We start from the raw sequence: 71,522 nt of genomic DNA on the forward strand, positions 1-71,522 counted from the left end.
CTCTGTGTGCCTAATGACGGGAGTGAGGTGGAGATTCTGCATGTTCTGGGGCCATGTGCCGGGCATGTCCGCTGGTTTCTCTGAGCTGCTGGACAGTGGGCGGGCACATGAATGTTTTAAGGTGAATCACAGTGACCTGCCTAACTATGATACCTCAGCTCGAGCTCTTCTCACATCCACTTTCCTCAGCCCTTTGCTCTGTGCACACTGCCCCCTCCATCACCTTTGATGTGTACCTTCCTTCTTCACCTGTATGATTTTAGGATTTGAGGAATCCAGCTTAGATGTCTTCTCTTTCCCACATGACCCAGCCCAGGCCACAGTTATGTCTGGAGAAAAGAGAGGATGGAATTAAATTCCAACCTGAAATTCCCCCTAATTGTGAGGAAGCAATTTCCTTGGTTGTGAGGATGGAAATAAAACCAAATATCAGGGAATTGGGTTGAGTTGAAATCATGCAAGATGTAGAGCATTTTATCTTCCAGAAAGAATATTCTATTCTGTCATGGTGCCAAGGATAATGGCAATAAAAGAAAATGTAAGTGATGGTGGTAAGGATTATCTGGCCATTTAGGAAGCAGCCAGTTATATATTTATGGACCGAAATGGCTGGAAAACCCTTCACACCCGAGGAGTTAATGCAGAATTTGGAAAGCCGTCTAAGGCTGAGTGGCTGTATTCAGGAAGCTGTTATTTATGGAGCTTTATACTGTGTATTAAGCGATTTGGTGGTCTAGACTCCAGTTAACAATAAAGAAAGAACAAAAGGGTTTGATGGACAAATTTTGCTTTTCTTGGGGGGAGGGGTGGGAGTCTTGTAACACTGTAAGTGTTGAAGGATTTGAGAAAAGGCAATGTTTGTATAGTGACAGATATTAAATATGATAGAGTGCGAAACTGCTGGAAGAGTACAGAAGTGTCCAGATACACAGTTGCTTATGTTACAGCACGTGGGGAAGAAAGTAGGGTTTGTTGGCTCCTGCCTGCAGCAGTCAGCCTCAGCGGGGCCAAGGGCTTCTTTGCTGCCTACCCTGTGACTTTGTAACATTCCCACAGCACTGCTTCCTTAAGAAAAGGGTTGCCTGTCCACCCTTTCTGCCTGAGAACTTGATTTCATTGCTAAAAGATTGTCTGAATGCCTGGACATGGGAAAGCTGATGAGCCTCTCTGAATCAGTCTCCTTTTCTGAAAAGGGGGAGGGGTTCATAAGACCCCTCCAGTGGGGTGCTAAGTCAGGGGCTACAGAGAAATGCAGGTGCATGCGTGTGAGCAGTCCACTGATACTTAGAAATAGGGTGTTTCACAACTATAGGAAAAAGAGGTCTGTCAGGAAAAAGTCCAGCCGTTGTTAATATAACGAGAATGGTTAGCACATCAAATGTAACCTGGCAGGCAGCCAAGGAGAGTGGACTGGAATGCACCTGTGTGAACAATGATGACTTCACTGTACTAGTCAAGGGGTTGGTAGACGCCATTGCATGAGCATGTGTACTGTGTAGCCATCGCATTCAAAATGATTGAGTGAGTAAAGCAATGAATCTGCAACAAATTTTACATTAAGCTTGAACGTTCCTCCATGGAAACTAACTGAATGATTCAGAAGGCCGAAGCTATGGGTAACTGGTGACTGGCAGCTTCCTCATGACAATGCGCCCACTCATGCATCATGTCTTGTGCAGAGTTTTTGGGTGAAACATGAAATCACCCCGATGACTCAGCCCCCCTAACAGCCCAGATTTGATGTCTTGTGATTTCTGGCTTTTCTCAAAACTAAAATCACCTATGAAAGGGAAAAGATTTCACACTGTCAATGAGATTCAGGAAAATACGATGGGGCAGCTGATGGCGACTGGGAGAACTGTGTGAGGGTCCCAAGGTGCCTACTTTGAAGGGGACTGAGGCATCATTGTCCTACATACAATGTTTCTTGTATCTTCTTCGATAATGCCTCTGTTTTTCATACTGCCTGGCTGGATACTTTCTGGACAGACCTCATAGAAGCGGAAAAAAGATATACAAACTTCTGCGCACATGGGAGAGTCTCTTAGGATCTTGCTTCTTGGTCTTCAATACACATAGGATTCACCTAAGAATCTTGTTAAAATGGAAGTTTTGATTGAAGAGATCTGGGGTGTGACCTGAGAGTCTGCATTTCTGACAAGTTCCCAGGAGATACTGATGCTGCTGGTTTGGGGATTGCATGTTAGACAGTCCTAGGAGACAGTAAAAATTAGAACTTCCTACCTTTGAGTTTCTCATCTGCTAGGAGAGTCCCTAAATTATAGACCCATGTCAGTTAGGTTTGTTTCTAGCTGTATGAAAGAGAAAACCCAAAGCCATTTAGGAGATTGTAGGTCTCACTTAATAAGAATTCCAGGGTAGGCTGCTTAGGTCATTCCTTATCAACCCGTTTCTTTCCATCTCTATTCTTCCACCCTAGTGTGTGGGAGTTTATCCTCATCTTGTGGTCTCATAGGCATTAGACAGCTGCTGTAACTCTTGGTTTCACATTTGAATTCCAGGCAGGAAGAAGAGGAAAGGGTCAAGGTGCATGCCTTAGTGACTGTCTGTATCCCACTTACCAACCTGTACTTATTTCTCAGTGCTCAGAGCTGGGCGATAGGACCAATCTCATTCAGTGATCCCATGTTTGTGCACTTACTATGTGGCAGGCACTGGTCTAAGTTCTAGAGATACATGGACAAAAAGAAGATATTGTTTCTGTCCTCAAGAAGCTTCTAGAGGAGTGGCAGACATGTAAACAAGCAAACAGTGAGGAGAGGTGCTCACATAGGTGTGGTGCACGAGGCAGAAGGAAGACTGTGCTGGCCACTGCTAGCTGGGAGACCAGGGGACGGGCCCGCCAAGGGAGGGTGGAGAGCTGAGTCTTGGAAAAAGACTGAGAGGACAGCAGGGCCTGCAGAGGCAGCATGAGCTCAGTACAGAGGCCAGAGGCAGCCTGGTGCATCCTGGGAAATGCATCGCCCCTCACACCTCCTTTGGAACTGCCCCAGGGCTGGGATCCAGCCCTCAAACGCCTGTAGGGCAGCACTGGTGGATTTTGTCTGGCAACAGTCTGGTTGATTGCGCCATATCAGGCTTTCAATATTCTAAATATCACCCCTAGAAAGACCATGGGACATTCATAATGTCCAGGTTCTAGAGAGGACTATAAATAGACCTCCTGCCTTATACCCTGAAACAGCACTTGTGCAGGCCTCTGGTTCTTTCTCTCATGGGTGAATTGCATGGCTCGCAATCTTTCCTCCCCTAGAGCATTTCTTCTGGGCACCCACATAACAGCAGGTCAGAGACACATGGTTTAATGGCAGCTGCCTGCATAGAGCACCATGATCACCTCTGCAGCCCAGGACTGGCCCGGCACTCCTCAGGCCCTTACTACTTCATGCTATTTTTTTTCTGTCCCAGGACCTGCATGCTCTGCCCAGCCCTTCAGACCTATCTCCATCCTCTTGCTTTTTCAGAAACCTCTTTTTCTTGGAGCTGACCTCTTGGAAGAATCTGATGAATGAATTCAGTATAGTGGTTAATGGCAGCCAAAGGCTCTCTGGGTTTCTCTCCCCAGGGACTGGCATTTAACAAAGGCAGTTAGGCCCAGTGCAGAGTTGATAGGATTGGAATCCAAAGATGGGCATTCCCGACAGTCTGTCCTGCACCAGGGCCCTGTGATGGCTAGACCAGGTGACACCACTCTGAGCCTCTTTGTCTTCTGTGAAATGGGAACAACAAACTTTGCTGCCAGCTCTGAGGCTTTTTGCAAGCCCCCAATGTGATAATGCGCATAGAGTGCAAACTGAAAAAAACTGCAGGAAGGTAGCTTACTCTCCATGGAACACTGCACCTTATCCCAGCTAGGCAGTGCCTTTTGGATGAGGACTGGGTGATTGAGGCAGAGGGAGACAGGGAGGAGGAGGCCTCTCGCTGGCCCAGATGGAGCCCTGGAGGTGAGCACCTTGCCAGCCAAGGGTGAGGTCACCAGACCCGGAGGAGAAGGAAGGGCCCTCCTGAAGGGTGGAGGGGTGTGCTGATGGGCCCTCTCCCACTCCTCCCCCCAACACCTCATTTATATCTGAGTTGTTTCCAGCTCCAACCCTTGAGAAAGGCAGTGGCGCTGTCTGGCACGCCTGCCACGAAGGGTTAGGTAAATAAGCACACGGCTCCTAGGGGAATGTGTCTGCTGCCACGCTGCCCTCCCTGCAGCAATCTCAGCAGATTTATGGGCCTCCCATCACCAAAGCATGTGCCACTTCACTTTCACTCCTGGGGATCACCAGAGGGGAGGGGGTTCTTCTGCTCTGTGGTGTCCCAGCGAAGCCTCAATCTCTGAAACCAGGATCTGGCACCTGGTGTTACAGGCAGAGCCCCATTCTAGCTTCTCTGGCCTCTACTTCAATCCCAGGTGCTATTAGAGGCTCCCAGAATCCCCAGCCTTCTAGGCACCAGCCCCTGTTTTTGCACATGATTGCATTAAGGTCTGGGGGTCAGTGTCAGGTCAGATTCACAGGAAGTTCTGTTCTTTTGGAATTGGCCACTACATTCACCAACCAGCCCTTTTTGGAGCAGCCTCCTGGGGCAGGTCCTGGGGAGATAGGGGACTTAGATGTGGCATCTGTCCACAATCAGCTCTGGGATGGGAGGAGAGCCAATACAAAAGTCCCACACTCTGCTTACAGTCTTTGTGAACGGCTCTGATGATCAGTTCTCTTAGGAGTCAGATCTCGGAAAGATTTTCCGTTCCTGCAGACAAAGAGAACTATGTGATTCATGCTCGCATATTGCCTTGGTTTTCAGAAACAGTGCAAAGTCAAAGCTCAAATATAGTACCTCTGTTAGCCTGGATATTTCACATATCTCCCTCTGCTACATGTTTATGCATTTATTGGGGTGGAGAGCCTTATTGAGCACTCACTGTGTGCCTGGCACCATGCTAGATGTCAAGGGTGAGGTCACCAGACCCAGAGGAGATGCAGCACTAAGTAAGACAAATTAGACAAAATGATACCCCAAAGCAAGAAGTTATACAACTTCAAGGTGAGTGCTGTAATGAACTGTGCACAGGTGCTTCTGGGTGCAGGTAGGAGACAGAGCCTAATCCACATAGGGGAGGAGCAGCCTTCAGCTCCAAGTTTTTATGAGCCTTACTAGACATTCCCAAAGCCCAGATAGCAGGTCAGCCCAGTTCTTGAGTCAGAGGGGCTTAAGATCAATAAGGTGGGCATGATAGTTGCACCTCCACAGAGCAGAATGGAAAAGAAGCTCATCCAAGTAAGAACACTACTGTGCTTCATGATGTATTATACAGAATTTCATTTTAAACATTTTACATTTTACCAAAAGCCTGTGTGTCTCACTGACACTAGCTATTGATAATTGACATATTCTATTTCATGAGGTAGCAGGGCAGGCATTGTAGCTCTGATTTACAGACAAGAACACTAAGGCCAGAGGGATGAAGTACGAGTCACCCAGCCTTTAAGCAGAATCGAGGCCATCCTTCCTATTTTCTGACTATGGGCCAGAATGATTTTCTCTGCATGGCACCAAAACCACCACCACACAGCCATATGCAGAAGACAGACCCTCCTGCTTCACTGTACTGCTCCTGGCTGATGGAGAAGATTTCAAGTGTATCTTTGGAGAATCATAAAAATCAGTGATGATATGATAATGGAACAGAATAGAAAGAACAGGGTGGAAAGGCTCCTCTCTCCCCACCCCCCAGTTTTCCTAGGAGAGGGCAGGGAAAAGCTCGATGTGTGGGAAGAGGCCACCAGGTAGGCACCTGGGAGGCCTTTCGGTGACCTTGCTTGGCCTGACAGTCAGCTTTGGGCAACAAGGAGACTGAAGAATGCCTCCTTGAGCTGGTTTATGAAGCAACAGGCAACACACTTCCAATTTTCAAGTAGAGGCATCTGGCAGTGTGGGAAAACCAGAACTTTTTTGAAATGAAATCACACGTTGAAAATTGTATTTTGCCCCTGTTCTCATATGCAAGAACCCTGGTTTCTAGGCGCTCTGTCATGTCAGTAGCATTTTTAAAGAACCACTGTTCTAGAACTTTCTCCTCTACACACACACATTCTTGCCATTAGGAAAAGGGAGACTGGGCTTTGAAGTGCAAAGTTTTGATAGTATGAAAAAGGACAAACAAACAAACAAAAACTATGCAGCACTGAGGATCCTCTGCCTGGCACCATTGCACAGGGCATGAAGTGACTGGCAGTCCTTCTCCAAAATTCCATGTGTAGATTAAAGTCTGTCAGCGGGACTGAGACCTTAGTCCTTCCTTTCTATCTGGTCCTTGGAAGGAGCTAGAAATGTACTGGGCTTAGGCTTTTTGGGGTCTTATTTACACTCACACTCCCTGTTTGTCCCTGAGACAGTTGTGTGCCCTGCATGGCCTAAGAGGCCTCTCTCTAAAGCATTAAGACCATCTGTGGGTGGGGAGAGGAGTTGGGGATTGTGGGTGATCAAAGTCAGCGGGGATCAACCAGACATAGGCTAGGTCCTCCCATGAATGGATTTGCGAGATTGACTCCTGACTTGAGACCCCAGGACTGGCAGAGGCACAGTCACCTGGATGGATTTCCAGAATTGTAATGGTGGGCAGACTCAAGTTCTCCCATTGAGGGAAACTGCAAACAGGAGTGAGAGGTCAGCCAAGCCCGAATTCAGAGGTGAGAGGATGTTATTTACTAACACAACTCATTCCAAGGACTGAGTAAACAGACACATTTGGCTTGGGACTGAGGGCCTGGCTGGAGGAGAGAAAAGGACCCCCTACCAAACAGCATTTTTCTCTAAATGCCCCTTGAATTGAGACACAGTTGCCAGATCTCCTGCGGTCTATTCTCCATGAGGAATGTCTTCCCCAGCTTCTTAGCTGAGCGCTACCGATTGTTTAGGGATTAACCCTTTGCCATCCAAGCCCTTGCTTTCTCTCTCTCTCCATCTCTTTCCCTCCATCTGCTCCTCTCACTTCCGTGCACCTTTCATTAGCCTAAGAATGACAGAGAAGTTTGACCATCTGCAGATGCGTTTGTGTGCACAATGGAATCACAATCTCCTTCCGGGCACGGGTGCTTTAAGAAAACAGTCTTGCTTCTTCACAAACTCAAGTAGCTTTACTTGGAATCTTTCCATCAAGAAACTTGGTCTGCAGAGTCCAAAGCCAGCTTCCCTGGAGCCTTACAAACAAGCCTCTGGCAAGGCAGCGCCTCCTACAGTGTCTGCCTTGAGCAATAAGATCTGTGGCCTATTTGCCACGTGGGGCAGCACCACAACTGCTCAGATGCGGATTTTTCGCATCCTTTGCCTCCTTCCACCCACACTTAAGAGCACACGCAGTGCAGACCCAGAGAACTTCACGAATTGTGTGCTGTTGTCTCCTGTCCCTGGGGTCAGTCATAGTCACACTCCCTGCTCTCTGAATGTTTGAAACATATAAAGAATTCCCAGGAATTCTGAGGTGGAGGTTTCTGTTCCTGGTAGGCTAGGTGAGAAGGCCCAGCTGTGTTTCTGCTAATGCTCTCCCCTTGCTTTCTGCCTTAAGGGGAGCCGTTAGTTTTGACTTGAGATTTCTAGGCCAGCTCTGAATGTAGCATGTGTGCTTGAGTGATGGATTTGATATTTACACACACCACGCTGATAAGTGCACATGTGTTTTTAATGTTTTGGCTTTCTACACCACAAACATGTCAATGTGCATATGCGTGCACACACAGACATGCTGTGGAGTTGAGACTTGAGGAGCCCCCCCTCCCTTTTAACTGCCTTCCCAAAGTTCACACCATTGCCAGTAATATTTCCCCACCACACTGAGCGACATTTACCTACTGCCTCCGGTGTTGGACGGCCACCATCTGGTTGTCCCACCTGGAAGAATTCTGTATTTTAAAACTTGCCAACAGCCCCAGCTACACACTTTCTTCTGGTCTTTGCAGGAGCCAAGCCTGGCCCACTGGGGATTTAAAAGCAGACCTCTGTCGCTTCTGCCTTACTGAGCCTCCGTTTGTTGGGAAACTACTTATCTTTGTATTGCAGTTACAGAGAGCAAAATCGAGGTCAGCTGCTGTTTGAAATGAGAAAAAAGTGTAAAAAAGTCTGCCATTATCTCATTGATTTTCAAGTACTGTTAAATTTCTTGCTTCTCTGCGGTCCGACGCAAGTCAGTTACAGCGTTAAACATTCTCTTTATCGACCCCACACTTCTATTTTCTCGTCCTTTCATTTTTCTATTTTCTTTTTTTATTCTCTCCCTCTTTTATTCATTCTTTGATTTTGTTTTTTAAGGGGTGTTGACCTGTGTTGCGTTCTAGTAAACCGAACCCTGTTGCAAGTAAAGCGATTGGCTAATTGCGCCGGTGACTGACGTGCTAAATGAGTGCGGCTCGCCGCAGCCCGGAGCTGATTGGCTGCGCGGGAAGACTCAGAGGGCTTTGCAACAGGAGCACCGGGCACTCAAGTCCTGCAGCCTCGGGAGTAGGTGCCGCGCGCTCGGGAGCCCCGGCAGCACTCAGGCCGCGCACGGTCCCCTCCCCGCTGCAGGCCGAGGGCCGACACTCGCCGAGGACTGGGCAGGAGCGCGCGGCCGCAGAGACGGGTCGGGGTGGGGACGGCGCCTTTTGTCCCCGAAGACTCCTGGAAGTTTGAGGCGGGACACGCGCCGGGAGGCGGCCGAGGCACCCCCGACGTCGCGGGAGCGAGTGCGTGTAGCCAGCATGGGCAGCGGGCGCGGCGCGGGGGGCCGGCGCGGGGCCTCCGGGGGCGTGCTGCTGGCGCTGGTCGCCGGGCTGCTGGCCGCAGGTTCGGCCAGCGAGTACGACTACGTGAGTTTCCAGTCGGACATCGGCTCGTACCAGAGCGGGCGCTTCTACACCAAGCCGCCGCAGTGCGTGGACATCCCGGCGGACCTGCGGCTGTGCCACAACGTGGGCTACAAGAAGATGGTGCTGCCCAATCTGTTGGAGCACGAGACCATGGCCGAGGTGAAGCAGCAAGCCAGCAGCTGGGTGCCCCTGCTCAACAAGAACTGCCACATCGGCACCCAGGTCTTCCTCTGCTCACTCTTCGCACCCGTCTGCCTGGACCGGCCCATCTACCCATGCCGCTGGCTCTGCGAGGCTGTGCGCGACTCGTGCGAGCCGGTCATGCAGTTCTTCGGCTTCTACTGGCCCGAGATGCTCAAGTGTGACAAGTTCCCCGAGGGGGACGTCTGCATCGCCATGACCCCGCCCAATGCCACCGAAGCCTCCAAACCCCAAGGTAAGGCCATCACCTCCGCCCCCCGGTCGGCTGGGGACCCCGGGACCCGCCGGGCTGCAGCGGGGGCTGCGGGAACGCCCCTGCGCCCCGATCCCCGACTGCCGCACCAGCCCGGAGTTCGGACGTGCTCCCTAGAGATTGCTGTCAAGCTGAGCAGAATGAATTTTCAAAGCTTCCAGTCTGTCCGAGGTGTTGCTTTGCGCCTCTCGCGACCCAGGTGCACGGACCGCAAGGGCTTGCCCGGCAGCTGCGGCTGTGCCTCGGCCCCACACAAACTCGGTCCGGCTCCTGGAGCGGCTCTTTCTGGGGTCCAGTTTCTGTTTTTCATACCTGAAACAATGCCTTAAGCTCCAAATAAAAAGGGAGCCCGTCTCTCTTCTGGAAGGGAACCGAATCCCCATTCGAGTGTTTTAACAACCCAGACGGATGTACCAAAAGGAAAACAACGGAAGCCCAGAAAGGCAGAGAACATGCTAAGGCGCGGCTTTATTTTCATAGGTTCCATGAGGATATAAAACAAACAAACAAACAACTCATTGCTTAACTAGGTCATTCAGCCAACTAGCCCAGGCTGCAGAACTGGCAGAGAAAGAAAGTTTAGAAACTGGGGATTTCTGTTTTTCCACCCGTTTCAGGTAACAGCTTGGAGAGGGTTGGGGGATGGAGTCTCTTCTTTCGCATTCTGTCCTACCCCCTGCTTTTCTCATTTACACAAATCCTCAGGTAATTAGAAAGATAAAAGTGTAATTAGGTCATTGTCTGTCTCTCCTTGGGTAGTGGGGTTCTGTAAATTGGAGACCTTCCTAGTAGTATCAGGGATGACCTGAGGTTCCTTGACAAACACCCTCCCGTTTACAGGGTAATTCTTGAGCAAGTTTTTTTTTTTTTTTTTTTTTTTGTGGGGAGTTGGGGAGGCGAGAAATCCCAGAGAGGCAACAAAACAAACAAGCAAAAACCCTTAGCATGTGGCCTGGCTTTTATAGGAGTGGACTGAGCGCTGAATTCTTTGGAGGCAGAGTTGAGTCTCAAAGATGTGCTGATTGTCTGAGATGGGGAGCCATGCCCAGGTGCGCCTAGCACAGGGGCAGGCATATGGAGAGGTTTTATAAGGAGGGGGCTTCGGGGGGGGGGCGGCGGCTTGCTGACTTTACTCATCTTCATGCGATTCTAAAAGAGATATCCACTGAAGGGCGTGTTCCCCCAGAGTGAGGGGGTGTGTAGGTATGAGGAAAGGGGCACCCTGAACTTTGAATGCACTTGCTTATTCTAGGGATGGAGAAGATCGGTTCAAAGTGATTGAGGTTGGGTGGCAAGGGTTCCCGGCCGGAAGGGAAAGACAGCAGCTTCCCTGCAGTGGCCAAGTCTGGGCACCCCCTGCTCTCTGCTTCCTGGGTGTCTGCACAGGGTTAACCTTTGAGAAGTGCAGCCCTTTGAGACGGAGAGCTGAGCAATTACCTAGAGCAAACAAAGCACTTTGTGTCCTTCGGTGTGGAGTGGTCCCCTGCAGCGCACAGGATTTCCCTTCTCCCTTTCCTCTGCTGGCCGCTGCAGGATTAGCCCAGCCCAGACCTGCCCGGAGAGGCCGAGGCCAGCTCTGCTTGGGCTGAGTCCACAAGTCTTTCTGCAACAGTTAGCTGGTGGACATGAAATCTTTGGGGGAACATCTCCTGAGGGGAAGATTGGGGGACTGGCTGGGGGTACCTACTTATGAAGGAGAAAGAATCCTCCCAGCTGAACCCCCAAAAGGCTGGGGTGTCTTCTTGAAGCCTTTCTCTCCATGGCTCCTTTCTCTCCTTGGCTCCTGTTCCGCTTGTCTGCTACCTCGTGTCTGGGCCTTTGTACTGTCCTCCTCTCTCTTTCCTCCATCCCAGGAGTGCACAGGTAGTCAACCTTCCAAGACCAGCTACTGAACAGAGAGAAAGGCTGTGAGGGCCAGTCAGGGACTAGGTCCCTGCGACTAGAGAACTGGTTCACCCTCAGCATTTTTGGTGAGAGGCTCTGCCTTGAAAGGGCATCTGTTCCTCCCCAGCACGGCAGCCACTCCATGGGAGGGAGCTCCGTACGATGTCCCCTGAGACTAATGGCCAGTGACTGGCAGCTGAGCTCGAAGGGCTGTGCGTGTGTGTGTTTTGGGGCAGGTTAAAGTGGACTGCACTATTGGTCTTTATAACTTTATCGTTTGTGGCTTCCAGATAAGAACTGGTACTTTCAGATGACAATAAGTGCATGCACTATTTTTATTTGTTTATTCTTTATTCATCTTATTCTTTAAAATTAAGACCGAGCTCTCAAAGCAGCATCAGATCTCTGCACGATTTGACTGGCTTCTTTTTACATACTTGGGCATGTACAGTTTGGAGGTATTGGGCAGCCCTTTGTGGCCACATGTTATTAAAGATAAACTCCATAATGAGAAATGAGGCAAAAGACACCCCCCCCCCGCCGCCCCCTCTTCCCCCGCCCTTGCCAAAGGGTCCTTGCCCAAGCCACATCAAACATCTGTTATGGGAGAAGCAATGGTTCTTTTTCTGGGAGAGTTATGTCTGAGTCTTGCACTTACATTAGACCTGTACACTCTGATAAGTTGTAGTTCCTCCTCCCTGCCGGGTTTTACTGGTTAAAGTTATATGAACAAGCACATACTTCTAGTTTAGTTTTGTTGTTGTTTATATTAGGCATGTTGTGCATTAAATCAGCCTGTGGCTTTAGTCACAAATTGCAGAGGCCACAGTGCCCTCATTATGCCTGAGAGCCTTCCATAGAGTCTCTTCCCCATGAGTCCAGGGGCTGTCCAGGGAAGACCTGCTCTGTGTGTGTGAGACAGAGAGGGAGTGAGGGGAGAATGTGCTCTGTGTGTGTGTGCAGGGGTTGGGTAGAGAACGTGCAGTATATGTGTATATGCATTGATTTTTAAAAATTCACTTAATCCTGATTCCAGTGTTTTACTTGGTCTTCTACTGCCCGTTAAATATTAATAAAACACAAAACGTTTTAGTTTTTGGTTCCTTTGTTTTACACATTATTTTAAATATGCTTTAAAACCGATTTAGTTCCCCCTCTCAGACAGATGACTGGGTGGATTTCCCCTGCTGAGGCAGCCCGTGGGGCCCAAGGACAATCGGAGGGGCACAGATTAATATTGCATTACACATTCCTCCCTGCTCTGGATGGAGCTGCTGCTGCTCCAGAATTGGCTAGAAGGAAAGCAAGACGGTGCTGCGCGGGGGGGCGGGGGGAGGGGAGCCTTGTGGAGGACACATAGAGCTCACCTCAGGAAGCTCCCACCGCCCTGAGAGGCACTGGCAGCACTGAGGGAAATGCCCCTGGGGGTACGGGGAGCCCCAGGGAGCCCATGTCGAGGAGAGATGCTAAGTGTGCGGAGCAGGTGGAGAGACCTGGCGTTTATAGTGTGGTGGTCATGGCCTTGCCACTTCTTTGGTCAAGATTATAGTCATAGAACTTTGTTGCGCGATAACTTCCATGTTTTAAAAAGTAACCCTGAAGCACAGTTGACACTCCCACTCTTAAGGTACATGGTCCTTCCCATATCGTGGGTCTCCCTTTCCCTGTTTTTCTCCTCATGGAAGCAAGAGCCATATGTAAAACTCTGGGTAACTTTTTCCTTTTGTTGGAAAAACTACCAGTCTCAAATTTGCTTTTGGGTGAAAAACAAATTTCCAACATCTGGGCCAAAACACAGTCCCACACCAGAGTCTTCTGCTTGGAGAGTGGCTGTGGTTCTTGCACTGGGAATGTGGATGGTGTTCGGCCCTGAGTATAGAGTAAAGGTGGGAGAGGAATCTGTCAACAAAGACTAAGGCATGTGGTCTCTGCTGGGCCATGTAGGGACCCTGCTTCAGGTGGTGGGTGGGTGCCAGCTCTGGACCAGCTGTATTTCGGGAGTAACATTGGCTCGGGTGGGCTGTGCAGCTCCCTGCTTATCCTCCATCTCGGGAGGCTTTGCCCATTTCACTGAGCCGCAGGGGAACTCCCCGAGGAGGAGATGCTACCCTGAAAGCCATGGACAGGGGAGGGAAGGAGGAAAATGAAGAGCCTTATATTTGAGCAGGGGTCGCTCAGTACACTGTCATTCCTTGAGGTGACTTTCCGGTGCTCCTTAGCTCCAGCCCGGTTTGGCCTCTAGTGCTGTTCCGAGGATGGAGTGCCCTTACAACATGCTAATGCTTTCCTGGATCGTGGATAAAGCTCCAAGTCGTTTGAAAGATGGTGATGGTGATGATGATGGTGGTGCTGCTGGTGGTGGTGGGATGATGATAATGATGGTGGTGGTGATAATAAGCCACCTGCACTCTTCTTGGGATTCACTGTACCACTTTCTTCCTGCCCTGCCACAGAGACACTTTATCTCCCCGGAATCCCTCCAGCATCAGTAGCATTTTGGCTTGGAGGAGGCCTCCTGTCCTGGCCTCAGGTGCCTCTTCCCCCTGCAGCTTAGCCACCTACCAGTGACCCTCATGCCAGCCACAGACACATCTCCTCTTCAAAGCACTTCACAGGACTGTGAAAATGCCTGCGGAGGGTCTCTCCCATCCAGCTCTGTCCTCCCATTTGGCAGCTCTTGCTAGCAATAGCCCTTTTGGAGAGGAATTTTCAGGGCCTGGGGTTAGAGTTCCTGAGTCTGGCTGAGTTTTTTTTTCTTGGCTCCTTGAAAGCCTGACAGATTGATCTGCTGTCTTGTGGGAGTTTGGGAATGGGAAGGGGGCAGGATATTTAAAGGAGAAGAGAGAAAGAACAGGAAACAAACAACTGGAATAGATGTGTTTGTTTTATAAATCATCTTTTCCCAGGGACCAACCGTACCCCATTAAGCCACAGTTGTAGGATTGACTCCCACCCAGACCCAGATATTGCTGCTTTAAGCAGTTTTACCATATTCAGCAGCTCTAGCCCTCAAATTTTCAAGAAACTGTATGCCCGTTTATAGCTTTAGGTCCTGGGCTTTAGAACTCTTCATTTTGATTCTCTGGTTGCCCTTCAGAAATTCCAGAAGACCTTTACTTTCATTCTGGTTGTGGGCTGATTTCCTTCCCAGGGACGGTTCCTCTCTGCACTCCCTAATCCCATAACTCACAGCTCCTTTTTCTCCCCCTTTCCCTTTCTAGGCACAGCTGTGTGTCCTCCATGTGACAACGAATTGAAATCTGAAGCCATAATCGAACATCTCTGTGCGAGCGAGTTTGGTAAGAGAGTGTCCCCGGTCTCCTTGGGGAGGTTTGGCATTCCCTGGTTCTTCCCGGCCCGTGTGCCTGCCAAACAGAGCCTGCTGATGCATCTTGTTGAGGCTTTATATTCTCCAGCCTCCAGTCTCCCCAATGGCTGCTTTTTTCAGGCAGATGGAACTGGCTAGTTTTTATTAAAGTCAAACTTTGTTTTTGTCCTTTTGAGTGGGAGATCACTGGACAGGTTTCTGGGGACTTTCTTTAGGAGTGAGGGATGTAGACTTGGGGACAGGTGGAAGTAGGGGAAAACACCACTCCTTGGACACCACCAGGAGGTACAGCCGCAGCTGGGGCTGGCCTTCTCTCTGCACTGGCTCTTTCTCCGTCCACCCCTAGGTGTCAGCACCACCCTACCCAGGATCTGAAAGGCTGATGGCGGGCTGGGTGCTTTCCCAGGGAAACAAGAGTCCAACTTCAGGACATTCAGAGGAGGGGCCCCTAGCAGGTCCTTCCAGGTAAAGAGAATTGACATCCTCACAGTATTGGAATTTCTCTCCCTTTTCCCCAAATCACTTGGGGTTAAAATGGAATTTCCAATCAGCACTTAGAGCCCCAGGAGAAGGGCTGGATGTGGCCTGGGGAGCTGATCTCAGGTGGCCTTTTAGGGATGGTCCCTTGTACTCAGCCGCGCAGAAGACCTGTGCTCCAGATGCCCTGAGAGTCTCTCCTGTGGGAAAAATAAATGTTAACTGCATCCATTGGAACTGCTGACTCCCTCGTGCCTGCCTCTGTTTTATATGGATGCTGAGAAGTGGTTTGCCCCAGACCTGCTTGGCTGAAGGGCAGGTTCAGCCTCACGCTGAATGGGGCGTTTCTCATGGTGCTTGCATTGTGTCCCTGAGGCTGGATTTTGTACTGAATTCTTACCAGGCAAAGCAGAATGGTAGGTAATGCGAATCTTTATGTCCATTCAGAGCTGTCTACTCTGTGTTTTCATTAACCTCACATCATAAAGTACACGAAAGGGCTTTGTACTGGCAGAGTGCCACATCTGAACGAGCTGCACACATATGTACGTGCATATGCGAGTTAAAGGAAATTGTACATATGACAGATATGCTCTCAGGGTATTTGCCATTGTGATTAAAGGCAAGTAGGAGAATTCAGACCCTTTGCCACAGAGAGCTTCTTGAAGATGGATGCGTTCCGCGTGCTTTATTTCTGCCTTCCTCCTCCGTTTCTGGTGGAGGACAGCAGGACCTCAGTGAAGAGTCAGTCTATTCCTCATTTTTCTGCTTGCGTTCGTCACATACTTATTCTTGTCATTTTAAATGAACTCAAATAAAATAATTGTAGCGGGCTCTGATTACCCTTCCATCTGACTGAGGTGACATTGGCTTTTTAGTGTTCACACTCTTGCTTCGTCAGGAGGTGTCGAACGCCAGGCTGAGCCTGGTGGGTCTTCTGCCATAAAGCCTGGGGGTGCACAGCCCCCACTGCTTTAGCCGCAAGCTCTTCTTCCACAAGTGGGGTTGACGTTCCTTCCCAGAGATGCCTTTGGATATGGTGAAAAGGGGACATCAATAAAATCTCTCAGAAATCCTGATGAAAAGAAGCCTTTTGCTGTGTGTTTGGGGCAGGAACAATCTGCTTGGGTATGGCTGTGTTTCCGAGGAATCCTTAGGAGGGATAACTAAGGGGCCACTCTTGTAGATTTCATTGATCTTCTTCAGATATTGTAAATCACCACACTTACTTTTAGAAATTGGACCCTTGACATTTCGTCAACTCCAGGGAGTCATATTAAACTCTGAAGGATAATATATTAGCTGATGTATATGCTCATATGACTTCTGTCAGACTCGGCTCCTGAGGGAAGTGTGATGGAAAACCCTGGAACTGAGTGTCCAGTGTGTGGAGGTGACTGGCAGGTGATGTCTTCTTATTATGGAGCTCAAATTCAATGCATCTGATTATTCATTGATTTATGTATATATTCATTCAATGTTTCTTGAGTGCAAAGCACTATGCTAGATGCCATATCCAAAAATGCTTACCTAGAATAAATTAAAATTTAATTGAAAAATATTTAAATCCTGAACAAACACTAATCCTTCATTTCCTAGAAACTGTGGAATAATTTTATAACTCCTTAGCTGAAGAGAGGGCTATGGGAACAGAAGGCCAAAGTTAATGCCAAGGAGCCGTGAGAAGATAATCCATGCTTATGCTCAGATTGTTGTCTGGAACATACCAACCTGAACCTGTCATCAGGTCTCTTCTAATCTCCCACAGTTACCCACCAAAATTCTGGTAGCTGGGGGCTTTGTGGCAACTAGGTAAACTGGAGACATTTCCTAGATATGAGCTGAAGAGGCCAGCCTTGGGGAAGAATTTGAATGTGGAAGGTTGACCTTACAGTGTAGGGTAAGGGACTAGAGGGTGCTCAGCTAACTCTCCTGGGATGGACTTCTTTTCCCTGCTACAGCACCCTGAAGACTACAGCCTTGTTGAGAAATTTGTTTCCTATCTTAGTTCATTTCAAGTAAGTGAGGCAGTCAGCTACACTGATGGGATTTAGGTAGGAGATAAAGAAATTCAGCAATGTAAGCTCACACACACAGAAAAAAAAAAGAATGTTTTACTCCCTACTTCAGGGATCAAACTTCACATTAAGTGGCCCTGACATCCCGATGGGAAGACATCAGGTTGTTGGAAGGCTCTCTGTGAGCTCCAGGAACAAGCGGCGCATTCCTTCTGGGTCAGCACGCACTCTTGCCCTCCTGCCAACTCATCTTCAGACTCCGGTATGCCCAACCTATTACTTCCTTGGGCAGTGCATCTTGAACTCTGCCTGGTTTGCTTGGCTGCTAGTCTCTCCATCCCTGCTCTGTACCCCTCAGTTGAGAACACATTTTTTTCCCCCAATAGGGAAAAGCATCAGTAGAAACACCTGTGTACTGATGCTCAGGAATGCAGCTGGATCAGCCTGGATCAAGCACCAGATGTGGGAAAGCCAAAAGTTAGATGGGCGCAAATGCTGTGAATTCAACATGGCGGCCAGCCTTCCCGCTGTGCTTAAATAGGCCAATATAGTATTTGCTAGCTGCCACACTAATAATCTTGCTGTTAACAACTCAGTGCCCATAGCTGTCTCTGATTTAGAATTGCTCTGAGGTTAGGACCCTGCCTCCGGCCACTCTACAGAACTTCAGTATCAGCAAACACACTTCAGCTTTTCTGGCAGAAATGTGCATGACGATATATTTTTGCTAAGATAGTTTAGAGCTTTCTCTTGTACTGGCTCCTCCAGTTTTTTGAGCTTGAGCGTTCAGTTGGCAACTTCGTTAGCCCGGTATTTTCTCACTGTGGAAAAAGACTTTTTGCCCCCAGAAATTTTCCTTGCTTTCCTCATTTATATGTTTCCTCATAAAGAGCAAAACCATACTCTGCAACACTTAAAGTAGTCAAAATAGGAAAGGAAAAAAAATCAGCTTTCACAGGTAGTGTTTGGGAGTATTTCCTAGAAGAAATGTTTTTGGATGTTTTTGCACCTTTGCTAATTCCCATTCTTTTTTCAAGGTGTCTTGGCTCTGCTGCTGTTCAGAGGCACAGTGTTTTACTCTGAAGGGCAGCTGGATCTCTTGCAAAGAGCAGGTTCAGCCTTTTCAAACCAGGCCTCGAGTTTCCTCCCAGAGAAGAGGAAAACTGGCCACCGGCACAGTGCAACATCTGTAAGCTGCTTGAGAGCAGGGTCTGTATCTTGTACCGTATTTTACCTAATGTAAGATGCACACTCACTGTGAGATGCACTGTTCATTTGTTTTGTACCCTTGACAAAGAAAACATACTTCATGTTCAAGTGTAAAGATAATCTGTATCTTAGAAGGAACAAAACTAGATTTGCTTGTACTTAAATAGCCTCTGGCACAGTGTCTTGGAGATGGAGGCATAATATAAATGTTTGTCAGATGTGGATATGAATGACGGGATGGCAGGGATTTGGAAACTGGACTTCCTTTTTCATAAAAGGAGAAGGCTCCTTTCCAAGTGAATATGTGCCACTTGTTGATTAAGTTCAAGGAAAGTTGCATGTCCTGTTTTGGGTGACTGAGCGTATATGTAAAAGGAAGAATAAAACTCTAACACTCAGAAATCTAGTTCAGTCAAAGCAAAATTAAATAGACATGGGAGAAGGAACTGTTGCCCCAGGGTAACAGTTGTTACTGCTCAGCTCTAAAATACAGATTTCATTCACAGCTCAGTAAGTACTTGGAAGGCGTTGTTGCGGCCTCTCGCATGAGGGAAAACATCGGCTCGGGCACTTTTAGTGCAGCTCACGGCCTGAGAGCCAGGAGCGGCCTCCCGTGCGCGGGGCTGGGCCGGACAGGGCTCCAACCACAGCTGAACTAGGAGCCTTCTCTCCTCCAAGCTGGCCGGGTGAGGTGTGATGTCATTTCTGGCTCACTCACAGTCTCAGATAGGAGAGTTCCTGAGTAGATCCCAAACCTGGGGTCCTGGCCAGAGGAATCCTGTCTTGGCAGTTTGGATTGAGGTCATATCAGGAACACTTTGCATTCCAAAGTCACGTTGAGGAAGTGAGGAAAAGCTGGGGAAAGAACCATTTCCCCCCTCTGACGAGTGTGGTACACCCTATCTCCATCTCTAATTCTGTTTTGGCTGTACTTGTGGCAGGAAAACAGATGAAGCAAATTTCAATGGGAAGCACTTCTCTTTAGCATCTTCGAACCAATGAAAGCATACTAAAGTATGAGAAAGTACACAGAAACCAAGGATCCATGGGGGCGGCATGGCGTTCTCTGGACCTGAGCTCAGTCTCCCCCATCATTCTGAATACTTGGCAACACTGGGCAAATCGCCAAACCTTTCCAGCCCTCAGTTTCCCTCAGTCATTCTCTCCTAAAATGACAGCTGCTAGCCAGGTACAGGTTTTGGTGAGGAACAGATGAGCCCATGTAAGGAACCTAGCCCCGGGCCTGGCACATAGGCTGGACTCGCTAAACATTCGTTTTGGTGTTCTTCACAGGAACAGCCGTAGCCCGGCGACCTGTCCCGGGCAGATGAGGCCTCCCTTCATGACTGACCAAGGAAGTGAGAGGTGCATCTCAGAAACTGCTCTCAGCTTAATTTATTGAAATCTTTTCTGAGCTGAATTCTGTTTTCAGCCCTTTCTTCTCCTTGCATCATGCTGGAATGGTTGATTTTCTTTGTCCTAAGACATATATAGGTGTGGGCATAGTTGGTTCAGGACTGGCTGACACATGAATTTCCCCTCTTTGTGGTTATTCCTTGGGATGGTCAGTTGCCAAATCGTGTGGTTTGGGTGTCCTTTGATATACTCTCCCATATGCAGTTCTGTAATTGTGAGTAGCCCTCCCTCTCATCTTTTAAAAATTTTTATTGCGGCAATATGTACATAATATAAAACGTACCATTTTAACCATTTTTAAGTATATAGTTTAGTGGCATTAAGAACATTCACATTGTTGTCAACCATCACCACTCTCCATTTTTGGGTATTTTTTTTTCATCCCAAATTGAAACTCTGTACCCAAACACTAAGTCCCCGTTTCCCCCCCAGAAACTATTATTCTACTTGTGTCTCTATGACTGTTCTAGGTACTGCATGAAAGCGGCATCCTCCAATATTTGTCCTTTTGTGTCTGGCTTATTTCACTTGACAAAATGTCCTCTTTATCATTTGATGTATATATAAACTATCATGGAGAAGGTGAGCAGGAAGCACTTGCCCTCAAGTTCACCCCTGTTCTCTGAAGCTTTTCTGGGTAGTTGGAGAAAGAGAGGGGGTGAAGGATGAGCTTGGATAATGGGCCTCTTTGTAGCCCTCAGAGAGAGAGAGGCCCATTTCTTTGAGGGTTGTCTTGCTCATCTGTACCCCTTTGTCATTCTAAAGATATGCAGAGCATGATGGGACCTCCAGGTGAGCCAGTCCGCAACTCTTCTAAAGACTGAGGGAAATAAGGCTCAGAGACAGGAGTTAGTCACTTGATTGCCCAAGGCCACTTTGCCTGGCATCCCTCACAGATTTTCTTCTCATCAGCACTTACCTGGGTAGCCAGTTCAGATTCCATTCCCTTCCTCCTTCATGTTCTCTCATGCCCATCACACTTCCATCCTGCCAGGAATGGCAGGGGAAGCTCCTTGGGAAGGGGGCTTAGGGTGCTCTCTCACTACTTTCAGAGTTTGTGGGATGTAAATGGACTAATGTCTGTGCCTGACACATGGAAGAAGCTCAGCAATTATTGATTTCTTTCTTTGTGGAGAGAAGCAGGCAGAGCAACAGCGGAGAAAGAACATCGGCTTCGGGCCAGATAGGCTTGCAGTAAATCCCAGCCTGACAAGCTGAGCAATCGTGAGGAAGTCTCTAAACCTTCTGAGCCTGTCTCCTCACTGGCAAAATGTGGACGGAGACTAGTGTGTTACTGTGGGGAGAGCTGAATTAATCAAGTATATACAGTTCCTGGAATATGGTGGCCGCTTCATCCATAATAGATATCTCTTCTTATTCAAAAGAATCATTTCAGGATGGAAATTAGCTTAGGTAGGAAGATCCTACCACTAATGAAATTGTCTGGTTTGGCAAAACTTTTAGGAAATTGAATGGAATGTCCTGATTAATTCTCAGGTTAACAGAGGATTAAGCTGAAGAAGCCTTTTTAAAAGCCCATTTGGAAATACTTTAAAAGCTTTATGCAACTTCAAGGTGCTGTAGTTAAAAAACCAAACCAAACCCAAACCAAACCAAAGCAGACCAAAAAAACCCTGCATACTTCGCAGTTTTAGATGACAGCCTTACGTCATTGTAAAGCAGGGTGTCACTAGACAGTTAAGACTGCAGGGCCCAGGGAGCTAGGGCCGAGTAGAGATGAATTCTAGGATGTGCCCACCGAAGTTGGTACTTTTGTGTGTTTTTAAGAAATCTTATTCCTAATATGAGCTTGTCTGATCATAATTCATTAGGGTCTATTTAAAAGAGATTTTAGATTTTGTGTGTTGTACTTTCCTCCCCTGTTTCTCAAGCAGTATCTCCAGGGCAGTTTTTAATTTATTTTCCAACAGCTACTTTCTGATGTTTGATATGTACCCTCTTTAACCCCAAAACAGGCTATGTTGAGAAGCAACTGAACATTTCAATATTGGTAAATTTTGTCCAATTTTGCAAAAATGAGCCAGAAGTTCCAATCTTTTTTTTTAGAGGAGAACAAATGGCCAAAGAAATGCCAGGCCCTTGCCCTGCCTCAGCCTGCTTCAAGTTGCCAATTAAACATGCATTAGCTTTGGAAGGCTTCTCAAAGGCCTATAGATTGCACTTGAAATCTTTGTTTAGTCTTTCAGGAACACTGTCACATGGATGATTTATCAAAGAAAGTTGTTTATCTGGCAGTAAAATAAACTCTGGGCCTGTTCAGGCTAAGATTTCCCGTGAATTTCTACCAAGGTAAACACTGGTAACTGGCAGGTTGCAAATTCTGTGTGAAAGCCAGACACATACAATAAATATTTGAGCTACAGCTTTGCTGTGTAAGAGGCCCGGCCTGTCACTAGTGCTGTCACTCTCACTGGGCCTGGGAGGACCTGGCACTGCAGCCTGGCCTGCTGGGCCACTAGGAGCAAGATCTGGTGGGGCCTGTGTGTACAGGAGCTGCCCCTGCTGGGTGGGCCTCCCTGGGCTTGAGTGCCACTTAGTGCTGGCCCTGGGGACTTCCTGGTTCAGAGGGGACAAGCCTCAGGACGGCTTCCCTCAGCATCACGCAAACAGCCTATGATGAGTTATGAGGGAAGTGAACCAGAAGCAGCCAGCTTAGGTTTCTTTGAAAGTAGACATTTGTTGAACCAAATTGGCAGGGGGCTGGGGCGGGTTGAATGATTTGGGAGCTGGGGTCAGGGCATGGGGGGAGAAGGGGAACCACTGTGAATTCTGCTGAGCTGGAATTATAGTGGCAGAAGTGCTGAGGTGCTTCCCTGGGATCTCTGGCTTTGCTCATGGGAGTTGTGAGCAGTCCATGTGGGAATAAAGAGGACAGGTCCCACTCTGTGAGTGCTGTGGTGGGTTTCCAGGACCTGTCTGAGTGCAGAGTGAAGGAACAAAGGAACTGTGATGATGGGGAAGAGAGGAAATAGAGGCTTCTCCATGTTTGAGAGGAAGATGCAGCTGTCCTGGTTCATAGTGGCTTTTCAGGGAAGGGACCGCTGAGTTACAGACTCCTCGTTCTCAGTCCCAGAGGCTAGAGCTTCTAGATCACCGTAGTCTTGGTCAGGGTCCTTAGTGCAGAACTGCGTTTAAAGGTGTTTGTGGGTACTGTCTGTAACTTAGGCTCCACCCTGGGTGTCTCTGATCCTGACTTCCTTGTTGGGTCAGGGAGGGGAGCAGTACCCTGGAGATTTGTGTCTGTTTGGTGAGGGCTCCTGTGCAGGCCATCTACATATGGGTTTGAGTCTTCAGACTAAACAGCCTTTCCAGGTTTGGTGTGTGAGACCAGGCGGTTTTGACAACTCTTAGGGATTGATGTGCAGGTAACAGATGGCTTACTGGCTTGTGGATATTAAGGGGAATAAAGAAGTATTTTTCTGTAGGGCAGGCATGAGGGGAAATCATTTACACCTTCTGAAAGGATGTCTGTGAGTTACCCAGAGATGCCCAGAGATGGTGTTTTGGCAGTGGGGAGAACTAGGAACCAGCTTCCCTAAACTCTGTTCCGGCTCCTTCGGGCAGGATCACAAGTGGGATTTTCCTATCCTTGTTTCCTCCAGCCCTTCCATCAGCGTCTTCCCCAGGACATTTCCTCAGTACCTCAGCTGTATTCTCTCGTCGTGAGCCCTTGGAAAATTAGTTCACGTTGCTATGTCTTCCACAACAGATCCTTTCAGCTTCTGGAAATGGCTTTATGGCAGAAGGTAATCCTCATCTCTGTTCTGACAGCAGAGCTAGAAATGGGGGCCTGGAATAAGCGCTTTAAACCCTCAGAGACAGCTGGCACCTGCGAGAGTCCCCTCACACCGCACTCCACGTGGGGCGGCAGCGCCAGCTGCCACGCCCGGGTCTTGGATACAGGTACTCATGTCTGTGCCAGAGCCTGGGCGGCCAGGCTTCCTGTGGTCCCAGTTTGGTACCAAGGACCTGGCTCTTGTCATCCAAAAATTTAAGAATCTGGTGGGTGTGGCAGGCCTTGGCCCTGCTTGTTTCTCTGTTCCTGTGGATTTAGATGCTTTAGTGCACAGTCCTCACTCTCAGGCCTGAAGGAGGAAGGGCTTTTTTGGGGGGTGGGGGTGGGGGAGGGGGCTGAAAATTTTAGGCAAGTTTCCTAGAGAAGATGTGTAACCTAATTTCTGGCTTACAATACATGGAGAAAGTAAAGACAGGCAATCCTGGTGTCAGGAGATGAGGGATGGAAAAGGGAGTGAAGACTCAAAACAGACAGTAATTCTTAAAGTGACAAAACTAAAATCAGGTCCATAAATGCAGGTAAAGAATGCCATTTGTCCTTTCTGGCTACTAACTCAGCATCCTGTGTAAGGGCTAGCCCCAGCTAAAGAGTGGGCTCCCAAAGGCTGAATTGAAGTGTGAAGAAGAGTCGGTCCTTCTGACTCACCACTGCCTGTGTGTCCCACTGGGAGGGTGGCGAGGTCCCTGTGGCACTGGGCCTGCCCCCTGTGATGAGCAGTGGTTGGAATGAGCAGGCGTGTTACAGTGGTTACCCATTCAGCGTGGCCATGGGCCCGAGTTAGAGACACCATCCGGCAGGGCAGGGCTGCAGGAGGGAAGCAGCTCAGTCAATAAGAATTGTCTGCTCTGGGCAAGGTGCTGGGACATGGAAGAGCGAGGCTGGGCTGCTGAGGGCAGCCTCTAACCACCATAGAACCCGCAGCTGCTTCCACCCCCAGGGAGCAGGGCTACCTGGAGAGTCACAGCCTTTGTTCTGAGATTCAGAGGTGCAGGGTGCCAAGTGCCGGCCAGCACCCAACCCTGCCTCTTGTGTTACAGCTTCTTTACCTTAAACATGTATTCATTTAAAAACAGGTGTATGATATGTGTGCATATGTGTGTGCATGTGAGCACACATATATTTTCTTTTAAAAATCTGTCTGCAGGAGGTGTGCATTCTTGCACAGATTTAATTCAACAGATGATTGTTGGTCATCTACTAAGTCCATAGCACTGCTTATACTTTATAGTGCACATGCTGACTTTGTGATCAATACGAAAGAGATGTCAGCTGTGCAGACAGGACTGTTTTTATCATTTCTTCCCAGGGTCTAGGAAGAGGGCAGTTCCCGTAGTCAGAGCCAAAGAGAGCAGTCACCTCCTCCCTCCAGGTGCTCTGAACCCTGACTTGAGCCTCAAGGGAAGTAAGACCTTAGCTGGCCAGAAGATAGGTCTCACCTTTGCACATTAAGTATAAGCAGGGTAGATTTTTAGTAGGTCCAATTCTATCCTGTTGCATGTTGCCTTTACATTGGATTCTGAGTGAAAGCCCTGCACAGAGCCACCTTGTTGAAGTCAGATGCCTCCATCTGACTGAGCAGGAGCTGGTGAGGTTTGGAGGCGGGGTGAAGGTATATCTGTGGGTGAGCTCATGGGAGGACTATGGCGCCTGCCCTCCCCATTGCTTAGGCCAGCTTGAGGCCAGAGCTTCGTTAGTCCTGGGCTTCCCCAAGGTACATCTTTTCTGCTTCCAGGCCCTGGTACCCAGCCCTTCTATGCTGCTCAGTGTGATGTTTCCTGCCGTAGAGAAAGAAGCACCTCGATGAGCTGATAGCATGTTAGCGTGAGAGATGGAATAAATGCCAGTGGAATCGAAGTGAGGCCGTATCGTGTGTCAGGCTTGGCACTGGTTCGTGCACAGGAGAATGGTTGTGCAGGATGACTAGGATGTGGTGCCTGCCCTCACCATCCGGAGGAGATATAGAGGAAAAAACATAAATATAATATTGTGCCATCAGATGCTGAAATTCCTGTAATAGGCAAGGACTGGGAGCCACCAGAGCACAGAAGAGGGGACAGAACTTCCCAGGGAGGGGGTGAGGGAAAGCTTCAGAGAGGAGAGGTACCTTGTGCTGTCCTCCAAGGAATTGGTGGGAGTTTGCCAGGCTGAAAAGATGGGCATAGGAAGATATTCTAGGCTGAGGGCCCAAGAGAGATCAAGACGTGGAGGTATGACATTGTCCGTACGCTGGGGCATGGCGAATCTTTCTGGGTTCAGCTCATGAGGTCTGTAGTGCTGAGAATCTAGAAATGAGATTGATGAAGTTGGCCCAAGTTAGTTCATGGCTGTCTTGAATGCTGTACTAGAGATCAGAGCATTTGTCTGGTTGGCCGTAGAGAAGCAGCAGGAGCCTATTTGAAAATGTTACTGTTACTGATGTCTTTAAAGAAGACCTTGGGTGGGGGGCAGTGGGAGGAGAAGAAGGAGGACACCTGAAAGAGAAGCTACTCATTAATCAACGTGATGACGTACTAACAGCAGGACTTAAGGCACCAGGGGGTGAGGTGTTTGGGGCAGGAGAGACGTTTGGGTGAGGGTGAGGAGGGGGAAGAGAGGAGGCCCCCAAAGCACATGCCTTAAGTGAGGGCTCAGGGCAGTGCTGGCTAGGCCTGGGCCAGTGGGGGGGCCACTCACTTGAAGGAGCTCCTGAAAGCTGGCCCGATGAAGTCTGCAGGTGGCCTGGGTGGCCTGAGAGGGAGACTCTGCTGCAGTCAGAGCCTCAGAGAGATGCTCGCACTAAGTGTGGGGCAGGAGCCAGAGCTTGTAATCAGCTCGGAGTTGGATCACCGCAGAGCTGGTCATTACCAAGAACAGTCATCTTTAGAAGTTGTCGTAAACTGCCCTGACTTTTCTCTCCAGACCTTGTTAGTGGCCCAGGCAGGCAGCAAACACTGCACATCGGGAGCCAGCCCTGTACTCGTTGGACTGGTAACAGCATTAGTCCCAGCCCGAGGGGCTGTGTCAGCTCAGGTGTTGGGGGTTTGCTGGAGGAGCGAGCCAAGAGAGGTGGCGGCCACAGCACTGCACAAGGGGAGCGGTCTCAGTCGGGGTGCACTTGCGGTTTATGTGTGTGTTTATGGGTGTGTGTGTATGGGGAGGTCTGAGATGTGGGTGTAGATGCATGTGTGTAGCCATGTGGTACAATGAGCCATGTGTGCATGCACACATATGTGATTATCCGTGTGCTCATAGCCTGTCTGCCTGGCAGGCACAGCCATGGCAGACAGCTGCTTGCACAGCTAATGGGAGTGTGCGTCTTACAGCTGCCCTGGCCTCCCAGGTACTTAGTCTCCACTGATGAGGTCAGAGGCTTATTCCTTCCCCTGTAGCTTCCGAGCATGAGCCCTTCCAGAACCTGGTCCTGATTTCCCTGGGCTCAGGAAGCCCATAAAGATTCCTTTGCAGCATGCCTTTATGCAAACCCATCTTGTAAGTCTTGGGCACACTCCTACAGTCTTGATATTTTTTTAATTACTCCAAATACCAACTTGGCCTCTTTTGTTTAGGTTTTAGTGTTTGCAGCAAGTCTACTTAGAACTGCTGGTTCTCTGGGCAGGAGTCACTTCCTTAGCAGATTCCAGCGGTGAGCAGGGATTATCTTAAAGGGCATGCTGTAATCCCAAGGATTTAAAAAGGAGAATGGAAAGAACATGCATGGCCTGGAAGTCCTATGGATCTAAGGCCGAGGCCTGGTTCGACCACCTGCTGTGTCAGCTCAGTCAAGCCACTTAACTTCTTCATGACTCAGTTTACCTGTCTGTCACAAAACAAAAAATAAGAACTTCTGTGCAATTAGATATGATGTGATTCACAATAACACAAATTCTGGAGGCCTGGGATCTGATTTCAGCACTGCCACTAAACAGCTTTGTGACTTGGGCGGTCTGTCAAAGTCTCTGAGCCTGTTTCCTTAAGCAAATTGAAGGGGTCACTCTACATGATCTCTAACGCTCCTTACGGCCCTGAAATTATATGGTTTTGGTCTGGAAAAAACTTTGTGATGTGGTTTCTATTTTTAAAAAATATATTTTTATTTATTTTTAGAGAGAGGAGAAAGGAGGAAAAAAGGGAGAGAAACATTGATGTGTAAGAGAAACATAAATCAATTGCCTTTGCACGCCTCCAACTGGGGATTCTGGCCCGCAGCCAAGCATGTGCTGTGACTGGGAATTGAACCCGTGACCTTTCGATTCACAGGCTGGCACTCAATTGCCAAGCCACACCAGCCAGGCCTGGTTTCTTGATAGAATGTCTTGGTTGGGCTCTTCCCTGATCCCTAGGAGTGTTCACTTGGGAACACTTGGCCTCCACTGTAGGCACCTGTTTAAGAGAAACCAGTGTCTAGGAGTGGGCCACAGATGAAAAGTGAGTTGGATGCCCTCATTGAAGGCTGGAGTTGTGGATGGAGTTGGGTTGCAGGACCACTGCAAAGGACAACACATTGTTACATTGTAGATGGGCACTCTCTGACAGTGCCTGGAGTGCTGCTAGACATCCTGACCTCAGCTCCTTGGATTGATTCCGCATTTGGGATCTCGCTCCTGACCTTGTCCTCAAGGTTCTTGCTCTTCCCTGTGTTTACGCAGAAACCCAGGGATGGAGGTCACAGGACCCTCTTCGCCTGTGTGGGGAAGACACAGCCAGATGGGAAAGTAGTTCAGAAGCATGGAGTAAAGCACTATCTAAACCACACAATAGGGTTTTAATTCCAGCTCCATAATTTACCAACCATGAGACTGGCTAACTCTAGTTCTCTGAGCCTCAATTTTCTTACCTGCCAAATAAGGATAGTGGTGCACAGTGCTCAGAACTTCTGTGTAGACCCCCTGAGAGTCTATCGAAGTGTCCTGGAAATGACAAAGTGCAAATTCACATCTTACAAATTACCCCGAGGCAGTTGGCCACAGGTGCCATCTCCTAGCCTTGTTTGGTATCCCCGGGAAAGGCTTTCTGTGCAAGCAGAGGCTGTCAGCATGCACAGCATGGCCATTTTTTCCTTAAGGCATTTATAACATAAGCCATACACTTGGCTTTCCTTAAAAGGGAAAAATAAAATGTGAATGCATTTTATAGATACACCAAGTCTGAACCAGGCTAATAATAGTGATGTTCTCTTGAAGGAGCTTATAGTTTTAGAGGTTCTTAAAATATAGGCTGACCTAACCCCTAAGCATCTCTGGGCTCACAAGGGAGCACATATCACTTGAAGACTAAGGCCCAAAACCATGGGGTGGGAGAGGAAACTTGGAAAATCAAGGCCTGTGTCTTTGTGCCACAAAGAGAGAACAGTGGCCATGGCAGGACCTGGTGCAGATGTGTCACATCTGGGAGTGACCTGGTGCTTTCACTGCCACACTATGCTGTTCCTCTACACTGATGCCAGTGTGTAGAAAAAGTGTTCAGCCTCCCTTTGGCCACAGTGGCTAATGGCAGATATTTCGTGTACACCTATCAAAAACTGAGCTGCCAATTGTTCCCAAACCTGCATATTGCACAGTCCGGTTGGAGGTTTCCCACTTTCTAAGGGGCCTGGTGATTCTCCTCTGTCCTTCAAATGGAGAAGGCTGTGTGTTTGAAGATATCTGCCTTTCCGAGCTACGAGTGTTAGGAAGAGAGTAGTTGAGAGAGCTGAGACTGTCTAGTTCAGCAAAGGGTAGAACCTGGCTTGGTGAGGAAATAAAGCCTTGATTAACAAGGTAATAGAGTCCCCATCACAGGAGCTATTCAAAGGCTGGATGGTGTCTTGCCTGTGATACCTGAAAGGCCTGCATTTTGCAGGAAGCCAGAAGACATGCCCCTACGGTAATTTCCAACCCTACAGGGTCCATGATTCAGTGATTCATGGAGCACTTGTTATTTGCTTTCCACTTGGGAGGTGGCTGTGTTGGTGGGTGAACCTTCCTTCTCATGGAGGATATCAGATTATTTTCCTGAAGAAGGTGGAGGAATAAATAGAGGCCCCCAGCTCACTAGATCACCCAGAATGTGGAATGCCACGCTGAAATGTGTTTCTATTCAGTTCCAACCTCACGTGTAGACCCACTCTTCAGCCAGGAAAGGTCCGGCTCCTGGGTATGCAAAAACAACCTCAAATTCAATTTCTAGCTGTGTGTCTTCATGATGAAGACCAGCGATGGCTTGGAGCTTTCTGATGGTCATGACTCTTGGGGAATGGTCCTCCAGTTGCCTGAGAGGAGGTCCCACAAACTGGAATGAAGTGCAGGTCCCCAGCTGGGTCTCCCTCTTCTCCTGCCTCCCTGTCCTACCCCTTCCTTTGTCATATAAGCAAAGGCCAGCTGGTCTACCCCACTCCTGTATCAGTTTTCTTGGTGACTTTTTAAAAACTCCCTTTTTGCTTTCACAGTTGTATAACTGTGTGTGATGGGGGAGGGTGGTGAGAATGTTGAGCATGAAGCTGCTCCTTCACTGGAAAAGGAAAAGAATCAATTGATTGTGTTGTTGATTTTTCTGCGTGACTGACAGCTCTTCGCCTGCAGCCTTCTTTTCTTACAGACTTAATGTGTCTTCTGGCAGACTTCCTTGTTTTGAATGATTACTTGGGTGGAGAACAGTCAAGCCTAGCAGAATGCGAGGCACTTGCTCTTTCTTTTGCTCATTGTCCCATCCAGGTACCCCTTGTCCTGATGCTCTTTGGGAGTTAGTTGGTGAGCTGAATCTGGTCTGGGCCCATGGAAAACTCTCTCCGCTCCTGCCTTGACCTTCGGGTTCCTAATAAAGAGAAACCCAGGTTAGAGTTGAGAAGCTGCCTGTTCTTCCCATGGAATCCTCAGCATAGGGGCTCCTGGGAGACCCACACCCTAAGAAACTCTGGCATAGGACACAACAAAGAAGTCCTTCTGAAGTGGACTGGAGAGAAGCATTGGTCTGATCCTCTGGTGGTGCGAGGTCCGGGAGCCCATTTCCCAGGTCGCTCTCTGATGCCTGAGCTCACAGGAGCACCTGCTTCTGCATTAGTCCCTGCCTCACCCCAAAATGCTCCTCAGAGGAAGATGGGTCAGGGACTCACCCAGACAGGCCAGCCCCAGGATTGCTCAGTAAGAGTTCCCTGAATTGGAGGGGATTGAGTGTGGGACTGCAGCCCGCTGTTTTGTCCAATCTGTGGTCCTGGGCCAGAGCCAGGGGCTGGGTGCCAGGGGCCAGAGCTGGGCAGCACTTCCTAGGTTCTCCCTGAAGGGGGTGGGGGCTGGCAGAGGGACCTCTTGTTCCGGCTTTCCTCCTTCACCACAGCCATGTTTCTTGCAGGAAGTGACTTACATGATAGTGAGCTGGGGTTGTACTTCTTCAGCCTGGATGGAGCTCAGTTTTGTTGTTTTGAGTGTTTTGTTCTGGCGTTGGAATAGGGAGAGGGTTGCTTGCATTTGGAGAAAGAGAAAGGGAGGCTGTGTGAGCACATGGGGCTGGAGCCTTGGGGACTGGGGGATCTGCTCTCTGAGTAAGAGTGTATGTGTGAAGGACAAAATCAAGAGGGACTGGTGCTTGGGGAATGGGGGGGACATGGTGGCCACAGGGGCTCAGGGTCTAGGCTCCAGCTCCTGACCAGCTGCTGACAGCTGAGACTGTGGTCCTCATTTTCTCTGTTTTCTGATCTCTGAAATGAGACCTTGGCTTAGATGGCATCTTACAGCTCATTCCGCTCGAAGAATCTGTGCTTCTGTGCCCTAACTTACACTGATCTTTAAACAACGCATGCCATCAAGCAGAACATTTCTTTCAAGGAAATTTTATCCTGAACTCCATTATAGAAAACCAGTCAGCACGGGGTGCTGGGTTGGAAGAGGAGGGGATCTGGAGCTGGGTTGGCTTGGCCACTTCTTACTTCTGGGGCACATCTGACACTTTTAAGTTACGGGGCATGTGACCTCAGGGAAGAAGGGCTGGATTATCCGATGAGACACATGCCCTATTCTTTCTTGCTGAATGGAACGTGGGGGCCTTTACCAAATGTCCCCTGGCCTGGCCACCTGTGGGTACAAATGATGACATTTCCATCCAAACTGTGCTAGCCATGTAGCCTGCCTTTGTTGGAGTTCTTCACCTGCGCCCTGCCCCTGAGGTGTGGTGGCTGTCACTGCAGGAGACTGTGCTTGAGCTGGGGGCACTCAGTGCTCACAGATGCACACGGGTGCCCTGCGAGGCCGTGGGGGTGGGGGCTACACCGAGGTACCTGGGTCCTGAGGTGTTATAGCCTCAAGTGAAACAGCTCTCTAACGTCTTTGCTCAGCACGTATTTTCCCCAGCGTGGCTGGTCCATGCAGTAACCACTGTGCTGCACCCAGAACCATGATTCCCTCCTTCCCTCAGGTCCTGCTTCTGCATCCGGACTAATGAGCCAGACTCCTCTTCCTCCTGGATGTCTCCAGTGGCTTCACATCCTCAGTGATGTGGCTTCTCTGGGTGTCCCTGCCCATATATGGATCCCACTCACTGAGAACTTTAGGGTTCTCTTCTTTCCACAGAGTTCCTCTGCACTCATGCATACAGGTGATGATGCTGGTGTTGGACACCAGGTGGGTGCTGTTAACAACTGTGCCATGGCCTTACTAGGATACCCATGTCCCCATTAGCCACCCATGCCCAGGGATAAGCTGGACAGAGCAGTCAGTCTGAGCAAAGAAACAAATGTTAATCAATGCCATATATTATATGAACTATCAATAGAGGAGAATCAGAGGCATGAAAATTTTTTCTTTCTAGAAAACCAGTGTTGATCTGGGAGGTTTTTACAAGCTCAGCTGCTGATTTTGGTCTGCCCTTCTGACCCCTCCGTTGGATTGTCTTTAGGTAAATCTTGAGAACCGCTGAGAAAGCAATCTGGTGCCTGCTCGTTGTCTTTCCAAGGACAGTTTTTCTGGGTTTCCTATCCACCACCAGCTCTGTCTGATCTGGAGGACTTGACCTGTTTCCAGGAAAAAGATGTAAAGATCATCCATTTGCATGTCAAAGGGAGAACTCACAAACTCCGAAGGGAAGGGGGCAGGAAGAGGAGATACAGGTGATTGTCATCCAGTAGGGATGACAACACATGTCAGGGAAACATACTCTTTGTTATAGCAAGAGAAAGGAGCAAATATGTGGTTGTGTCCTGAAGCTCAAGAAATAAAGGTATCGAAATCTAAATGATAGAAAGAGAGAGAAATGGGGCAGGGAATACGTGTTGTCAAATGTCACATAACGAAAGCAAGGATTGAAATTCAACAGCGCTCTTAATTGTGAACTAGTCAGAATCTTCACTTTTTAGAGAGTAGGATGAAGAACAATGAGGTCATATATAGTCACCAAAAGCTTCTGTAAAGACCATAGGGAAATGAACCAAAATTCTAAAGCTAGAGGTCTTTTGCCTAAACACAGTAGAAGACTATTTGCACTTTTCTACTTCTGAAGGCAGAGTGGTGCTTAAAAATTGGGCAGAAGTTTAGGTGAATGATAAATGAATCAGTGAATGGGGGTAAATAAAAATGCAAATATATACAGCTATACATATTTGATCTATTTTTGAATATATAATTTAGTCTTGAAAAGGTGATATAAAATAAAAAGTGTACAAAACAGTAGAGATTTAAAAGTAAGAGTAAGTTTGCCATTTCAAAATCCTTTCCCATACATGAGTTTATTTTTATACTGAGCCTACAAATGGCCCTGTGAGGTATGGAAAGTATTATTATCCCCCTTTTTAGGTCGAGGAAGATGAAACTCAGAGAGGTCACACAGCAGAGCCGGGAGTCCAACCCAGGGCAGCATGGTGGGCCTCCGAATCAGACATGCCAGCTAACCCTTCAGGCCTCTCATAGATGACTGGCTACCCCTGTTGAGAGACAGTAATGCAGTGGGGCTGAGTTTGGCTTGTGTTGGATCCCTAGGGCCACCATAACAAGTGACCACAGACCAGGTGGCGCCCACAACAGAAATTTGTTCCTTCACAGTTCAGGAAGGCCAGAAGTGCAAAATCTTGGTTCCTCCTGGAAGCTTTGAGGGAGAATCTGTCCATGTTTCTCTCCAGAAAAGAGCTGCATTGCACAGCAAGGCTGGATCCTGATACTGCTTCTTTCCTGATCGGACGTGTGCATGAAATGCTTCGTACTGCAGGGGACGTTGGTTTCCTCTGAACCCTGCATGCAGCCCCTCGGGCTACCAATCATAATTAGCCATGGGGTGCATGCTGTGTTAAGGGTAGTTTCACAGCACACCCGCAGTTTGTGACAAGTTGGCCCTGGGGCTGTTATTTATACAGAATCTCTCTATACAAATCTGTCTACGAAAGATCTGAATTGGTACCGGTGTTTGTACAGCATCTAACAATGGACCAGATGCCTTCCCGCTTATCACCTTTTCTGAAATCTTCAGATGGTAGCTCAAACATTTTGCATTCTGAAGTGACAGTGCCACTGTTCTACTGTGGTCAGATGCAAGGTGACATTTGTCTTCCATGGTCCCAGTCTGTGGCTGTCTCGTCAATCCTCCTATGCCGAGACAGTGAGGGGTGCTGTGACTCCCTTTCTTGAGCAAATCCAGGAAGGACCTGCCCACCCTCTGGGATTTCTCCAGCTTGGTACTGGGGTGGAGCTTGCTGGTGAGGCTGTGTGTGGGGGGGGGCACGGTCTGAGGAGTACCCTCTGGAGCAATACCTGAGGTGCTGGAGAGGAGCTGTAGGAGAAGGGACACCCCCCCACTCCCTGGGTGGGGCAGAAGCCCTTGAACAAGATGTAGGAGCACTTGGAAAGTGGCACGAAAACTGAAGACAGGACTTGGGATGTGTGAGTATGTCAGTACTGAGGTCGGCTCCACTGACCCCCTCTGTTAGTAATGGGCACACCTGCTGGGGAGCTGGGCACCAACTGGACTGTCCCACAGAGCTCCAAGCCAGAGCCATTGCCCCGAACTCCTGGGATCGTGACTGTCTTCAGTAGGAGAGGGTGCATTATACGTAGACAGTAATGGGGCTCATTCAAAGAAAACCTGCTAGTTCTGCAGTCAGGCACTTAGTAAACGCCCAGAAAACACTTGCCACCTGAATGGTAGGCGTGCTTTTGGGGGTCGGGGCAGGGCCGTAGAATGTGGTCTGGACACCTGTTTCCTGATAAGCTCTGTCTCTGTGGTACCCTGAGTCTTGTTTGTCCATCAGACTTGAGGCGGCTCTCCTCTGGGCCTGGGGCTGTTTGTCCTTCCTCTGGGTCCACCTCGGCCTCCACAGCCACTTATTTTGTTTCCGTCTCTTTTTAATAAGTGGCTTTCCTGAGAAGGCGATGGAGCGCTGAGTGGGGAGTGTATGCGTCCCTATTGCCTTTACTTCCCTTGCACCACCTCTCCCCTTAGACCCTCAGAACCTCGTTACTAGTTTGTGAGACTCCAAATGGGTGGAGAGAAAGGAAAGTCAGTGAAGGTCAGAGGACCTAGAAGCACGAGTCAGGACATCTAGCTCGAGGCTGGTACCACCAGCCACCCTGAGCGAGTGTCGGCGGAGCTCACCAGGGAGTGCAAACCCTCAGAAATAGAGAGGCAGCTTTGAATTAGGACTGGGTGCTGACTCCCATTCACTTTTTAGACTCTTGTCTCCAACCAAACCTACCTCAGGCTGAGACAAATGTCACCTTCGGGAGACCAGCATTCCTCTTCCCCCTGTTTGGTATCAGTTGTAATCCAACTGGATACAGGTCTGTTTCCAGCAGGGCTGGGCTGGGTGGGAGATAGGAGAACCATATGTCCTCTGTCGCCCCTTCCTGGGACTCCGTAGTGAAGCTGGGAGCTGTTGTTTACATAAAAGCTGAAAAAAATGAAACAGAAAATGCAAGTGCAGAAAGTTAGATACGTAGGGTCAGAGATGAGAATCAGTTGGAAGAACTTAATATCAGGGCTGGTGTGACCTCTGTTTCTGCTTCAGAGTGAATCCTGTGATGGTTGAAATGAAAGATTTGGGACATGTTTTTTTTTTTTACTGCTTTCTTAGCTTGGTACTGTAGAGAAATCCATGATACTCAGAGAGGTTTGGCCCTCTCCAAATCCTTCCCTTTGTATGATTACGGTTTCTATATCAAATTTCAAGACATCAAAAGAAAAAAGGAAGATTTAGAAAGATTGTCAGTGCTGGAACGCAAATTGGGATTAACTGGTCCCAGGGAAAGAAAATGATTGACCCAGGTTTGCACAAAACGTTAGTGATGGAGTCTGAACCAGAAGCTGAATTCTGCTGACTCTGGACTTAAGAGTCCTTTCCTTTGAAATGTGCGCCTCTTTCCATCAAAGCTTTTGTTTTCCTGACTTTGCAAGAATCCACCGCTGAGGGACAGGGGCCCACAGGCCTTCGCAACTCTGAAACCAGTGCCCGCCCAGCTCGCCCAAGGTCTGCTGGGTGGTGGACATACCAATGCTGGCCTTGCTGAGCTCAGCCAGAGCTTTCATGAGCTTGGAGGGCTGTCCTGGGCTCACGGGTGTTTAACCCCCTTGGGTGTGTAAATACTTTCCAAGAACAGCATGCACCACTGTGAATAATCAAGGTGACAAATCAAAAAGCTCCCCTTACCCTGCCTCCACCCCACGCCTCAAATTCTTTGAACCACTCGTTCTCAGATGTGGCCCTCAGACCTGCAGCATCAGCGTCACTTGGGAACTTGTTAGAAATGCAGATCCTTGGGTCCCATCGCATTGCTACCAAATCAGAAACTTTGGGGGTGGCTCAGCCATCTGCATTTTTAACAAGTCTCCGGGTGATTCTGATGACACTAACGTTGGAGGACCCCTCTCTGAAGCATCTCTCCGAGCCAGGGGTAGCTCATGGCTTTTCTGATTCATTGTTTCGAAACCCACTCCCCACTTTCTCCTTCCAAGACACCATTCCACACTTCACCTTGCTGGTTGTGGGAACAGCAGGGGGTGGAATGGGGAGGAATGGAAAACCAGTGACCTGGAGGCAGGAAAAGCTGTTTGCCTTGGCAGGTTCGCCTGCACTTGGAGCCAAGATTCAATCAATCCCCGTGATTGACTTTATTTCAGCGATTGTCCCGTTCTCCTCTGCCTCCTGCTTGGGGAGATGGGGAGGAGGGATCCAGTGCTTTCTGGAAGGAGAGGCCCCAAGCTCTCCTTTGTCCCTGTCCGAGGCCCAGGCCCCTGCTGCCAGAGCTGCCAGTGCACACGTCTCCCCAGATAAAACCACACCAGGCAGCTCTTTGCTCTTAAAGTGGGGTTTTCATTTTGCACCATTAGCTTAAACCAGTGGGGATTTAACTCAATCCATGAAATCAAGCAATTAGGCAGCAGGATTCCACTGGCTGGCCTCAGTGCTGCTGCGCTGTGTGGTGGGTGTGTTGTGGGACTGTAAACTTGCAAACTCTTCTTTCCTGCCTGATCCCCCCGCCCCCCAAGATGTCTGGGGTCCAGAAAACAGAACAACACCAGTAAATAATTTGTCCCAAGTAAGTAACTCAGGAGCATTTTCTACATCTGCTATTTTTGTAAATGAGAGAAAAAGAAAGCTGCTTTCCATCTTTTTTGGGGGGGGGGAGGTTGGTTTTCTTTCTTTTCTTTCCTTCCTTCCTTCCTTCCTTCCTTCCTTCCTTCCTTCCTTCCTTCTTCCTTCCTTCTTCCTTCCTTCTTTCCTTTCTTTTTTTTTTTTTCTTGTAATGTATGTCCTGTAGTCAGTAAATGCATGTCAGTATGCAGCGTGTGCTTTGTGGTCAGGGCAGAGCCTGAGTTATTATGACCAAGTGCAGCTCCTTTCTTTGCTAAAAGAATCAATGATGCCAAACACTGGCTCCTGTTGGGAACAGAGAGGGCTGTTGCGCTTCCATGGCAGGGCCTTTGTCAACAGGACTGAAATATTTATGAAAATGGGATAGGAAGCAGAAAATTGTGGCCTCTCTGTTTTTATTGCTTAGCGAGGCTTTGTATTCTTAAAAGGATTTTTCATCTGGAGGCTCTATGTGGGATGAGAGGTGTGAGCAGAGGCCACAGAGCTGATGGCCGGGCACCTGCCCACCTGTGCACTCCCCCTGATTCAGGGGCCCCTAACAGAGTTTGTCGGTCTTGCCCCCTGCTTCTCAAATCATCTATTTAGGAACTTCGGCCCTCTCTGCAAGAGAGAGCAATTTAGGGAAAAAAGCAAGTTGCCAGGAATCTGGGTGTGTGCCCTGTTATCTGCTGTGGGGTGAATTTTCATGAGCACCGATTAGAGAAAATGGATCCACGTGCTTGTCCAGTTATCCCCAGGACCTTCTGGGACACCATCGTCCCCTCTTGCTTCTCCGCTTGGAGGAACTATGGAATAAAGTAATGAGCTTTGGTGGAGAGGCAGGGGGGCAGGTGCTCAACAGAGCTGTGGGAACCTCCAGCTGTGTGACTGTAGACAAGTTACTTTTGAGCATCAGTTGAACTTGGTTTAACATCTCTCCCAGTTCAAGGAAAAAATTCAAATTTTAACCTAATTGATCTTTTATCTGAAAAATGATGGGGATTGATTAGATCTGTAGGCCACAGCCTTACCCCCAAAAGCAATTTAAATGGAATTCTTACTGAAACATAACCCTTAAGAAGCCCTAACTCATACCAAGCTGCTCTAGTTGAAGGGACAGTCGAGGACCTGGAAATGTAATCTTTCTTTTTAAGATTCACATTTTGTGATTCAGGTGTATTTTATATGGAGACTATATACTTAAAAAATATATAAGTTTTTTTGCTTTAAAGTCAATGCAGTTTAAAAAGTTCGGTAGTAATCAAAGGCTTTTAACAAAAAGCTGCAGTACCTCGCCCCATGCCTTCCCACCGCTCCTTCCCACCACCAGGTAATAATTTTAGCTATTTCTTGTAGTATTTAACATAGGTATAATTTGATTTCCTAATTAAAAATTTTAAGACATTATTTTTTTTATGTTATTGAAAATAGCCCCTGGCTGGTTTGGCTCAGTGGATTGAGCGTCGGCCTGCGAGCTAAGTGTCGCTGGTTCGATCTTCCAGTCAGGGCACATCAGAGAAGGAAAACTCTGACTCCAAAAAACCTCCGCTGCCTTGCGGCATACCTCTTCAGGGGAAAGGCTAAGGGAGTAAACCCCGACAGAAAATCCGGAGCCGGAGTCCCTAAGGCGGTTTGACATTGTAGTCAACACCGGCAACTCCTGCGGCGCACCTGAAGCCAAGCTGTATTGACTCCGTCTTTCCCTTGGACCCTTCAGCTGCGAAGAGAGGGGGGGTCTGCTGCATGGGCAACAGCAGACCCTCCATATCACCCTGCCCAGGCTCTGTAGCTTCAGCTTCGCTGGAGAGGACACTCCAGCGTCATCGCAAGATGTCGATTCAACACGGGAGGAGACAGATACCATGTCACTCCCGAGTCGGACTGCACAGCCATTCTCGGCGGTGCAGATAGACTCTTAAGAAGCTACACCATCGTCTCTCGAGACGGACGGCTGCCAACGAGGGGGTATTGAAAATAAAGATTTATACTGTTTTATACCATCTCCCCACTTCTCCCCAATAATTATATCACACTGTTGGTTAAATTCATAATCAATGTTTAATTTATTCTAATTATGTAGATATCATCTGCAGCTGAGCCACGTGGTGCACTGCACTTGTATTTCCTTTCCTGAACACCTTTTTCCCCCTTGAGCTGGTAATTGCCTCCTGTCATTTTCCCAGTTCTTATGTCTGTATTAAGAATTCAGCTCCAAACTTTTCTGCAGGCATCTGCCTGAGTCCTCTTTCCTCCTGTTTCTGTCTGGATCGGTTGGGCTTTAGGCCTGCCACACAGTTGTCTGGAAAAACTGTTCTAAGACTTCCATTGCTTTTATTTTAAGTTGGATCTTTGGTTTTCTGAATTCTGTGTCTTCTTGTTCTGTACTTTTGTAGAGTAAGTACATCATGGAGTGGTTTCTTGAAAAAAGATATGCGGGACATAATTTTTCTTTAATCACTGAGTGTCTGAAAATATCTTCATTCTACTGTCTTTATTCTACTCTCAGAGAAGGAAAACTCTGACTCCAAAAAACCTCCGCTGCCTTGCGGCATACCTCTTCAGGGGAAAGGCTAAGGGAGTAAACCCCGACAGAAAATCCGGAGCCGGAGTCCCTAAGGCGGTTTGACGTTGTAGTCAACACCGGCAACTCCTGCGGCGCACCTGAAGCCAAGCTGTATTGACTCCGTCTTTCCCTTGGACCCTTCAGCTGCGAAGAGATGGGGGGTCTGCTGCATGGGCAACAGCAGACCTTCCATATCACCCTGCCCAGGCTCTGTAGCTTCAGCTTCACTGGAGAGGACACTCCAGCGTCATCGCAAGATGTCGATTTAACACGGGAGGAGACAGATACCGTGTCACTCCCGAGTCGGACTGCACAACCATTCTCGGCGGTGCAGATAGACTCTTAAGAAGCTACACCATCGTCTCTCGAGACGGACGGCTGCCGACGATTCTACTCTCACACACTGATTGATAGTTAGGCTCAGTATCAAATTTGGGAACTTAAAAGGCATTGATCATTATCTTCCAGCTTCTAGTGTTGTTATTGCCATTCTGATGCCTGCTCCTTTTCTCTAAAGGATTTTAAAAGTTCTCTTTATCCCTGGTGTTTCCAAATGTCACGATTCATTGAGCTGGGGACTATTTAATCTGAGAACTCACGTTCTGCATTTCTGGGAAATTTTCTTGTATTATTTCTTTGCCATTTAAGAGTGAAGCACTCAATTGGAAGCTCCATCCATGTGCATGGCCTATGATTTGTGGGGCCCCATTTTAGAGTTTCATTGTAGGAGCTGTAGGTCTTCCTTTGGGCTCCTAGTCTCTTTAGATAGAAACCTTTCAATCTGCTGACTAGGGGATATAAATGTAGTGTTCTGAGACCCGAGGGTCTCATATGTACTCTGCAGACTTTCACTTAGGGCAGCACCTCACTGCTTGGTCCTCCTGTCTGGTGTATCCAAGCCCACAGTCTGTCTGGTTCAAATCTTCTGGAGAGATTAAAGCTCTTGGCTGCTGCTAGAGTTGGTCAAGGACAGTCACCTGGATTTATGGCCCAGACTAGTAGATCTGAGTGTCCTTATACAGACTTTCTCCCGGTTCCTATGTTTAACACAACCTCTGCAATGGAGTGCTAAAGCACCCAGTGGGCCCCAGTTCTTCATGAGTGTTTCTGAGTCCTGCAATGTGGAATTGACTCCTTATTGGCAGCTAAGTTTCAGCTTTTCCTCTCCCTGTCAAGCCAGCTTCCACCATCCATTTGCTTTCTATTACACTAAATGTTGATATATTCTTGATTCCTTTACCATTTTCCTGCTGTGTTTATACTTTTTTTTTACTATAATTTTAAACTGACTTCGGGAAGGAGTGGAAATGATTGCATGTGCTCAATCTAATATGTTTGGCTAGAAGTGGCTGGCGGTAAGTCTTCGCAAACATTCCAGAAGCTTGGTGGTTGTTAGTAGGGTATACCTTTTCTTCCCACTTCCCATTGGTTGTCAACTCTCTGGAATTCACCGTCACCCCCATGAATCTGGGCCCCCCACAGGTCATTAGGGAGCCCCTGATTGCCAAGTCCAGGGATCTAATCTCACACTCCTTCCCACACTTTGCAGCATTTGTGATCAGGAGCGTTTTCTCCATTCAAAACACCTCTGCTGTGTATTCTGAGTCACCTGGCTGCCTGGTTTCCCATCTGAACTTGTGATGACTTTTGTAGTAACTCTTCTTCTTCTTGCCCCTGTGAAGGTGCTTCCTGCGGTCCCTCATCCTCTCTTCTCTTCTCTTCTCTTCTCTTCTCTTCTCTTCTCTTCTCTTCTCTTCTCTCCTCTTCTCTTCTCTGTATTTTACTCCTCACTGTGACTACTATCTGTAATGAGATGAGTCACAAATCTGATCACTAACTCAGCCACCTTTCCCATCAGATCTTTCTTGTGTTCTTGCAGCAGTTCCATGTTACTGGTTGTATAAATGACTGACCCTTAGCTAATAGTTGTCTTACATCCAAGCACCCTGTCTAGGTCATTGGAAGAAGGGTGACACCATTAGTATAAGCAGATCAGGAGAAAGAGATCTTTTATTTTTATTTATTTATTTTTTACTGTACTTTATTATTTTTTAAAATAAATAATTGATTAATTATTTTAATAATAAAAAATAACAATCCCTCCCTCTCAGATATTAAGACCCTTTATAATCTTATAAAGGACAATGGGCGAAGGTCTCAAGCTCCTCTAGCTGCTTCAAGCTGGACATGGTCGTCGTCCTACCTACCCTTGGGTCCAGAAATCCCTAATAAGAGTGGGGGTGTGGAGGGGAGAGTGGCCTTCCCACATGGGGAAGGATCGTGCAGACTCCAGGTCGGTTGGCTATCCCTGGACAGAGAAAGAGATCTTTTAGAAGAGAGTGCGGGTTTGTCTTGAGTGTAACGCATTACCTGTTCTCATTTCAGTCTCAGAAATATGGCCAAGCGTCATGGGAAGTATACCAAAGAAGTGTAATTTGTGAGCCAAAAAATATGGTGTAGGTTACTGAAGTAGAAGGCAACTTAAAGGGTCTACCTAAATATAAGGGGTTATTTATTTTAAGATTGCTGAGAAAGACCTAGACAGCCCCTAAGTGCAATCTCAAATGTGGGGTTTTCAAAGTTTCTACGTCACTGAATTTTGCAGTGACCGGTGACGTGAAAGGTGAGAGTAATAATACTCCACTCTTGAAGGCTGCTAAGTTGTTTTGTTTTAGTTCAGAGTCCAGGTGTTACAGGTAGCTGAGGTCAAGGGCACAGTGTGGGGGTGCTGGAGACGGCTTCTCTGGCTTGCTGGTATTGCCTAGTGTGGTTCCTCTGGATGGGAGTTCTGCTACGCCTGCAGACTTCACTCTGCACTTTGCAGATGGGAAACAAGGAACTCAAAATCAGATTTTGTGATCACACAGTTAGAACCCAGGATCCAGGACTCCATCAATTGTACCAGCTGCTGCCTCCTGGGGCCTCTCTTCCCTGCCCGCCACCACCACATGCATTACAAACGTAGAACTCAGTCTAGGGGCATGACCCCTGGGGTCCAGGCACTGTCAGCATGGTGGGGCTGAAAGGAGAGGAAGAGGTGATCAGTCCCAGGCTGCTCCTGGGCCAGTACCCACCCCGTCCCAGCAGCCCCTGGATGAGGCATGGTGGGGGGCTGCCCACATATCCACAGGCCCAGGGAAATCAACCTCCGACGGCTAATCGCCTATCCAAACATTGCTGGTAATCTGCATCCCTAAAATAAACCCTTGAGAGATGGAAAGATGTTAGTAATTTCTGGCCATATGTGCCTCCTCCTTCCCTACTTTCCTTACCTCAAAAAAGAAATTGAGCCAAATGGCAAGGAATAAAGAGTCTAATGCAGAACACATTTCCATCATTTGATTTCCCCTCTCCCCTTGCTGTCCCCCCACTTATGTAAACTGAATTCCTTTACACAGTCATGGCAAAGGACCATTAATTTTTGATTTGAGTTGTGATTAAAAGCAATACAATCAAAAGAGTGAGATAATTTCCACTGAAGCAATATCATTCAAAACCCAGTCATGGTATAGTAGGAAAGAGCGGGGCCTTTGAGGTCAAGTACGAGTTCTGATTCTGATTCTGTCTCTTACAAATGGTGGCCACGTGTTGTCATTACTTAAGCTGAGTCCTTATCCTTGACTATAATAATAATTATGGTTCTTCAAATGGATGCTGTGAGCATTAAATCAGGATTCACATCGACAGCACCTGTCCTGTACTCATAGACGGAGCCTGGCAAGTGGTTAGTACTTAAAAAAGGATGGCTTGCTTCTCTGTGGCAAAGAGGGCACCCACGTGGTCATCTGGGCATGCATTTGCCTTTCCCAGTGATGGATTTTATCACTCCTATGGCAACGCTTGGCTCCCAGCCTTAGATTTTGGGAAGTAGCCTAAGACTCACCTAATGTGTGGGGACACCTCTTACAGGGTCTTGTGAAAGGAGCTGAATTGTTCTTTGTTGCCTTTCTTTGTGGTTTCTCTTATAGCCCCATTTTCTCTCTTTGGCAGAGGGGAGGCAGCAATGGACCCTTGACTTGTCCTGGGCATGAGTAGTGAGTCTCCTCTTGTTGGCTCCTCACTCAATCCCACTGAGAACCTTTCTCATTTAATAAGCTTCAGATTACAACAGTTGAAGTCTTTTCTCAAGTGAACCCCAGGTACAGGGTTTACAAGCCAGCAAGGGAAGCTTAACCAGGTGTGGGCCTGTTTGGGCATGTCTAGGGTGAGGCCCTGGAGGGCTGGTTTCTGCACTTTCTATTCTGCACTGCCCCCTGCTGGTCCCACTGCACTCTGTGCACAGTGGGGGTGGGAGTCAAGCGTAGTCAGCCATGCTGGGCAATGGCTTGTTTGGGCTGGGGGTGGGTGAAAGAAAGGACCTCACTGGGAAGCAGCTCAGCTCTCTCTCAGGTAGGTGTGTGGGGAAGCCAGGACCAGCCTGTGAGGTCTGTGCTAGTCCTCAGCAAGACCCTTCTGCCGCTCAGTGCCCAGTTTCTGAACCTTCTGCCACCCTTGGGAATGAGGCATTTCATAAGCAGCACCAGGTCTAGAGTATTATATGGGGTTAAGTATGTTGCAAGGTCTGGAGTCCTTTTTGTAAGGCAGAAAAGCAGTGGGAACATGTTTAATTTACTAACTTTGACTCATTCATTAAAGATTTTGTTCCTAGGACTTTTTTCCCCTCCCCTTTATTCTTGGGTTAAGCCAAGGGTGTGCTTTCTAATCAACTAAATATTAAATTATAAAGCCTTCCCAAATGCAGCTTTTCCTTGCCAGAATAGTGTCTTTCAACCATGAGGAACTCTTTTACCATTTCATAAGTAAAGTCATTTTGAAATGTGGGTGAAACTGGGAAGAGAGTCTGAGATCCTCCCTCTTATTTTCTTCGTCCATTTAATCAGCACTCTGAGTTTTGGGTTCATTATAAAGACGTTTGCAACCATAGAGTCAGCATGGGCAGCACAGTGGTTAAAAGTGCACATTCAGACGTGGGTTTCAATTTAGGGTTAGGAACTTTGGGCAAGTAAACTTAACCCCTTATGCCTCAGTGTTCTCATCTGTTAGTTGGAGAAAATAATTGCACCTTCCCCGTGGAGTTGTTAGATTTAATTGGGGAAATGCAGGGAAAACACGCAGCACACTCCCCGGCATGCCATATGCTCTCATCACTGTTAGCTGTTGTTATTCAGTTCAGATTCAAGCCTTTCCTCATGGAGTGTGGGTGGAAGCCCCTGCATTAATAAAAAGAGGGGGCTGAGTAAATGGGAATACAGAGGAATGCAGAGGATATACAAATTTCCTGGTGACTAGCATCTAGAAAATGATTTCCAAGTCCTTTGGAAATATCTGGGGCTGGCTGGTCTTACAGAGGAGAGTGTGGTAATGCACAGACAGCTTAGAGAACGTCTCCACACTGGTTTATCTTCATCAATAGACCCTGTGCAGCCATCACTTATGTATGGTCCATACGTTGACATTAAAATAATGTTAAGTCGGAGTCTACAGAGACAAAGAGAAGGCAGAGCTGGTGGACACGCTGGCTTTCCCTTTCTGCAGGGGGGTGTGCTGAGAACAGAAGAAGCCCATGTACCACATTAGCCTTGAGAGTTCATCACCTGGATTTATCTATTAGGACTTCACCAGGACTTGCTCTAACCCATCAAGAAGTCAAAATAGAGTTTGGTTCTATGTGGGTCTACTCAGTGGATAAAACATTCGTGGCACCTGCTAGAGGCTGATTAGTGGTTGACAAAACATTAGCAGTATGTGCTGTTGAAACCCCTTAGAAGACACGCTTGTGGGGGCCCCGAGTTCTTCAATGCTGAAGTTGGGCATTGATGTTTAATGCACTTGAGCATGACAATTTGAAGCATCCTGTAACTTCCTCTTGCTGGCTGTGCACACGTGGAACGTTGTTTAGAAGGTACAACTTACAAGGAACTTTACAACCCTTGGATGGTAAAAAAACTAAACCAAACAACTCAGGGTAAGTTTTTTGAATGCAGAAGTCTAGGGCATTAGATTATAGGGATTATATAAGATCAAATGATCCCCTTCTTCTCTTAAAGCATTGTGTGATACAGTATTCTGAGTCAATGAGTTTTAACAAAGATAAATATGATTTGGTTCTGAAAATGTATTTGAGACTCATGGCACCTTGTGGCAACTATTGAGATACCGGTTGGGCACCACAAAACTGTAATCCGTACCCAAAGGCTAACTGAGACATTGGTACTTATTTGTAAAATTGTCTCCTTTTGCTTGCTATTAGCCTTTCATTTCCCCTTGCTCGTCAGCCATACGTTGGGGTTATTGTTTTACATGGAAGACTGTTCTAAAATGCTTTTTCTCTTGCCTTCTCTCCTTGCCCCCTCTCTGTCCTTGCTATCTCTAGCACTGAGAATGAAAATAAAAGAAGTGAAAAAAGAAAATGGTGACAAAAAGATTGTCCCCAAGAAGAAGAAGCCCCTGAAGTTGGGGCCCATCAAGAAGAAGGAACTGAAGAAGCTTGTCCTGTACCTGAAGAACGGGGCCGACTGCCCGTGCCACCAGCTGGACAACCTCAGCCACCATTTCCTCATCATGGGCCGCAAGGTGAAGAGCCAGTACTTGCTGACGGCCATCCACAAGTGGGACAAGAAAAACAAGGAATTCAAAAACTTCATGAAGAAGATGAAAAACCATGAATGTCCCACTTTCCAGTCGGTCTTTAAGTGAATCTCCCAGGGTGGTTTGGGGAGGGAGCTGTGGGTTGGGGTAAGGGGCGGGGGCTGGGCAGACAACCCTGGAACTCACTGCTTCTTCTATGGGTAAGGACATTGTAGTCCAGTTGGCTTTCCTCTTGCAGCATCCCTGTTCCACCCCGACCCCCACCAAGAGCCACCCTCCAGACCCCAGTATAGCCAGTATTTAAAGCCGCACACCCAGGTAAGGAAAACCAGTTAGATTAGGAAGCCTGGTAAGACCTATAGTCTGGAACAGCATGTCACTGAGTAAAAGGAGGTGCAAAATTATTTCAACCAGAGACATACTCACTAAAAAAGAAAAATTTTCCACTAATAAAGGGGATGAGGCAAAAATGTAAGAGACAGCGGCAAAAGAGTAAGAGAGAGCAGCAAAAAACAATTCCTGCAGCTTTCTTTGTGTCATTACAAATTGCTTATGAGTCCTTCAGCTAATTGTTCCTTCAGAACTAGACACTTCTAACTATTGGTAAGGGACACATTGCTTTTGATTCCAGAGTAATTACCCTTTCTTATTTAGACAGAAACAGACACCCACCACACTTACAACTTAAGATCAGTTCCAGAGAGTAACAGGTGCAGGGAGAAAAGTGCAAGTACAGTGTGTAATAGTGCAAACAAAGGGAGTCAGGCCTGCCCAGCCCTGCCATGTGACCGTCTTTCGCTGTGAATCAGAGTCTCAGATGCCATGTGAGTGGCAGCTGACATCAGCCACACCGCATGATCTAACCACCACACACGTGGGGGGCACGTGCCTGCCTTTGTGTGAGGAACAGGAAACCCTGTGGGCACTGTATCCGTGGCATGAAAGAGACGATGATTTTTAGACCCAGGAGGCGATGGTTAGTGGTTTTCAAAAAATGTAGTTAAAGAAGAAAAAAAGAAAAAAATTTAGAACAGTCCAGCAAATTGCTAGTCAGGGTGAACTGTAGTTGGGTGGAGAGCTTAGTCTAATTTCATCTGTTTGTTCATTTCACATATCTTTAAATAACAACAACTGAAAACCCAGCTGCTTTCCAAGGGTTTTTTTAAAAAGTCTACACTAGCATGTGAAAGGTGTACTAAGACCAGGGTCTGTTGGAGCATCCGAGGCTGCTTTCCCACAGAGCTGCGCTGTCACTAGGCATTTTGGGAGGGTGGTGGATCCGGCTGGTAGCATAGCTGTGTGGTCCTCCTTTCTGAGGAGTTGTGGGTTGCTCTGGTCCCAACACAACACTCATCGAAACTCAGACACTTCCCATTCTTTTCTTTCCTGTGAGAAACGGATTCCTTTAAACTTGATTGCCTACAGGTCAAAGAAATTCAGAACAGCCAGCCTGCCTGTCCTCCTGCATTAAAAAAAAAAAAAAAAAAAAAAAAAGAGTTCATTTCTGCAGAGGGAACGTTAAGCCACAAGTGTCTCCCCATCCAAGGGGAGGGTTTCCAAGGCAACATATATCTGCAGTTTTTCCTTAGTGCCCTAAGATGTTTCTCAAAGCCCTGTGTTTATTAAGTGATGTACATAAACCCATTCATTTAATGCAACTTCATTCATCTGTTCTGTGTACAGGAAGTAATTCCAAACAATGCTAATTTCTTCCCCAAACCTGGTTCTTAATTCTCCGTAACACTTTGAGGACTTTAGCGATTGTCCCTCTGGGGAAATGGCCATACTCAATGTGGATGCTGCAGAGAGGCCGGGATGTGTTACGGTGGTGCCCTGGACCAATGCAGGAACAGTAGAAGATGCTGTTAACTTCTGAAGACTCCAGTCTGAAAACCAGCCTGCCAGCTTCACCTACCTGAGGGTTTTCCTGGTGTAATTAACCTCTTTAGTGACCCTATTATTTTAACACCTTTTTTGGTTCTCTCTGACCTTTAATCATAAAGTGTTGGGGATCTTAAATGATTTGCCTGTAATTTTGGATCGTTTAAAAATGTATATATATTAGTTAATTAGAAATATTCCACTTTCCTATTGTCAACTGAAATTCAGAGCAATTTCATGAGTGCATGGATCTGGGTCTTAGTTTTGGTTGATTAACTTGAGTTCATTGATCGTATGTATCTGATGTATCTGCTTGTTGTGATAGAGCGCATCATGTGACTGGACCCTCATTCTGAGGTGGGGGCCGTGGGGGAGGCATTTATGTGGGGAATTTACAGTCACTGTGGAAAGATTATGGAAGAATAATAGGTGGCCATGCTGTGCAACTCTAAATGGAAATTCTCAGGTAGAAGGTGATATGTTCAGAAAAAGTTCAAAATAAATTGGAATTGTGAATTGCAGCTGCAGGTTTTACCCCAGCCACAAAGTCCTAGGACTTTGGGCTTTACTGTGGATTTGAGACACCCCCAGCTCTGTCTGCCACACATCAGCAATTTCAGGGTGCACAGAGAGGCTATGGGCTGAGAGCTGGGCCCAAAGCTCCATTTTTATCTCAAACCTTTGTTTGGCCCAAAAAGAATATAACAAAACCAATATGCAGTCTCATTGGCTTGGTCATTGTTTTCCAAAAGAGTAGGGGTGTATGTGTGTGACTTGGTATTATTGCTATTGCTGAGATCATATCTATAAATGTTTAAAATAATCATTCTGGGTTGAATCCTATAAGGTCATTGGCAGAACTCAGCTTAGTCCTTGAAAAATATTGGTAGTTATCTCAGAAGATAGAAAGGGAGGTGAGAATTCCAAAAACATTTTACTTTTAGAATATCCTATATAAACAACACTTGGCTTTTGGTGCTGCTGAATCAGCACAGAGGCAGAATCCAATCAGAGCTCTAGTTTTCATTTACATCTTTAACTGACAGAAACACCTTTTCCAAACCTAGAATCTGTGTTTCTCATCAGACTCCAGGTAATGAGTTGCCCTTTTGTAACTATAGTGTGTGGTCTCAGACAATCTGTTTTGGAAGCACACCTTAGGTCACTGCCATGGAATAATGTGCTGGCCATTCTGACCTGTCACCAGCAGATACACAGGACACAGACAAATTTCTTATTTCCTCTAGTTCCTTCCTGTAGCATTCCTCTTTTAGAGTCTAAATCTTTTATGAAAGCTTTGAATACTGTGAAAATGATTTTACATTCCATTTGTGTTGTTTTTTTAAACTACATTTTACCTGAGATTTTGATGTTATCGCCTATGTTAATAGTAAATCCCATATGTGTTCATTTTATTTTCATGCTTTTCCTGCCATGTATCAATATTCACTTGACTAAAATCACTCAATTAATCAATGATAATGTGAGTTGTGACTTCTTCCCCCCAATGATACACCACTCACCCTCTTAGACTGCATGCATCCCCTACTCCTGATCTTTTTCAGTGATGTTTTCTGGTGTAAGTTTAGTAATTTTCTGGGGGTAACTGGGCCTGGGTGGGCTGGAGAAGCGCCTGAAGGTACCGTGGGCTACCCTTTCTCCCTCCCACCTTCACCACCTGCCCCCATGACTAACTTGGAGAGTGTTTCTCTTGGCTGTGTGTGTTTCAGCTCAGGAAGAAAGTTAAATACTTGCTCTACAAGAATGTAGTTTACAACTCTGCCTGGGTTTCTTTTTCTGGTTTCAGATGCTCTTTTCCCTCTGGCCAATTCAATGTTAAAATTAACAACTAAAATTTGAAAACTCTGTTATCTGGAATCTTAGACCTATGGGAGACATTAAAGGACACCTTTTTGATTTACGGATGGAGAAACTAAGATGAGAGATGGCTAGGATTTCATAAAGAGTGGGGCTCCTAGGTCAAGGGCGTTGCTGGAACAAGAACCCAGGGCTCCCAAGTCCTAGTCTTGTGGGAACAATGTTTTACTCACCACTGAACTTCCCTTTGGACCCAGAATGTGGCCCTTGCCAGGCCCATTCTATTTCATATGAGGTTATATGCTCCTTGTCTAAGGATTTGCTCAGTATGACTTAATTCTGTAAGCAATTACAGTGACAGCTTCAGCTGATGTCATTCCCTGATTTAATAAGGCATTTCCCAACCTCAGACAATGGACAGTTTTACCTAGAAGTGAACAAATACTCCACTACACAAAACCACCCCTCTGCAGAGAGACACCATTTTTCAGGCATGGTTTGGGGACTTGTAAAAAAATTCCATTGAAGTTGCGCTCCAGTATGGAAAGATTTTCCCATATGAGTGTATCTGACTGATGAACTAGTGATACTCTAGCCCAGCCAAGGAAAAGATTGGCATTTCCTTTTAGTTTCCCTGTGGTTAATAAGAATGAAAATATGTTTTAGGCTGGGCCTGGCTGGCATTGTCACCCCACTGAAGCCCTACCACCATGATACATGATTTTCCATTGCTGTTTGATTAAAAAAAAAAAAAAAATCAGCAAAAGGATAATGAAGTGTGTACGAAGACATCTCAGCTTTGGCTTTTGGAGTTGCCTGGAGTTTGGGGTGTCTAAGGGTCAGGACTGCTTGAACCTTGTGTGGGAGAGATGCTGGCCACACCAAAACAGCAGCCTTGCCTTCAAAGTTCTATAGCACCCACACCTCTTCAAGGAATCATACCAGTGCTCTCCTACTTAGGGGCAGAAAGAGGTGAAGGGTCATTCACTATGTGATGCAACTTGGGCTGGTCTTACTTCTAATACTGCCTCCCCACAATGAATCTGGAAGTGCCAGCATTTCACTTTTGCTCCTGAGAAGGAACTCTGTACTGATCGTCCAGTAGTAAATCAAAGGAAATAGGGAGAATCATTCTTAAATCTTAGCATGTATCATGGAGGGAAACGGGCAATTTCTGACTTCTGCCATCCAGAAATTCAAGTTCAGAAGGTTTGTCATGGGGCTTTAGACTCCGAACTTGGAACTACCGCTCTGGGTTTTCCAGATGCCAGCAGTCCACTGGATCTTATACTTTGCTGAACATTCTAGTAGGACAATAAGTGGCTTGGGGATGATATATATATATATTTCGGCAGCCGTCCGTCTCGAGAGACGATGGTGTAGCTTCTTAAGAGTCTATCTGCACCGCCGAGAATGGCTGTGCAGTCCGACTCGGGAGTGACACGGTATCTGTCTCCTCCCGTGTTGAATCGACATCTTGCGATGACGCTGGAGTGTCCTCTCCAGTGAAGCTGAAGCTACAGAGCCTGGGCAGGGTGATATGGAGGGTCTGCTGTTGCCCATGCAGCAGACGCCCCCTCTCTTCACAGCTGAAGGGTCCAAGGGAAAGACGGAGTCAATACAGCTTGGCTTCAGGTGCGCCGCAGGAGTTGCCGGTGTTGACTACAACGTCAAACCGCCTTAGGGACTCCGGCTCCGGATTTTCTGTCGGGGTTTACTCCCTTAGCCTTTCCCCTGAAGAGGTATGCCGCAAGGCAGCGGAGGTTTTTTGGAGTCAGAGTTTTCCTTCTCTGATGTGCCCTGACTTTTTTTGGTACTTCCCTTTTCCCTACCCGCATACTTCATATTATTACAGTCCTTTTGGAAGTTTTCTGAGTTATTCTTACTAAGTATTAGTTAATTGAGGTCAATTAGATACAAGAGAGGGATGAGCCTAACGCCTTTATAGCTGGGTACAGCTGGCTCTCCAAGGAGTGCTGCTCAAATCTGAATATGCCTGTGAGCCACCAGGATACCTGGTTAAAATGCAGGTTCCCATCCGGTAGGTCTGAGGTGGGGCTGGATCTTTGCATTTCTGATGGGCTCTCGGTGAGAGTTCCCTGCTGGTCCAGTCCAGTTAGCAGACCACACTTGGAGTAGCTTGGCCCTAAGGGGCATGCAAGAAGGGCTGCTGAGGCTCGGTGGTGTCCTTGCTCCCTGTTGTAAAAAGTCATCTCCAGCGTCCCCACGTAGAGCCCATCTCCTAGGGACTCAAAATATTACCCATGCTTTGGGTTGGAAAGAAAATCAAACCGTGCAAGAGTCACAGTTAGAAACCCTGGGGCTTATCCTCTTGACCCACCCGTTAGAGTTCACTTTGTTTCCAGCCTTGAGAGTTGGTTCTTTTTCCTCAGACTTCATTTATTTTGGAAACTCAGCGATCCCTTCCTTGTTTTCTTCCTTGGCAAACTTTGAGAATCTGGTCTCTGCCCTTTACCAAAGTGCCCAGCCCCCTGTCTTGGACCACCAGGGGTCGTTGGAGTTAACCAACTGGTGGTATTTACTCCGACAGCTAAAGTAATATCAGACTTTGACAACAGAATTGGGACTTTTCATGTTCCATTTGTTCACATCTGGGCAGTTTCAGGCTCAGGTTATGGGAGAGGCCAAGACGAGGGGGGTTGGAGAACTGAAGTATTTGGAGAGGAAATCCCACCTCTTTGATAAATTGAGGACAGCTTGCCAAGCAAGGCTGATTTACTGGGGAACAGGCATTAGGAATTTCTGTCCACGAAGGCTGAGGAAGGCTGCCTTTTGTAGGCTTGGAGAAGATGGGTACCAGAACAAGCTCCAAATAGGAGCAGAAAGCTCCTGTGTCTATACATCTGTGGACTATTTAGATAAGAAGGGGATGTACTTAATCATGGAGGGAGTTGTTTGCTTAAATAAAGGAAGGGAAAGTTGCATGTATGTGTTTAAGGAGAGAAAGAGTAGGTGGGAAGAAGGAGAAAGGACCCAGCAATTTTCCACAGCTGAAACCCCACCACATGGTTTTAATTAGGACAACCTTCCCACCATCTGAGTGCCAGAACTGGTGGGTGGGAGCCGGGGTGAAGGGTTTGGAATTCTCACAGTTCTGTCTTTGGAGTTCCGCTAGGCTCTGCTGTGGGCAGCTGAGATCTCTAAGGAGAGGTTCTCTTACTACTTCCCCTCCCTGGAGTGCCTGTGCCCTGAGCTCTAGAACTGCGCACCCACAGGAAGCCTGTTCATTGGCCAGCCAGGTGGGGGCCTGGACCCGGGCTTCTCTGAGATGCCATAGATGTCAAGACTTTAAGCAGCCAAAACCCAGAACTGCACATTAGATTTCCTTTAAAAAAAAAAAGGAAAGACGAGACGCTGTGGTGCTGAAATGCTTTGTACATGATTCCATCTCTGTTGCACTTTTTACTACTTCTCATTGGCATCACCTGTCGTTGATCTGAACGTGCTTTGGGGGTGGGAGGTGGCTTAAGGGTCTCAGTTTCCATTTTTGTTGTCTAGTTCTCTGGAGACTTTATGCAGATCTGGGTAATTTTGCCTCTTTTCGTAGAACATTAAGCTCATAATCCAGAGGAATAAAGGCGTAACAGGCCAAAACCCAAGTGCCTATTTCCCAATATGGCCCAGGGACAGCCAGGGTGGGTTTCACAGAATTAACTGGATTCCTCTGGGGTCAGCACTGCCTCCCAAGGCTGGCAGCTGAGGCCACCAAGAATCTAAATTTGGCTGCTGGTCTTGGCTGGTGACTCAGTGACTTCCAGCAGCACTATATCCCTCCAGTGTGGCAAAGCAGGTCCTGACCTGGCCCTGGCTCGAGGAAGGCCCCACAGCTCCTGCAGAGCATGTAGAGGAGGGGGAGGTGGAAGAGGAGGCAGCTTGTAGTTGGCTAGAGAAAAAATAAGCACCAGCCTGCAAATGGCAATTGATGTCAGCGTGAAGCCTTCCTAGCTCTGCCCCTGACTCGCCAACCATCATGTGTAAGCTCTGCACCCCCTCATGATTCTCTCGAGTTGCCTCCTTATTTCAGATGCCTCCTCTCCGCAGTGCAGGACTGACAGCTCTTAGGCATGGAGGCTGAAGACGGGTGATGAAGGCATCCTGTGATGGAGACGAGGTAGGGACAGCTTAGAGGTACACCAAGACCCACACATGCATCTGTTTCCACTCCATGGCGGGAAAGAAAGAGCTCACTTTTAAAACCCTCGGAACTGACGAGACTGTGCCGTGAATCTGGATGATCAGAAATACAGCTGGTGTGCCCCAGTCAGTGTGGCTCCTGGCAAAACATTTGCATCCTAGACCCTCCTCATTGCCACCTCTTGTCCTGAGCTGGAGAGCACACTGTTCTCTCCAGGTCTGGCTCTCAGCAAGCCTCAGACTGAATCTTCAGCAGGTCCAGAGAAAAATCTCCTCTTTCTGACTCACTATTTCCTCCCCGCCTGGTGGATGGAAATGTGTTTGTTCAGGAGAAGTGGTTTCAACTGCGGGGGAAAGAGATCCAGCTTTCAATCAAGTCAAATGAAATTCATGTGTTTCAAAAGGCACACACATGCGTGCGTGCACACACACACATCCAGTCACATATGTGCCCAGGGAGGGTCACCGCTCCGCCCCAGGAGGGCTCTTTTCCCAAAGCACAGACAGCTCAGGGCCTGCATTTGTTGCTCTCGTTTTCATAATCACTGTTCTGTGTTCAGATGATTGTGAGTGGCATTGGGCATGTTTGTTCTCATGTAATTGCTTGTTTCCTACTGAAATTTCCATGTCAGACTCTCTCATTGTTCTCATTATCGCTTGCCTCATATTCCGCCTGCCAGAGAAGGCCCATCGCAGCGCCTTTGGTACGGTTGGTATCGATTACGGGGCCCGGTGCGGCTCCCCTTGCAGGCAGGCCCTCAGGCAGCTGGGCTGTCAGGAGCCGGCCGCAGGAATTTAGGGCTGTGAGCTCCAGCTCCAACTTGACCAGCTGGGGTTCCTGGTTGCAGGGCCAAATATCAGGACAAGGGAGACTTGACAAGGGCCTGGCCTGCCTCCTGATTTTGGATTAGGCTAAACTCGGAGTGCTTTTCGCACCCCCATCCCAAGTATTTTAGAGGAAATGTGACCCTTGTGTTTCTGATTCATGTGTGCTCCGCTCACTCACATGTTGATTTACAAAGGGCGAGTGATGTCCAAACAAACCTCTAGGGCTTGTATTCCAAGCCAGACTTTTTTCTTTCTTTCTTATGACATTCTGTTAGTAGGTAGGTGGGAAGAAGAAATCAAAGATTTTGCCTTTGAACTGGGGAGTTGCATTCCATCAGGAAGAAAACTTGGACGGAGAGGACAGGAGCACAGACCTTTGGAATCAATTGGGTTCTATATTGGACAAGTCATGTGCTTCTAGACCTAATCAGAACCACCTGGACTTCCTCACAGCCCAGTCACTTTCCAGGCAGCACAAAGCATTTGAACTTAACCTGTGCTGAAAACGAGCCAGAGTACATAAAAAGAAAGAGCATCATCTGTTTACAGGAATAAACGTGTGTCTATGGAGTGTGCTTGGAATTCTGGGATAAATACCCCATATCGCCCCTTCTCTTTTTCACCTGAAATTCCAGTGACTACCACCTGTGAGCACTAAGTTACTCTTTCAAAACCCCAACCCTTCCAGGAACTTAAGGTGTGTTTTCTTATGGGGTGCACATAAAACCTGTTTGGAATGGGGCAAAAGAATGATGGCATACTATAAATTCAGCCACAAGTGACTCTGTGGGCCACCAAACTTTTTTTAGGAAGTCCTGGGATCTTGCCCATTTTTCATGTCTTTCAGGAGAGAAACTAAAAGAAAAAAGTATTCCTGAGCTTGTGTGCCTAGAGCACATTTCTTTAAGGGTGTGGATGTACATGTGTGTGGGTGTGACTGTATATCAGTGTCAGCACGTGTAGGTGTTGGCATTGGTATGTGTGTGCTTGAGTTTGTGTTGATGTCTGAGTGTGTAATGTGGCTCCAAAATCAGGCCCCTCTTGCAACCACCCACCCTACTCCATATACGATGGAATGTTAAAAAGTTTAACTGTGTGGTGCCAAGTCTGCCTTGTATTGTCACTGTTGTTTCTGGGATGCTTTAATTACTTCAACCTGTTTGTAGACACCGTGAGATATAATACTAGTATACTACATGTTATGCATTATAATACCTTACGCTAGTATTATACCTGCATACCACTAGTTCTCTATGTCACCCCATTGCCACTGCCATTGCCCTCAGCATTGTGCCTTGCACATGACTTATACTTAGATAACTTGTGTTGGATGGTTAAGAAAGAGGAAGGGTAGGTTGGAAACAAATGGACTTCAAAGTCTTGCCAACCACAGCCCACGTGGGGCCATCCAGAAGAAAAGAAAGTTACTCTAAAGGGTGAAGAGATTGGGTAGCATTCCAACACCTCCTATTGGCACTATGTATTGGGTTGAAGGTGTCTTCAATTAAACTAGCTTTGTTTTTCTCCATTATGGGAGGAAAATGGTGAATTTATGCCAGTAGGTTTGAATGTGTTAAAGGTTGCTCTGACTTCACAGACGATGTCCTTCGGCTGCTGACACACCAGTGAAATCAGAGAAAAGCTGGTTTTCCAGGATTTTTTTGGCAGAGGACCCAGCAACTGACAGTGGATCAGAACGAGGGCTCATAAAGCATGGAGCCAGGACCCTGAATGCTGAGCACTTTCTTATAAGATGCTTTCAACTCTTATCTCTCTGAACAGTTTTAAATGGCTGCATTTGGCTCACCCCCACCTTGGGACCATTTATTGACTTTTTATAATGATCCCTTCTGGTGCAAGTAGTAAAGATCTGAGCTGGCCAGAAAATCTGGGACATTTTCTCCTAAATAAGCAGTTCATTTTGGATCTTTTATGTGAAGTTAATTCTTCAAGCTTCCTCGTTGTAGGACTTGAAAAATCATACTCAGGAGGCAGGAAAACAAACAAACAAAAACAGACAAACCAAACCCACGGCATCAAAACAAAACACAACCAGTAACACCAAAACAATGAAGCCCAAAAACAAAACCCTAAATTTAGCATAGGTCTACAAAGAGAGGAGCTCTGCTCACTTCATGCATAAACTCTGACACAGAAATTATCAGAAAGAAAAGGTTAGTTTCATTGGTTCATGCCTGTTCCCTCAGGGCCGGTCTGAGATACCGGGGCACACACATTGCATTCATTCATTGGGACAGGGTTTTATCTAGTTTTTTTTCCTATCACTTAATGACATCTTAAGAAGTGCCACAGTATTGAAGTTGGCTTAAAATACTGTTCCTTACAGGCAATATAAGAAAAAAATAGATAAATTAGACTATATCAAAATTAAACTCTTCTGTGCACCAAAGAAAACAATCAACAGAGCTTAAAGGCAACCTGTGGAATGCGAGAATTTGCAAATCAGGTATGTGATAAGAGATTAATATCCAGAATGTATAAAGAATCCCTGCAACTCAAAAACAAAGGAACAGCAACCCAGTTAAAAATGGGCAAAGGACTTGAATAGACAGTTATCCAAAGAAGATATAACAATGGCCATCATGCACATGAAAAGATGCTCAGCATCAGTTATCATAAGGGAAATGCAAATCAAAACTACAGTGAGATACCTCACACCCATTAGGATGGCTGCTATCACAGAATAACCTCCCATAAAACACTGTCCCCCTACCCCCAAAGCCCAGAAAACAACAAATGCTGGCAAAGATGTGGAGAAAGTTGGTGGGAATGTAAAATAGTACAGCTGCTATGGGAAATAATATGACTGTATCTCCAGAATTAAAAAGAGAATTACCATATGATTCAGCAATTTCCTCAAAAAAAGGGAGTGCAAGATCTTGAGCTATTTGTACGCCCATGCTCTTAGCAGTGTTATTCACAGTAGACAAAAGGTGGATGGGTGGGTAAACAGAACATAATATATTCATAAAATGGAGTGTTATCCAGCCTTTAAAAAGAAGGAAATTCTGACACATGCTACAACATAGATGAATATTGAGGACATTATGTGAAGTGAAATAAACCAGTCACAAAAGACAAATACTGTATGATTATAGGAGGTACCTAGAGTAGTCAAATGTATAGAGATGTAAAGCAGAGTGGAGGCTGCAGACCCTGGGGGCAGGGGGCATGGAGAACTGATTAATGGTTATACAGTTTCAAGGTTGGAAGATGAAAAGGGAGCTAGAGATCGGTGGTGCCAATTGCACACTTAAAAATGTTCAAGATGGTACATTTTGTTATGTGTATTCACCACAGTTAAAAATACTCTTCCTTTCCTCCTGGGAATTTCTAGACAAAAGAGGTTTTCCACAGTTCAGGAATATGTGAGTTGGAAGCGGTGTGTGCAGCAGACCCTTATTTCTGAATCACTTCTGCAGTTTAGTGGCCTCCTAAATGGAAAAAAACTTCATGGAGTGTGTTTTCCATCTCCTGCTCACCACACTGGCGATCACAAGAGGAAAACAGCTATACCCAAAGCAAAAGTGATGTGAACTCCTGCAGTGGCAAGATTTTCCAACCCCAGCAGGCAAGCTCCTCATCCCTCCCTCAATGCGCGCGCGCACACACACACACACACACACACACACACACTCTTCCAGCCAGCTCAGCAGACATCTTCCATGAGATAACACCATTCCCAATTCCCACTGCTGGGCTGGGCTGGGCTGGCCTGGAGCCCTGACCTCACCCCATTGGACCTCCTAGGACTCCGGTTGTCTGCAGAAAGAGAAAGGGACTTTCTTTGGCTTCACCGAGGCACTCACAGCTTTACCTCTGTGGTCCTGCTCCTTGCTGGCATGAACACAGGAAGCTTGGACCAAAGGCCTCACCTTGGAGGGGACATGTGTACAACAAACATGTTCTATCAACCAATGAGGCTTGTCAAAACTGTTACCAAGAACATTACTTCTTTTAGTTTTATTTTTTTAATTGCTTTGAGAGAGAGAGAGAGAGAGAGAGAGAGAAACATTGATTTGTTGATCCACTTATTTATGCATTAATGGTTGATTATTGTACATGCCCTGACTGGGCATTGAACCCTCGGTGTACCAGGACGAGGCCAGGGCCAAGAACATTGCTTCTTATTTGTCATTCTTTTCCCTCATTGTTTAAGATGTCTTATTTTCTCTTTTTCCTCCTTGCTCACGTTTTTCTGTCTTTTCTCTTTTCCATTTTTAAAAAGTCATTTTTTTTTCATTTCTCTCCCTTTGGCCTCTCCTATCCCCCACCTGCAGTCTTCTGTTTTTCCTGTTCCCTCCTCACCTTTCTCTCTTCCTTGGCTCCCCTTCATGGCCAGATACAGTCCCTGGTGCAGGGGCACTTGTTCTGAAGTGTGACACAACAGGGTCTGGCTCAGGGACACTCTCGCAGGCTGAGCCACACTCAGGGAATCTGTCTCTGCCATAGAAGTTCAGGCAGTCCCTCTGCATAGGCAAAGCCAGATGGGAGGCTGTCCCTCCTGCTCACATTTTCAGTCACCTCATCCAGACTGCCTGTGACTTGGGGAGAGCCATGCCTGATTTATATCCAGGCATCACAGGGGACCTGCAGGAATGACAGCCTCTGGGAGGAACAGGAGGGACACTGGTTTGGTCCCTGTAGTTATGAAATGTGCCGCCCTGTGCCTGCACGCTGCCATCCATCCTGCTGCATCCTCAGATGCAGGAACAAAACAAGCTAATTGTGTTCCAGCTGGGCAGCACATTCCTTCCGCAACTCATCACCCTGTAATCAAGCTTGTGCCCGTTGTGCACATGGGGGTCTGAACAAAAGTGGTTCCTCTTCACAGGACGCTAACCAGTCTCCCAGCTGTCAAGTCTGCTCCTCCATCTTGGGACAATTGGCATTGGGGTCAGACACCCTGCTGGGTGGTAAGAGGCCTGAGAGAGATGAAAGGAAATGTCCTGCCTGACTGAGACAGGGGAGAGCTGGTTTCCTCATCTTCTTTTTTTAAACCTCTTTTATCAGAGAGAGAGAGAGAGAGAGAGAGAGAGAGAAAAGAGACACCAACCCATTGTTCCACATATTTGTGTACTCACCAGTTGATTTCTGTATATGCCCCGACAGGGAATTGAACCTGCAACCCTGGTGCATCAGGATGATGTTTCAACCAAATGAGCCACTCATCCAGGGCTGGTATCCTCATTTTCTGAAGAACTGAGAGAGGTACAGAGCCCTTAAAAAATGTCCATTTAGCAACCAACAATTTTTCTTAGTGCTGGCAGGGATCCATCAGGGCTGGGAGCTTCTTGGCACTCGAGGTGGAGGAACAGACAAACAGCTATTTATCTCTGCCCAGCCTGCTCCAACCAGACTACAGGAGAAGGTTCTGTTGTTCTCAATCATTGATAAAAGTCAACTTTGTTGGGTAGCCATGGGTCAGCTATTACGAAGTTTGCAAAGAAAAAGCAGAAATAGCCCTGGCTGATGTGGCTCGGTGGGTTGGGCATTGACCCACAATCTGAATGGTCATGGGTTTGATTCCTGGTCAGGGCACATGCCTAGGTTGTGGGTTCGGTCCCTAGTCGGGGTGCATACAAGAGGCAACTGATCAATGTTTCTTTCCCTTCCCTTCTCTCTAAAATCAATGGGAATGTTCTGAAATGTGAATAAATTAAAAAAAGCAGAAATAAATGCTGCCCCAAGTATTTTATAATCTCATAGGGAAGGTAAGACATGGACATCAAGGACCACAGTGCTCGGTAGGGGGTGAGGAGTGCAATAAGAGAAGTATGGATGAACTCCCCCGAGAGGACCCAGGACAGTGTCATCCAGGAGGATCAAAAAACTGGGGCAGGTGGCACTGCAGCTGTGCCTCAGCGAATGGTTAGGACTAGATATGCCAAGTCAGGAAGAGGGCCCTCCGGGCAAAGGGGATATAGCAGGACACCGAGTCAGGAGCTGATGCTGGGGACCCATGGCAGGTTGAAGCTCAGGAGACTGGCCTAATCACAAGTTGCTTCAAGGAGACCAGAGAGCCAGCAGGCAGCCACGAAAGGCACCGCCTGGGTCTCAAATGCCTGTGGGTTTTGATCACCAGCTGCTTTGGAAGTGCAGTGGCTGCCACTGATTGTCCCTGGCTAGTGCTCCTCATGGCATGATCCACAGACAGGATGTCACTGGTGCACAATGAAATAAGTGCAGAAATTGCAATTTAATGGAGTAATTTTGTCTGTCAAATCTAATAATACCAATTTTGAGCTTGTTGCTTGCTTTGCTTTTATTCAATTTGTTCTAATATTTACTTTCATTGTACTTCACAAAATACAGTTTTGTGACACTGGAAAACAACAACAACCACAACAACTAGTCTTTCATGATAGATAGTCCCAGAAGCACCTTAGCTTGTCCCTGCCATTCTTCCTGAACAGGCTCCATTTTCCCTCAGTGACAATGTGCTCGAGCCTCCCATGGTTTGCTGAGGTCCATTGTCCGAGGCCCAGTCTGTTTCTTCTCCACGTGCACCACAGACAGCATGTGCCATGCCCACACAGTAGTATTGGAGTCCTACCTGGAGGGGCAGGGACACAGCTCTAAGATGTCCGTGAGAGCAGGGGGTGACGTTTGGGACCCAGCCCCATGGGTGGGCACTCACGGGCGGTGAGGCAGATCTGAACCGAAGTCTTGCCACAGGTCTTCAGGTAAGGCCACCAGGATGCACTCAGGAGAGGCCTGGGAGTAGCCTGCTCTTTGTCCGAACCTCAGGAGCCCCATCTCTTTCCTAGAAACTATTTTAACATGTTTAAAGTTTGTAACTGGTTTACTGAATGAACTGGACTTGGCCTGAAATCATGGAATACTGTTATGTTTTCCACTTACTGCCTTTCCCGCCTATTCCATTGAATCCCTGCCATGGGAACTCATCTAGATTCCTTAGCTTTCTGGTCCCTTGTAGGTACTAAGGACCAGTCTCATTTTCATGAACCAAATAGTTCAAACTAATCTAAAAAATGTTAGGTGTATATTCAAGTTACCTGCTCCCCCTGCCAAAAGCCTCAGTGAAGAAATGGCAGGTGGTCTTTTCCTGTCCTGTCCTGCCTCCTCCCCCTGGTTCTCTTGTTGTTGGGAAGTGGAGGGGGGAAAGAGTACCCCAAAATAAGAGATATAGTTATCTTTGGCTAATGTGGAGTAGCCTGAAGTAGGTGTCCTCTAATTTGGCTGATGCCCAAAGCTAGGCTCTTTTTTTCATGGGGACTTTTATGAATTATTGGAAACCCTCCCTCTCTCCCCATGGACAATCTTCCTGCTGGCAAGTACCCCCCTAGTTTTTTGAGGTATATCCCACAGCTGTCTGTCAGGGTCACCTAATCCTGGAGGGAGCTCTCATGAGTGTAGCTCTTAGATGGGTGCAGCCTGACCACCATATCTGGCCCAGTACCAGAACCTGACCTTATGGCCCCGCCAGCCAGGTCCTGGAAGGCCATTCCCAGGGCATCCCCCTCCTCGTGCTGCCTTTCCTAGTAGCTACCCAACCTCTACCCTCAGAGGTCTCCTAGTGAGAGTTAGACACCTGACCCTGGGAACTCCTAACTCCAGGGGACAGTTTTTATGCTCCTTGGTTGAGGTGGGAAGCAGAGGAGTGCACCCACATCTACTGTCACCCAGCTGCCAACCTCCTTCCAAGAAATGCATTCTCACCAACTCTCTCCCTCCAACTCTTCTCTTACTCCTTTAAACTGAGGGAAAGTGATTAGTCCTGACAGGAGACAGAAAACACATTATTTTAATAGAGAGGATATACTATAAATAATTATTAATAATACAACTTCTCAATTGTATGGAAAACTGAAAAGGCAAAACCAACTACTAAGGTATTATAGAAATTATAACTCTAGTAAGTAGTGACTCCCCAGTCAGGGAATGTAAGGAATAAATAGGAACTATGAAAAATTTGGAAGCCTTCCTTATGGCAAGTGGTAAAAGAGTGTATAATGAGCCTCCTGCCATAAATAGCTAGAAAACTGGATGAAATAGAGGAAATAGCTATTTTCAGACATGGGTAACAGGCAGCTAAGAACTGTGATCTCAAGGACAATGAAGGAGGTAAGCTCTACACTGGCCCTGGCTCTCTGCTGGGAGCTAATTTCTGAACCACGGTACTGTGAGAGGGAACCCAAACAGAATCCAGAGTCCTGTTGAGTTTCAGAGACAGAGATTGGGGTTCAGAGCAGATGAGGTAGTTGAAATTCATGAGCTAGGGAACCAGAGATGAAAGAGCTAGATACGGAAAACCTAGACCGAACTTCCGGCCAAGATGGAGGCTTAGACGGACTCGCTCGGTCTCCCTCTACAACTAGAGAGGAATACAACTACTTCAAAACAAAAGATAACTAGAAATTCCAGAAAATAAAACTACACGGAAGCCCAACGTACAAAGTTATAAACCAGCGGCACCCTTTGGGCAGGTAAGAGAGAAAGTAGGCGGTGCTGTTTGCGGTAGCACCAGGGACAGCGGTGGGGAGAACAATCCCAGCTGCAGTCGAACCCCAGCAGCTCACGACCCCAACGCTGGGAAGAGCAACCATCACATCGCTGAACGGTGAGGCCCAGAGGGTGGGAGGACGGATCCCGGTCTCCTAGCAGAATAACTGCGGGAATCCATCTTGGACCCCCACCCCCACACAAAGCGCCACAGCGCTGCGAAATAGGTTGCGGATCGCCACTGGTTGCTGGGCAGTGACGACAAAGTGCCACATCGCGGTGAAAAAGGTTGCTGGTCCGCCGCCGGTTACCAGGTAGTGACCACAAAGGGTCACAGCGCAGCGAGAAAGGTTGCGGATCGCCGCCAGTCGCTGGGTTGTAACGAGTACATAGGCACTGCCCCCTATAGCAGGCCCAAGAAAACAAAACGCATCTGTCAAAATGAGGCAGACAACTATAGAAATCCCAGTGGCACAGCTCACCAGGCAACAGATGAAGAACCTGACAGATGAACAAATAAGAAACCTGTCAGAGGCTCAGTTCAGGGCCATTGTTATCAGGTGGCTTACAGAATTCACAAAAGATCTGGAAAAAGATGAGAAAGAATTGAAAAACACTCATACTGAAAGGAACAAAACCACATTCGAGACAGATGGTGAGGAAATAAAATTCAGAGTTCAAATCAACAAACCAGAACATAGAGAAGGAACAAACAGTCAACCAGTGCAGAGAGAAAAAACGGGAAGCAAGGAAAATGATGAGAGGATCAGAAACCCCTGGGACAGCTATAAAAGACCAAACATAAGGATAATTGGTTTGCCAGAGGGCAAAGAAGATGAACTAGAAATTGAAAAATTAAGTGAAAATATAATAAAGCAGAACTTCCCAAACTTGGGGAAGGAAATAGACTTACAGGTCCAGGAAGCACAGAGAGTTCCAAAACAACTGGACCCAGGGAGAACCACTCCAAGACACATTATAATCAAAATGTCAAAAGTTAAAGATAAAGAGAGAATCTTAAAAGCGGCAAGAGAGAAGAAAAGAATCATGTACAAAGGGGTCCCAATTAGACTATCAGCTGACTTCTCAAGGGAGACCCTGCAGGCAAGAAGGGACTGGCAAGAAATATTCAAAGTAATGAAAATCCAAAACCTACAACTGTGAATACTTTATCCAGCGAAGCTGTCATTCAGAATAGAAGGGCAGAGAAAGTGTTTCCAGGACAAAATAAAACTGAATGAGTTCATTAGATCCAAACCACTGTTATATGAGATGTTAAAAGGACTAGTTTAGAAAAAGGAGGATCAAAGCTATGAACACTAAAATGAAAACTGCATCACAAGAAACAACAACAGAAGCGAGGAAATTGAAACAAAGGCAAACTAAACAGGCAATGAGAGTGGAAAAGAACTATAGGTATGGGAACATATTGGGGGGAGGTCAACAGGGAAGGGGAAGGGGGAGAGGGAGGGAGATGGTATAGGAATTAAGAAACATTGTAGGAGGGAATGGAATAGACAGAGAGAGGTTGAGAAGAACTATATGCACAACCAATGGACATGGACTAAAAGGGGGGACAAGGGGAGGGAGGGGGGCCACCGGGTGGAGGGGAGCAGAGGGAAGGGAAATTGGAACAAATGTAACACTGTAATCAATAAAACACATTTAAAAAAAAAAAGAGCTAGATATGGAAGGAACTCCAGAAATGTGCCTGGGGGGTCCCCTTGGGTCTTTGGCTGAGCAGGGCGACAGTCCAAGAGACTGTGAGAAGAACAATAGCTAAGGAAAGGGGAATTACTGAGGAGCCACTGGCTGAAATATTCCCAGAGCTCACAGAGGACTGGGAATCATTCAATTCTATCAGACAAGACAGAGAAACCTTGTTCAATTCCACAAATGCCCAAGAAGGTACATACCTTAATAGTTGAACTTGTTTAATCTAGAAAGGCTTCTCTAGAGAGACCTACCTGAAAAAAAGATGCCGCAAAAGCCCAAAAGATTAAACTGATGCACAAATAACTTACTGCCAGATGAAAGTCCAAGACTCTTTATAGAAATGCAACAAAATCCAGCATTTAGGAAGGTAAAATACACAAAACTACTAGATTTTCAAAGAAGCAGGAAAATGTGACCCATAACTAGGGAACCAAAAAATTACTGAAGAGAAACAAACCCAGAAACAGACATGATGGAAATGGCAAAAAAGCACTTTAATTTTTCCTGCCTCACCCCCATGAGTGTAGGTGAACTTAGTAACCCACTTCCAAAGTATAGAGTTTGGAATGAGAAAATAGTAATTTTACAGCAAGTGACCTGGCAGACATTACCTTAATCAAGTAATCAAGCTTCATATCACCAGTAATATGTTAATATCATTGATCTTCTGATATGACATCATAAACAGGGAACTTCACCTCTTCCAAAAAAAATGCCCGTATAAACCCAGTCTAAATATGAGAAACACTAATGGAGGAACACTCTACAAAATATTTGACCAGTACTCTTCTAAACTGTCCAGATCATGAAAATGAGGAAAGATTGAGAAATAGCCACAATCCAGAGGAAACGAAGACATGGTAATAACTAAATGCAATGTGGTATCCTGCATTAAATTCTGGAATAGGAAAGGACATTAGTGAAAAAACAGGTGACATCCAAGTAAAGTCTGGAGTTTAGTTCATAGCAACATACCAATGTTAATCTCTTAGTTTTGACAAATGCGTCACAGTTATGTAAGATGTTAATATTAGGGAAACAGGGGTTAGGTATATAGGAACTCTTATCTTCACAACTCTTCAGTTAATTTAAAATTGTTCCAGACTTCCAGCCAAGATGGAGGCCTAGATAGACACACTGTGTCTCCCTCCACAGCTAAGAAGGAATACAACTACCTCAAAACTAGAGAAAACCACAAATTCCAGAAAATCAAACTGCATGGAAGCCCAACAAACAAAGATACAAAGAAGAAATATTTATCCAGACAGGTAGGAGGGGTGGATCTGGGGTGCAGAAGATGCAGTGTGGTAGCAGCAGTGGCAGGCTGGTGGAAAGCACAGTCAAACATTTAAAAAAGTTGGGAGGGACACCTGGGGAGCACTCCCAGCACCAGACAAGACCACACAGTTCACAGTCCCAGCGCCGGGGAAAATAAAGCCCTGTTGCTTTTGACTGTGCAAACCAGTAGGGGTTGGGGCGGAGGCAGAAACTGCCAGTCTTTCAGTAGAGTGTGCTTGTTTAAAGGATTCCCAAGATCCTAGAATATCTGCAAATCCACCCACTCTGGGAACAATGGCCAGGGCAATAGCTAGAAAGGCGCCAGTCCCATACAGAAGTGGGAAAAGTGCCTGAAAGGGGAGAATGCTGAGCAAGCGGCATTGTTCCTTCTCAGACCCCTCCCCAACACACAGTGCCACAACATGGTGAAAAAGGTCATCCCTGTACTAAAACCTAAGGCTCCACCCTTACAATATAACAGGTGTGGCAGCTCTACCTAAGACACGAGGCAAACAAACACAAGAGGCCGTCAAGATGAGGAGATAGAGAAGTATGGCCCAAAAGAGGGAACGGATCAAAGTTCCAGTGGGAGAACTAAGAGACGAGGAGATAGCCAACCTAACAGATGAATAGTTCAAAACACCGGTGATTAAGATGCTTACAGACTTGACAGATATGCTTAAGTATGGCAAACACATAAAGGAAGAAGTGAAGGCTCTGCTAAATGAAACGAAGGAAAATCCACACAAAACCAATGGTGAAGGGAAGGAAACTGGGGTTCAGATCAATGATTTGGAACATAAGGAAGGAAAAAACCAGAACACAATGAGGAAATAAGAATTGAAAAAAATGAGGAGAGCCTTAGGAACCTCTGGGACAACTTTAAATGCGCCAACATTTGAACCATAAGGGTGCCAGAAGGAGAAGAAGAAGAGCAAAAAATCGAAAGCTTATGTGAAAAAATAATGAAGGAAAACTCCCCAAATTTGGCAAAGAAAATAGACATACCAGTCCTAGAAGCACAGAGAGTCCCAAAGAAGCTAGACTCAAAGAGGACCACACCAAGACACATCATAATTAAAATGCCAAAGGTAAAAGATAAAGAGAGAATCTTAAAAGCAGCAAAAGAAAAGCAGAGAGTTACCTACAAAGGGGTGCCTATAAGACTATCAGCTGATTTCTCAAAAGAAACTTTGTGGGCAAGAAAGGACTGGTAAGAAGTATTCAATGTGATGAAAAGCAAGGACCTACAACCAAGACTACTCTATCCATCAAAGCTATCATTTAGAATGGAAAGGCAGATAAAGTATTTCCCAGACAAGGTAGAGCTAAAGGAGTTCATCATCACTAAACCATTATTATATGAAATGTTAAAGGGACTTATTTAAGAAAAAGAAGATCAATACTATGAAATTAAAATGGCAGCAAACTCACAACTATCAACAACTGAATGTAAAATATAAAAACAAAATCCAACTAAGCAAACCAGAATAGGACCAGAATCATAGGTATGGGGGTCATTTGGAGGGTTATCAGCTGGGAGGGGGAAAGGGGAGAAATGCGGAAATGCTGCAGGGACTAAGAAACATAATTGGTTGGTATAAAATAGACAGGGGAAAGTTAAGAACAATATAGGAAAGGGTGAAGCCAAAGAACTTATATGCACGACCCATGGACATGAACTAAGGGGGATGGGATTGCTGGAGGGAAGGGGGGTACTGGGCAGAGAGGAGCCAAGGAAAAAGAAATTGGGACAATTGTAACAACATAATCAAAATACTTAAAAATTGTTAAATAAAATGTTAATTTAAATAAAACAGCTATTATAAATCTGTTCAATATACTTAAAAGTCTAGCAGAAAATAGGAAATAATGAGGAGAATGGAAAGCATAGGAAAAAACTAACTAAAAATTCTAGAGTTGAAAAACACTGTAACTGAAATGACAATTTCACTGCATGGTAATGCAGCAGATTGTATACTTCAGAAGCAATGATCAGTGGCCTCAAAGACAAAGCAATGGAAACAATCTAAGTGAAACACAAAGAGAAAAATGGATGAAAAAATAGAAGAGTTTCAGTAACAGGTAAAACAATAAATATCAACTGGTCAATATACATATAATTGGAGCTCCAGAAAGGGGGGCAGACCTTATTTGAAAATGGGGTCATTGCCAGTATAATTAGTTAAGATGAGGTCATACTGGAGTAGAATAGACCCCTTATCCAGCATGACTGGGGTCCTATAAAAAGAATACCATGTAAAGAGACAGACTTGCACACAGTTGAGAACTGAACATGAAGGTGGAGATGAAGGTGATGCATCTACAAGCCAGGAAACCCCAAAGATTCCCAGCAAAGAAGGAGAAGCCAGGAGGAAGGCCTGGAACAGATTCTCCCTCACAGCCCTCAGAAGGAACCAACCCTGCCCACACCTTGATTTTAGACTTTCAGCCTCCAGAGCTGCAGACAATCTTTGCTGTTCTAAGCCACTCACTCTATGGTACTTGGTTACAGCAGCCCAAGCAAACTAAGAGTACAATAGTGGTAACTGGAGCAGTCCCAAGAGACCTAAGCTCGTCTTCATGCCAGAGAAGAAATGGAAGCTGGGAGAGGTTAAACGGTTGTGCAAGGTCACCCAGATAGTTAGTGGCAGAGCTGAGACTTAAACCCAGGTCTCTGACTCACTGACAGATCTATTCACCAGACTGACGCTCAGTCCACTGAAGCGATCAGCAGCTTTGGGTGCACTTTTCAAACAGCCTTTCCCAGAGAGTCCTCCCAGAACCAGAAATTTATCTTCCTGGAGTGGATGTTTTGAGTTTGAAAAGTTATGGCTGTAGCCTGCTACTTCTGGGGGCTGAGCCAGCAATGGACCAGGACCTTGGGAATTAACAGTGTTTAAGGGGGAGAGGCACAGGTACTTGAGTTGAGTGAGAGGCAAGTGCACATCATAACTCTCACGTTCATTCTTGTCCAGAGCTGGGGTTCCTCTTGTCTCTGCACAAAGCCCCGCAAACTGTAGCCTTTGGCGGCTGTAGTTCAAGTCCCTGCTAAGTTGCTAGGATGACAAGTTACCTAGTGCAGATTTTGGCATGCTTATTTAGAAAGTATTTGCTGAACAAACTGCTGAATAAATGGTTGTCACAACAAATTTGTAAGCTCCTAGGGGGCGGGGACCATGGCGTCCCTTCTTTGCAAAGCTTGGCTCTGCTGCAGGGCTAGACCTAGAGCAGGAGCCCATACTTTTTTTGTCCTGTGTTCCCTGTTTCTGCAGAACACCACGTCCTTTGGGTCACCCAGAGGCAAAACCCCATTGGATACTTGACAAAATGCCTTTCCTTGCCCTCTCCCAGGATTTTGCACATTTAACCAGCCTATGTGTTCTACCTGGGTGACTTCTTCTTCACTATCTCCCCACCCCTGGAATTTGATGTTTATCATTCTAATATTATTTTACACACACACACACACACACACACACACACAAACACACACACACACTCATTAGCTGTCATCAGGACTGCTGTGAAACAGGCTCATCTTCCTCTTGTTGCCTAGAAAGCAATGTAAATGACAAGAAAGCAAATGACAGCAGGGTCTTTTGCCTGGTCACTGATAAATCCCAAGTGCCTGTCACAGTGACCAGCACATACAGCCGCTTGATAAATACTGAATGAATAAACTCTTACCCCCATTACTCCTGTAAGATTTAGCTTCTAAACTGCTTCTCTCTCTCATCGAGTAATTTATGGTCTAAAACGTTCAATTATTTTCTACAAATAAAGTTTAGCCCTACATTCGGTGACTTCTGTTTGAATTTGGTGTTTATTATTCTCATACTATTTTATATACATATCCATATGCATATTTTATATACATATATATATACATATACACAGACACACATGTATAGACTGTTTCCACATATTTTGTATTTCTAAGCATAATAAAAAAAAAAACATAATTTTTAAATTTTATTTAAATAGCATCACATATATAATCTTCACAAAAACCTAAGGAAACAAGACCCTGAAACCTGAAGTAACTTGGCCAAATTTCCACAGCAAGGAAATGGAAGAGCTAGAATTTAAACTTGACCTCCTAATGCTTGGCTCTATGAAGGAAAGTGTGGTCCAATGGCTTAGGACATGGTTTTACAACAGATTGCAAATTTAAGCTTCAAAACATGCACCTATCCAATGACCCAGCAATTCCATTCCCAAGTGAAATGAAATCCCATGTCTAAACAAATACTTCTGCAAGAGTATTCATATCAGCCTATTTCATAATAGCCCCAACTGGAAAATACCCAGATGCCCATAAGTAAAAGAATGTTATAAAGTCTCAATATAGTCAAGAATGGATGCAGGCCATATTCCCAAAGACCTCCTCTATGGCGAGCTAGCAGAAGGCCAGAGGATGACAGGGCGCCCAAAACTGCGGTTCAAAGACATCTGCAAAAAGGACATGACACAATGCTCCATCAATCTCAACACATGGGAAGTTCAAGCAGACGACCGCCTAGCCTGGAGGCTCGCGGTCAGGCAAGGTACGTCAGGGGCAGAGGCTGCGCGCAACGAGGAGGTGGCCCAGAAAAGATCGAGGCGGAAGCAGCGTCAACAGCAGCAACAACAGCCATCTGCCTTCACCTGTAACAAGTGCGGCAGGGATTGTCACTCCCGAGTCAGACTGCACAGCCATTCTCGGCGGTGCAGATAGACTCTCAAGAAGCTACGCCATCGTCTCTCGAGACAGACGGCTGCCGCCGCCGACGAGTCAAATATAATGTATAGTGAAAGATATCACATAGTGGTGGAAATATTCTATATCATAGTTTGGATGGTGGTTAAAAGAGTGTATACCATGTCAAAACTTATCAAATTGAATATTTAAGATGTATGGATTTTGTTGTATGCTAATTTATTTAATCAGAAATAAAATCTTGGCTGTACCACTTACTGGCTGTGTGAGCTGGTTTTTGAGTTATTTTACCTCTGAAGCTTGAGCTTTCTCATTTATAAAGTAAAAAACACTGACATCTTTTCCAATTCTTATACATTTTGACTTCATACATCTTCTTCATTATCTAAAAAAAGATATAGGAGAACCTTAAATTGATCTTGGGATAGGCTATATAAGCATAAAGTCCTGGGATAAATCACAAAGAAAACTGTTGTTAGATTTAACTACATAGAAAAAACATAACAAAACAAAACAAAATTGTTTCTATTTAAAAAGAATCCCTCTATAACAAAAT

At 46.7% G+C, this 71,522-nt stretch overlaps 1 protein-coding gene across 1 annotated transcript; it reads left to right on the forward strand.

Annotated features, from left to right (window-relative positions):
- The first annotated feature begins 8,358 nt into the window (after nucleotides 1-8,358).
- Nucleotides 8,359-47,595, forward strand: SFRP1 (secreted frizzled related protein 1). Its single transcript, XM_090258557.1, has 3 exons — nucleotides 8,359-9,285; nucleotides 14,409-14,486; nucleotides 45,887-47,595. The coding sequence occupies exons 1-3, from the start codon at nucleotides 8,742-8,744 to the stop codon at nucleotides 46,207-46,209; spliced, it is 945 nt and encodes a 314-aa protein (XP_090114683.1). The 5' UTR covers nucleotides 8,359-8,741; the 3' UTR covers nucleotides 46,210-47,595.
- Nucleotides 47,596-71,522: the final 23,927 nt, after the last annotated feature.

This window comes from Furipterus horrens, unplaced genomic scaffold (assembly GCF_987537825.1).
Source record: "Furipterus horrens unplaced genomic scaffold, mFurHor1.1.pri manual_scaffold_12, whole genome shotgun sequence".
Classification (NCBI taxonomy): Eukaryota; Metazoa; Chordata; class Mammalia; order Chiroptera; family Furipteridae; genus Furipterus; species Furipterus horrens.

Bases quoted from the DNA above. Each gene is read 5' to 3' on its own strand.
- SFRP1 (XM_090258557.1), top strand. From the start codon at position 8,742: ATGGGCAGCGGGCGCGGCGCGGGGGGCCGGCGCGGGGCCTCCGGGGGC. The intron at 9,286-14,408 runs GTAAGGCCATCA...TTCCCTTTCTAG, and splicing joins CGAAGCCTCCAAACCCCAAG to GCACAGCTGTGTGTCCTCCA. The intron at 14,487-45,886 runs GTAAGAGAGTGT...TGCTATCTCTAG, and splicing joins TCTCTGTGCGAGCGAGTTTG to CACTGAGAATGAAAATAAAA.